Source organism: Cervus elaphus, chromosome 14 (genome assembly GCF_910594005.1).
Source record: "Cervus elaphus chromosome 14, mCerEla1.1, whole genome shotgun sequence".
Classification (NCBI taxonomy): Eukaryota; Metazoa; Chordata; class Mammalia; order Artiodactyla; family Cervidae; genus Cervus; species Cervus elaphus.
The window spans coordinates 42,982,374-43,054,462 of NC_057828.1; the positions used below are offsets into that span (position 1 = coordinate 42,982,374).

General features: G+C 40.0%; 1 protein-coding gene and 1 pseudogene across 3 annotated transcripts; one reads left to right on the forward strand and one right to left on the reverse strand.

Annotated features, from left to right (window-relative positions):
* Nucleotides 1-7,196: 7,196 nt before the first annotated feature.
* Nucleotides 7,197-29,197, reverse strand: TNFSF4 (TNF superfamily member 4). 3 transcript variants are annotated; one of them, XM_043923779.1, is made up of 3 exons: nucleotides 28,929-29,197; nucleotides 11,620-11,668; nucleotides 7,197-9,884 (listed from the first exon to the last, which is right to left on the reverse strand). In XM_043923779.1, the coding sequence occupies exons 1-3, from the start codon at nucleotides 29,076-29,078 to the stop codon at nucleotides 9,535-9,537; spliced, it is 549 nt and encodes a 182-aa protein (XP_043779714.1). In that variant the 5' UTR covers nucleotides 29,079-29,197; the 3' UTR covers nucleotides 7,197-9,534. The 3 variants fall into 3 exon arrangements, with proteins under 3 accessions (XP_043779714.1, XP_043779715.1, XP_043779716.1); XM_043923780.1 differs by lacking the exon at nucleotides 28,929-29,197 and adding an exon at nucleotides 27,208-27,358; XM_043923781.1 differs by lacking the exon at nucleotides 28,929-29,197 and adding an exon at nucleotides 27,137-27,310.
* A 27,415-nt stretch (nucleotides 29,198-56,612) lies between these two features.
* LOC122707706 lies at nucleotides 56,613-57,025 on the forward strand (annotated as a pseudogene).
* Nucleotides 57,026-72,089: the final 15,064 nt, after the last annotated feature.

A 72,089-nucleotide genomic window follows, 5' to 3' on the forward strand; every position in this document is an offset into this window, starting at 1 on the left:
GGAAGCAATGGGGAAGTGGAAGGAAAAGAGTGGTTAATATATGCATGTGCTGTGCTGTACTTAATCGCTCAGTCATATCCAACTCCTTGCGACCTCATGGACTGTAGCATACCAGGCTCCTCTGTCCATGGGATTCTCCAGGCCAGAATGCTGGAGTGGGTTGCCATGTCCTCCTCCAGTAATATATATATCAGTTCAGTTCAGTCGCTCTGTTGTGTCCGACTCTTTGCGACCCCATGGACTGCAGCACACCAGGCCTCCCTATCCATCACCAACTCCCGGAGTTTACTCAAACTCATGTCCATCCAGTCGGTGATGCCATCCAGCCATCTCATCCTCTGCCATCCCCTTCTCCTCCTGCCCCCAATCCTTCCCAGCATCAGGGTCTTTCCCAATGAGTCAACTCTTCACATGAGGTGGCCAAAGTATTGGAGCTTCAGCTTCAGCATCAGTCCTTCCAATGAACACCTAATCTCCTTTAGGATGGACTGGTTGGATCTTCTTGCAGTCCAAGGGACTCTCAAGAGTCTTCTCCAACACCACAGTTCAAAAGCATCAATTCTTCAGCACTCAGCTTTCTTCACAGTCCAACTCTCACATCCATACATGACCACTGGAAAAACCATAGCCTTGACTACATGGACCTTTGTTGGCAAAGCAATGTCTCTGCTTTTTAATACGCTATCTAGGTTGGTCATAACTTTCCTTCCAAGGAGTAAGCGTCTTTTAATTTCATGGCTGCAGTCACCATCTGCAGTGATTTTGGAGCCCAAAAAAATAAAGTCTGACACTGTTTCCACTGTTTCCCCATCTAGTTCTCATGAAGTGATGGAACCAGATGCCATGATCTTAGTTTTCTGAATGTTGAGTTTTAAGTCAACTTTTTCACTCTCCTCTTTCACTTTCATCAAGAGGCTTTTTAGTCCCTCTTCACTTTCTGCCATAAGTGTGATGTCATCTGCATATCTGAGGTTATTGATACTTCTCCCGGCAATCTTGATTCCAGCTTGTGCTTCTTCCAGCCCAGCATTCCTCATGATATACTCTGCATATAAGTTAAATAAGCAGGGTGACAACACACAGCCTTGACGTACTCCTTTTCCTATTTGGAACCAGTCTGTTGTTCCATGTCTAGTTCTAACTGTTGCTTCCTGACCTGCATATAGGTTTCTCAAGAGGCAGGTCAGGTGGTTTGGTATTCCCATCTCTTGAAGAATTTTCCACAGTTTATTGTGATCCACATAGTCAAAGGCTTTGGCATAGTCAATGAAGCAGAAATAGATGTTTTTCTGGAACTCTCTTGCTTTTTCGATGATCCAGCAGATGTTGGCAATTTGATCTCTGGTTCCTCTGCCTTTTCTAAATCCAGCTTGAACATCTGGAAGTTCATGGTTCACATATTGCTGAAGCCTGGCTTGCAGAAATTTGAGCATTACTTTACTAGCATGTGAGATGAGGGCAATTGTGCAGTAGTTTGAGCATTCTTTGGCATTGCCTTTGTTTGGGATTGGAATGAAAACGGACCTTTTCCAGTCCTGTGGCCACTGCTGAGTTTTCCAAATTTGCTGGCATATTGAGTGCAGCACTTTCACACCATCATCGTTCAGGATTTGAAATAGCTCAACTGGAATTCCATCACCTCCACTAGCTTTGTTCATAGTGATGTTTTCTAAGGCCCACTTGACTTTGCATTCCAGGATGTCTGGCTCTAGGTAAGTGATCACACCATCATGATTAAACATATCAAAATATCAAAATAATGTCATATCAAAATAAGGAAAATACTCATAATTATTATAGTTCTTATTTACAAAGTTGGTCACATGGTCATAGAAGTGACTAATTTTTTAACTTCCTTTTTCATAATTCACCCCCACCTCATTGGCCCCACCAACATGTTTTGCTTCAAATAGCTAGTTTCTTCAGATTTTCAGATCTTGAGTTAAATGGCATCTCCTCAACAAGGTCTCTTCCCCATTTAAAGTCAATAACCTCACTTTTTTTTTTCTCATAGCATTAACATTTTTATTTCCTTTGTTTTCACTTATTGTTTCTTATTTCTTCATGACTCTCAAAATATTAGTTTTAATGAATGAACAAATGAATTCCTCACCACAAAATCTACCATTCACATCCTACCAATCAAAACGTCCTTAGTTTTCATTCCTGATATCTTTCAAATCTATTCCTTTCTTTATAGTTATCAACACGTTTTTATCTGACATCCTGATATCAGATATCCAGCTTCTCCTCACTCCAGTTAGTGCTACATACTATACTCAATACTTACTGGAAAGAACTGATTCTGTATTTTTGTTTATATTTTGACTACCTAGCATAATAGGCACACCGTAACGCAAAGCAGGAATTCAACAATTATCTGTAGATGAATAAATAAAATGTTATCAATGATATGCTGCTGCTGCTAAGTCACTTCAGTTGTGTCCAACTCTGTGTGACCCCATAGACAGCAGCCCACCAGTCTCCCCCGTCCCTGGGATTCTCCAGGCAAGAACACTTAAGGAATGCTATATGAGAAATCAGGCTTCCCAGGTGCCTCACTGGGGAAAAAAATCCATCTGCAATGCAGGAGATGCAGGTTCGATCCCTGGATCAGGAAAATCCCCTGGAGGGCATGGAAACCCACTCCAGTATTCTTGCCTGGAGGCTCCCATGGACAGAGGAGCCTGGCAGGCTACAGTCCATAGGGTCACAAAGAGTCAGACATGACTGAGCAACTGAGCACGCATGCACGCATATAAGAAATGTATTAACTCAGTCTCTGGCCTCTTTATCTTATGAATTCAACATTCTAAAAATGAAAATTCATAGACAAAGTTATTTTGAACTTTCAGATGTCTGCTCTTTCAAAAATGCTATGTATTTGACCTCTAATAAAGTGAGATTTAATTGTAGATGGAATGAGAATTGCTTATTGCCTAAAAGAGTGTGTTTGCATAGATTTTCAAGAGTTTAAAACAGTATCAACATGACTAAATGGAGAGAAATAGTATAAATGAAAAATATACAAATAAAGTATATTTTATCAATGTTTTTATTGACTGAATAATATTCTATAGTGCATCTGGATAATACATGAGTGCTAGGAGAGGCATAAACAATAGAACAGCAGCAAGTATTTGGGGTTTGAGAGTAAAAGATCAAAAATAATGGCTTATTTTCATTTCTTAAGAAGAAGAAAGGTATCACTAATTGCTAAGTACAATGCCTGGTATATAGTAGTAGTATAGCACATTTATACTGACTGCCTATTGCTTAATTTATAATAGTGAATATGATTTTTATAAATTGAAAATTTCAAGTTGCCTTACTTAAAGAACAGTCAAAGGATAACAGAATGTTCACTCTTAAAACTGATTAAGGGGATAGATATAGATTGTCATATCTTAAAAATCACTAAGATGATAAACATCCTTACTAATAAATAGTGCACCCTAAATAAAAGTAAAGAGCTGGGCTGAAATGACCTTTAGAAATTATTTCCTGCTTGTATTTCTACAAACAGATTACTTTATTACTGTTCTACTTTTGACCTCAAACCTCAAAAACTAAAGGTCAAGACTGAATAAATCAGGAGAAAAATAAAAGGTCTTTTATATCTATCATCAATAAAGAGAATGTATGTGAATGTAAAAGTATTTTTTCAGCCTTGGCATGACTCCAAGAAAACCCAAATGCTGAGGTCTGTTTCAGTCCTAGCATTCCTCTGTTCCTCTCACAAACAGACCATAGAAAGATGAACAAAGTCAACAAGTTCCATTAATCAAAATGCTGGTCAAGGTCCATGTTTAAACACACCCCTAGGCACCGTGGCTCCAGATTTCTGAAAGGATGTCAGAATGATAGGATACCCTGCAAGTTCAACATTCTCTTCCTAAGGCAACTCCCTGACTGCTTCTGGATTCAGTGCTACCCTAGTTGTTCCCCAGGCATCAGTCAGAGCTAAAGGTCCTTATATCCCACACCCTCAAAACTGGAATGAATCATGTGACCAGCTTTTGGTTGGGGGGAAAGTGGTGGTGAAAAAGCATTAACAGGCTCACATGTCAGCTCTCCTAAGTAATATTTACATTTAAATTTTAACAAATCCTTCCATGTCTTGATCCCATGGATTATGGATTGAATGAGTGGCCATAACAGCCACAATGACTAATTACTAAGGATGCTCTTAGGGAAGGTTCCAAGCTACCCACACACTCTATGAGGTAGATTATTTCAGGGGAAAAGTACAATAGTTAGATGACTGAGACTGATAGATGGATAGGTAGACAGATGGTAAGCAATTCCAAAGCACTGCCGAAATTTTGAGTTATAAACAAATAAATGTTCACGGTGCTTGAAATCTTCAGTGATTATTTTTTAATGCTCATAATATCTTAAGTTTATATCTTAATATATGACTTTGAAAATATTTAATCAATATTTTAAAACCACTATGGTCTTTATTAAACAATAATTTGAATTTAATAAGAAGCTCTCTGTATATTTTTTGCCAAAAAGTATTAAAACTTGGGTTTTATGACATTTATTTTTCTTATTTTTGTCTAGAAGTAATTCAAAGCTTTTGTTCAACTGACAGAGAATAAGATATTCATATAAATTGGGTCAAAATGAAAAGTGATATTGACAAGAACTTAGGTTCTGTTCCCAAATCATGATAAATTCTCTTTATTCAAAAACAGAGTGTCTCCCTTTATAGGACATGATCCAAAATTCTTAGCTATGTCTTTAATGCCTTCAATATTTTATCCTCAAATTATTCATTAATCCTTACCTTCAACCATGACTAAACACAGGTTTCTATCCTGGAAAATAGAATATACTCAAATCAAAAATTGAGAGAATGAATGTCATAAGCACAGTGGAAGCTTCCTGTCCCCAGAAAGTACCATGAGAATTCCCACCTCAGAGACATTCACATACACTGTTCTCCTCTATCTTTTCCTTTCCTCTTCTCCAATCTAAACTCTGCAAAGTTCTTCCATTTGCTTGTGTGATCTCTGCATCTCTAAACCAGATAAATTTCATTATTCATTTGGCACTCACTTTCTGTCTTGTGGATGTGACTTTTGTAAATTAATAATTATTAAGTATTGAGACCAACAGTGTCCCAGGCAATATACTAAGTACTCTAATACTCAAAATAACTCAAGAGGTATGTGTTAACATCCCTTCTTTATTGATAAAGAAAGTGAAGATTCAAAGAGGTTTAAAAAAAACACTTGCCAAAGTCAGCCAGCTAGTGAATGGCAGAGTGAGGATTTAAAACTAGGCTCCAAACATCACAAGCTTTCCACCATGGCACTCTGCTTAATTTTGTCCATTGATTTCATTCATTTATTGAAACAGAGGATATCATTCTCTTAATCCAATGAGAACTCACTGAGACATGTAGGCCTGGTGAGAGGTCACTGCAAAAGGAGGAGCCAAAGACCACAGGCTCGTGGGTGGGGACTGGGAAAAAGAAGAAAATAGGATGACACTGGGGCTTTTGGCTTCAGTATTGATTACGATGCCTTTAAACAACACCGTGAATCAGGAAGAGGAGTGGGTTTGGTGAAGGAGAGGACATTCTTTTGTGAGTATCTTGAGTAAAGTGCCCATTACTTCCACATGGAGCTGCCCAGAAGCGGGGAAGCAGTGGTTAAAAGCATGGTCTTTGGTGTCAACCAGCCTTGGTCTTGAATCTGAGCTCTACCACTTCTTAGCTGCATGTCTTGGGACAAATTACTTTACCTCAGAGGGTTTGTTTCTCATATGTAAAACAGGAAGAATACCTACCACAAAGAGCTGTTAGAAAGATAGAATTAAATTCATATAACTAGCAGAAAGCTGATGTATAGCACAGGGAAGCCCAGTCTGGTGCTCTGTGATGACCTGGAGGGGTGGGATGGGGGGAGAGGAAGGCTCAAGAGGGAGGGATATATATATTGTTATGACTGATATACGTTGAGGTACAGCAGAGACCATCACAATATTGTAAAACAACTATCCTCCAATAAAAAAAACAAGTCATATAAAATGGTGAATATGTCAGGCATATATGTACTCATTATTTGTTATCACAATTATACATGTTATTACAATTATACAGATGATTAAAGTAAGTGTGGCCCTGGAGTAGGAGACATCTGAGCTGGAGAATGAATTTAGGTATCACTGGTGTATAAGCAGTGGTTGAAGGCATAAGAATCAATGAAACAGGCAAGTGTAAGAAGCAGAGATCACAACTTGAATGCCCCATGGCCAGCAAGTGAGTGAAGTGAGTTGGTGTAAGCACATTTGCACACAGTATGAACTGGGGGGACTCTAGAGAAATGAAGAGTGCATAGTTTCTCTAAAGAGGGAGGCTGCTACCCAGACTGAGATGATTTCTGTCATGTCAAAATTGGGCGCAGTGTCACCAGATCTTCTGTTTTCCATTGTTTTGTCAAAACAAGTCAACAATTTCCCAGTATTTAAGTGTTGGTGACTAAAGTCAAACTTAATAAGTAAACTGAACACATACATAAGCTAGATAGTGGCTTGTCAGCTGCCAGACTGTGATCCCCCCAGTGTAGAGAAAGAGGGCTGAGGATGGAGCTCTATAGAGCATTATCACAAAAGTGATAGGCAGAGAAAGAGGAGAGGTGAAGGAGATCAGACAGGCAGAGAACAGAGATGGAAAGAGTGGCCCGGAGAGAGGTGCATTCAGAGGAAGTCCAGGAAGAGGAGCATTCAGGAAGGAGGTTTAACACCACCACAGGTGGCACAGGGATCACTGTGGCCAGACTGTGCACACAAACGCATTAAGAGCTGGGACCTCTATAAGACTGAAGATGTAATTACTTTGAAGGAAAAGGGATGTAATACTCAAGGAAATCATCCCAGACTTAGAAACAAGACAAGTAGTACTGAGGAAAAGGATAACAGTGAAGAGAATTCTATTTGAATCCACCTCTTGAACCAGGAAGAGGAGCCCTGAGAACTTATGGTGAATACGTTTTCAAAAGCAAAGGTGGAGTCTGGCAGCTCAACCATCCCTTGGATATAATTCCAATGGCTGGAATTGGAGGCGGATAGGAAACCAGCAAGTTTTCTCTGTCCTCCCCTATTCGGGGAATTAGCCGATCAGAACATGGAAAGGAAGAGAAAGATAAATAAAAACTCTCAACACTCTAACCAGTATTGAATTCTAAGATCTTTTATTTGTTTCCATGTAAATATCAATATTATTATTAGCTATATTATTAATATTAATATTAACACTCTCCGAGAGCCAGGAGAGCACTAAATACAAAATTACGATTTAAAATAGGGGACCTGCCCGATATGCTTAAGAAAAATTACGATTTGAATCAAGACTGGAATCCTTTCAGTCATTCCCTAAACAAAAAGTCACTAAGTAACAACTGGCAACTATTCTCAAAGGAATCGGGGCCTCCCCGATCCGCCTGCAATGCAGGAGACACAGGAGACATCTGTTCGATCCTGGGCTGGGAAGATTCCCTGGAGAACGAAATGGCAACCCATTTCAGTATTCTTGCCTTGAATATTACATGGACAGAAGAGCCTGGCGGGCTACAGCCCATGGGGTTGCAAACAGTCAGACATGACAGCACGGACACATGCTCACAGAAATCACCAACAACGCTGAGGGAAAATACTAGGTGGTCCACAAAAAAAAAAAAAAATTACTCCACACATTAAAAGAGAAGATTATATATCTTGACTCACAGCAACCAGTACATAGGTATTTACTATGTACATTCACATTTAGCTTTATGAGCATAAGATTCTAAAATGATCATTCAACAAGAGAAAAAAGCAGGATCCCAAGGTAGGAAATTAGTTGTCCAGGGTCCTGTGGCCAGTTAGTGACAAAGTCAAAATTAGAATTCCAATCTCCTGACTTTTCATTTACACAAAACTCCACTGTTTTCAGAGTAAGGTTAATTATCCCTTTGATTGAATGATTTAAATGGGACACATGTACTTTGATGGGTGGAAGCTGGCAGAAGTATCCCTGTGTCGCTGAAGGAGGCCAGCATGGGAGAAGCAGGCCACGTGTACCTAAAAGGAGGGGGCACCTGTGAGGAGAGGCCATAACGCAAAAGACAACCAACTCACAAAACAATTAAGCTTTGGCCTGGAATGCATATGTCCAGAAGAAATACAGTCAGAAATTCCAAACTTAAAAAACATGTATTTTCTTAAATATTATCTGCAGTGATAAACATGTACTTATTAGCAACCACTCTGAATAACTTTGACTTTGCAAAACACAGTCAATAACAAACAAGTACACACACACACACACACACACACACACACACATACACACACACACATTTAAATCCTCTAAGTAGTCAAGACACATATCATAGAATATCTTGCTCAGAACAATTCATGTTGGGGACTTCCCTGGCAGTCCAATGGTTAGGACTTGGCACTTTCACTGCCGTGGGTCTGGGTTCAGTCCCTGGTTGGGGAACTAAGATCCTGTAAGACATGCAGTGCAGCCCGAGGATGGGGGCACAATTCACCTAAAACATTTTTTTGAAACCAGCAAGGTGGTACCTGAGCACAAGATGTGGGGCTGAGTATGTATCTCAGCATTAGGCATGTGTTACACTGCCTCTCTGTGGCAAATGTGATTTCCTCCCCAGACTATTAAAATTTCCACTGACTTTTATCCTGAGAGGTCCAGTTTCACTGCACTCCTGTGTGATAAAGATAACCCTCACAATAAATTATCTCACTCTCCCAGCTCAGAAAAGTCCCATCAGCTTTCCTTAAGTCACTGATTAGGTTTTTCAAGCATCACACCCCCGAGATGGTTCTTTGAAAGGAAATATCTATCAAGAACATTTGGAGGCTGGGAAAGAAAAATGGAGAAAACGAGGGGGGAAAAAAAAGCCCAGAGCGGAGTATTCCTTAGCCAGCTACCCTCATCAAGTCCTGACAGCTGTTCATAAGGTGCTTTTCCTTTTGAATTCCTCCACATGAGGGAGAGATCGGGCTTCTATGCAGACTACAACAAATTTCACCTTGGAGAGGCACCTCTGCTCACGAGGAGTCAGTCCACTGGCTTTGCAGATTCAAAACCCCTCTCCTTGGTCTTCTTCATTTTGACAGTGTCAGATGACAAATGGTAGTCAAGTGTCTTTTTCAATAATGAAAGTTTATTACAATAATTTCCTGACCAACAGGAACAACATCTTGAGGAAGAGGCACCTTTTTTCTTACTCTGGTGGAGGTGCCTAACAGGCTTGAGGAAATCTTGAGGGATGAGGAGGGCTAGGTGATTTAGAAGACATAGGATAAATACATAAAGTTAACTGGTATGTAAAAACAAGTTTTAAATATCCCTGAGTGGGGGTGGGAGTGATCTGCTTCTGGTCACATCTCACATGGCCAAATATGAGGGCTGAGCTGGGACAACGCCTCCACTCCCAAGGAAGAATCAGAGTCCTGTCCACCCCCAGTGTGGCATTCATGCTGGTTCCTGGCTTGGGTGCAACCATCAGGTCCTCAGTAGACACAGAATCCACCAGGATTTTGATGAATGAGAATCAACTCCCCACCATTCACCTGGATGTCTTCGCAGGAGGCATTCTGAGTGGTCACATTCAGGTAGACTTTGTCCTTGAAACGCAGATAGGCCACTGTGACAGAGTCAACAAACTTGACCATGTTCAGGGAGAAAAGAGGTTCCCGACCCTTTCGGTACAGAAGCCTGAGGCTGAGATTCTGGGAGAAGTAGCCCTTCAGAGAGATGAGATAAAACCCATCACAGGTGATGATGATTGAGTTGTTTTGCACCTTCATGGTTCCATCCGTGTCTGGAGATGTGATGATGAAACCATTCTCATTTTCACACTCTAAGGAGGGTAGGGTAAAAAAAAAAAAAAAAAAAAGAATGACTCCTTAGCTCAGCGTTGGGCAACCACCTTCCAATATATCTAGAAACATATGAAGAAAAAGTCATAGGGACAGATTTTGAAGAATAAAAGTAAGAGAAGACTGTTTCTATATGAGGGTTGGAATCCGCTTTCCCTGTGGAATGGAAGAGGCAAAGCTAATACTAGTAGTCAAGAGTTTCAGAGGGGGCTGGGATTCAAGAGTGGAGAGATTAAAGCAACTGGCAGTTGTCACAACACACCTGTGGCAGGAAATGGAGTCTCAAGGTTTCCCTGATTTTTCAAAATCAGCAGGGATTGGCAACTTCAGTGCATTGAACTTTGTTCAATGGATTGATTAGGGCAAAGGGTGGTGGAAGTGCCTCTTGCCTGGGTCCTGCACACCCCGTCCACACAAAGTAATCACTTTTAACTCTTCTCTATCCTCTCTCCAAGCTTCCCTGGTGGCTCAGATGGTAAAGAATCTGCCTGCAACACAGGAGACCCGAGTTTGATCCCTCGGTTGGGAAGATCCTCTGGAGAAGGGAATGGCTACCCACTCCAGTATTCTTGCCTGGAGAATTCCATGGACAGAGGAGCCTGGTGGGCTACAGTCCATGGAGTTGCAAAGAGTTGGACACAATGGAGCGAATAACACTCAGTTTTTTTTATTCTTCTCTCCATGTCACCATGAAATGAAAATTCTTCACATGCCCTGGCAACTAGACTTCTCAACAACATGTATTACTGGCCTTTGTCAACAATCACTTAAGCTTAGTTATGCTTCAATACTAAGTGAAGCTTAGTCTGTGGGTTCAGGTTCTGATATAAGAGCTCAAGAACATAGACTTATTTCTCCCTTCTCTCTTCTACCTTTTTATTGTCAATTTTTACTGGAAGGTGCCTTGGGAATAGTGGTTACCACAGGAAAAAGAAAAGGAAAAGTAGCAGAACACAGAATGATAACTGTAATAGCTTTGTGTGGGGCCATTTCAAGCATAAATCAAAAACTAAATATCTTCTACTTCCACGGCAGCCTCAGTATCATCCTGAATGGTCAAGTAATGACACTTCAAACTCTCCATTCTGGCCCATGTCCCTCGGTGATAGGAAAGATTAAGTTCCCACTGCTGGGCACAATTCAGTAATTCTTGCTTTGAATCAAGTCCATGGGAAATATTTCAAATTGAAAATGAGGATCACTTATAGAAGGTAAGATATATTTTCCTTTGACTCAAGAGGACTTAATAAATGAATATCCATACAGAAACCACTGGTGGTTGTCCTAGTATTAATCTTGGATTCAAATAATGCTCTCTTGTTAAAGATATCACATTACCTTTAAGTCCCCCAACTCTCATTAAGGTAAAATTTTGTCTTATAATAGAATTACTGGGGAATGATATATCTTACAGTCAGACAGACTTGTAAGAAGCTTTCATTTTCTTACCTAAAAAGTGAGTGTAATTTCTACTCAAAGGGTTCCTGGGAGGATTAAGTAAGGAATATAATGTACAGTGACAAGCACTTATCTGTTAACTAATTACTCCCCTTTTCTTCTTTGACCTTAATGAAAATAATATGCAGGCTCCAACAATTTCAGGATTTAATGTTTCCCTAAGAAAATGGAGAGATCATATGTTCTAGGGGAAATTAAGAAGCTGGAGAGAAGATTCTTTTAAAACTATTAACCAATTAAACTTTTGACAATACTTACTGGTAAACCGTACTCTGATACTCTGGATTGGAGGGTACTGAGATGGCACCTAAAGGAAGAAAAAGCATATATTTTTAGGGAAAAAAATGAACAAGTAGAATTGACGCATCATATCCATCCTATGAAGCAGAAATGCAGCAGGTAAAGAGACTGACTTGAGATTAGACTTGCCTTTTGCTACGTGAGTTAGATGCAGCCTTCTTGCCTGCCCCCATTGCTTTTCTATAACATCTCATAAGGTAAGTTAGGAGTCTTCTGCTCTCTCATGCAAGCATCTAAGTAAGATCTATCCTCACTTGCCAAACTCTTCCTTGGTATATTATTTTGGCTCCTTGAGCCCCAATTTCCCATTTTAGATAATAGAGCACTTAGAAGTTATCTTGTTAAGAAACCCATTCAGTCATAGAGATTCTTCATGGACAAGGCTGTGACCAGTCAATCCTTCACGGCCACAGACTCCCAGAATGGACTGGGAGTGAAGTCTGGGAGCCTCCTGGCTGCTCGCCTTTTCACTGTAAAACAGGATTAAGCGTGTCCTACGTTCAAGGCCCACAGGCAGTAAAAACTCTTCAAACCCTTCAGAGATGAGTAGATCTGTGAGTCAATTTTTAAAATGTTGGGTCTTTCTGTACTCTTTAGTTGTGTGTAAAACCTAACTTGAACTCAAAAGCAAGAAAGAAGTAAAGCAACAAAGAAAGAAAAGTTAACAGATAAAACATCTATGGAAATTTGGTGGTTAAAAGAACAAAGAAGTTCAATATGGGGCAAACTCCAAAATATATTAAGTGAAAAAAGCCAAAGCAAAAGGGAGAATCACATATAAAGTACATTTCCATTTGTGTTCAAAGAAAAGAAAAGAATTTTTGTGTGGGCACAGAATTTATTTAGAAGAATAAAGCACTGCCTCTGGAGAAAGGAACTAGAAGCCTGAGGACAGGAGTGGGAGGCACATTTATTTTCCACGGCTTACTTTCTTGTATTTTTAAATTTTTACATTACCTACTAAGAAGGGAAATAGAAACTAACAAACAAACAGAAAAACCTACCACCCATTGTGCCTGCAGAGAACAACAGCTCCTCCTACCAGGTTATTTTTGGCAAGATGTCCCGATCAAAGGTCTGGGGAGGAATTTGTTTTCATACTCTGGGGTGTGGAGTCCCTGCTTCCCACTTTTCTGGCACTCAAGGCAGCAGTCAAACGGACTCCACTGTGGCCTGCCCACGCTGATGAAGAATCCCCTACTTCCCTTGTACGTAAAGTCACAAGCCTCACCAAGCTGAAACCAACAGGCAGTGTAAGAAGAAGGGAGAGCCTTGCTGAGCCCTGCCAGTGGCTGGGCCCCTAGAGCGGTATTAGTCAGTGGTGAGCACGCAGAGAGGTGCTGACTCGGGAAGACCAGTCTTTCCTCTCTCCCCTCTGTGGACTGTTTGTGAGGCTGGTCTAGTGTCCTTCATGCTTAAAGCGATGTTCTGGAAGAAGGCCTCTCAAAAGCTACATTACCCAAACACCATAATTCCCTAGGTAAATGAATGAATGCCCCTGCTGCTCTCAAGGCAGGCTGGTTCCTTGGCCACCTTGTTAAAGTCAGACGCAGACTGCACAGTTGCACCAAGAGCAGGGCTCAGCATGCAGCAACCTGGTCCTAAGGCCAGCCAGGCAAGTACTTAGGCAGGTTTCATAACGTCTCAGTTTTTTCTATCTTTAGAAATTCCTCAAAGATCAGAGACACTCCTTTCAACACTGTTTATGATTTAAAATTTAAAAGTTGCAACCCTACGCCAATTTCAATGAAAGAGAGAAACAGGAAGCCTCTTCATCCCAAATTCACGTCAAACTCTCTGACTTAAAAGTCCTCATGATCTGATTATTTGACTGACTGTGCAAACTTTCCATAAGGTTCCTGCAAAACAATGACATTTCCCAATGTTCTGAAACACTGTGATGAAGAAGTCAGAGCGGTAATGATCAAGAAGACATTCTGAGATTAAGATGCTGACAGGCAGCAAGGAAGGCACACAGGACTTCCTCTTTTAGGGAGATTCACTTCTACTCCAGGCTTCCTTTCCTCCTGAAGCTTACCCAGCATTAGAAATTTGCATTTTCTCATCTTCCTAGCGTCAACACCACCAGGCCTCGGTCATTTGTGGAATAAGATTGCTCTTTCTCTTGCTCCATGACTTTCCACAACCTCTCCCTTCATCCTCCAAACCTGATTACTTCATGCTGACTACCCCACTGCCCAGAAATACCCCCACAGTGCCCAATTCAAGGCCTTCTATGGCCTGGTGCCAACCTCCTTGTCAAGCATTACTGCTACCCATATCCTATCTGTGCTTTATGCTCGGATTAACTATTTCCTCTAATCCTTTAAATAAAGCCTGGTAGGACAAAGAGGGTGCAGGCTTGGGAGTAAGATTTGTTCAAACTGTGACTCCTCCAGTCCTGTTGAATTTGGATGTTATATACCACTTCTGAGCTTTAGCTTTCATGTCTGTGAAAATAAGGCATATTATTATTGGGATCCTCGAGGAGATGACTATAAAGCTCAAAGTTAACATATGTGAAAATACTCAAGAGTTTGCCTGGCAGGTGGTAAGCATTCAAAAAATACTTGCTTCCTTTGTTCTCTCCACCAAGAATGTCCCTTCATCTATGTCTACCCATCAAAATATCAACTTCAAGGCCTAAATCAAATCCCTGGCTTCTGGTCTCCCATAGCAAGTACTTAAAAATTACTCTATTCACACATGGATGTTTATAATAGCTTTGTTTCTTATTGTTAAAACTTGCCAAGGAGAAGCAATCAAGATATCCCTCTGTAGGTTGAATGGATAAATAAACTGTGATACATCCTGACAACGGAGTAACAATGTTAAAAAGAAATGAGCTTTCAAGCCATGGAAAGACATGGACACACTTTAAATGTATATCACTAAGTAAAAGAAGACAATCTGAAAAGACTACATAATGTATGATTTCAAATGTGTGATGTTTTGGAAAAGGCAAAACTATAGCGACAGTTAAAGAGCAGTGGTTGCCAGGGAGGAGGGAGAGATGAATAGGTGAAGTGTAGAAGATTTTTAGAGTAGTGAGACTGTTCTGCACAATACTCTAATGGTGGGTACATGTTATTGTCCATTTGTTAAAATCCATAAAATGTACAATACCAAGAGTGAACCCTGATGTAAGAAAAAAAAAAAATTTAATCACTCTACTGATTTTCATTCTACCACCACTGGATACATGTCTCCTCTCCACTACAAGACTACCTAGCTGTGTGCTCTTGGGAAAATGTCATTACCTTGCTGACTTTTAGCTCCTTCATCCATAAAACGGAAAGGTAAACCCTGTATCTCAGAAGGTTGTTGTGAGTGAGATCATGTAGCACTGTAGCACCTGACCTGGAACACTGTAAGGAGTTGATAAATGTCCACTATTATCCTTGGATGCTCATGGGAGACAAGATCCATGTCATGTTCTTAATTTAGCCACTATAACACTAACTTAGCTTGACATATGACTACAGAATGAGAGAATAAAAAAAAAAAGGAAGTCCAACCAAATCCCTAAAATATCAGCTCTCTGTAGCCCAGAAGAACATCACAAAATTATTCTGGCTTTATAAGAAAAATTACCAGAAAAAAATCAGATAGCATTAATTTTACCCACAGGCATAGTTGTTTTTTTATATAACAAGAAAATAAAAATCTTCATATCTTCTCCAGATAATAGAAAAAAATGGACTATATCAAAGATCCCAAAGGGCTTTCATGTAAGGACAAGCTATAGAACAAAGCTTCTTCAATCTGCAAAGTCTGAAGAGCTCATACTATCTTCAAAGGGGACTAGAAATTCTTCTAAGTCAGTACACCAGGATCAAAGTACAGTCCTGAAGTTTCAGTGAGATGGCCTCAGAAGCATGAGTATAAAAGAAGTCATCTTCCAACTGAACACTGTATTCTACAGATGAAGAAAATGAGACCCACAGAAGTAAAGGGATTCGACTCCAGCCGCCTGGAATCCAGAACAATTTTCACTGTTTCACACAACAACAGTTTTTCTTCTCCTCATGCAAATTTTAAGTGGAGAGAAATTTCTTTGAAGATTTTACCAATAGTCCATTTCTTGTGTCCACTTTAGTGCCGAGTTGGAGGAAGGAAGATGTGATCATGCACAGCAGATTGGCAGGGTGATGGTCTCATGATGACCTCGTCATGGGAATGCAAAGGGAGAGCCAAAAGTTTAGGCTTCCCTCCTGGGTATGGGGGCTGTCATAAATAGAGCCAAGAACACAGAGTACTCAGAGGCAGCTGATACATGGGCTATCTGACCAACTGACTGAATAATGCGTATGCCCTGTCTAGGAGCAGCTGACGATGCAACTAAAGGTCAGCTGGCCCAGTGTTATCATATACATTAGTCACCTGGGAAATCTGTAAAAATGTGTAGATGGCCAGTTTATTCATAAAGATTCAGATTCAAAAGGTCTAGATGGACGCAGTAATCTCATTTTTACAAGCACCCAAGGTTCAAGATTTGAGAATTACTACACTCTACTGTGAACTCCTGAAGGCCCAAATCCAGAAGATGTATCTTCAACTGTTCCCTTGGCAAAAATCATGCCTGTCCTAAAGCTGGTGCTCAACTATCAATATTATTTAATAGTTGATTGAATAGATTACATGATTGCCATATTATTGGTGATTTGAAACAGTATTGACAATTATTGAGTACCTACTATAAGGCAGGTATCACATTCAACTCTAAGAACACAAAGGGAAAGAATACACAGTCCTTAGTTTTGACAAACTTGTATGTCAACTGGGGAGATAATTCCTCCACATAAAACCACTGGTAAAGAGCAATAGGCAATTTATGCCACAAGGTTCCAGAGAACAGAAAAAACCACTGCAGGCTTTGGGAGCTCAAGGAGGAAAGACGTGGGCTTAGGCTTTAAAAGAGAAAGAGGACCCAGAGAATCCAAAGGCACTGCTTAGAGGAAAGGTCTAGAAATGAGACCATTTTTGGTGTATTCAAGAAAAACAGTAAAAACTTATTCAAAACTTAAAACATGCCATGCACTGCATTACTCTTTCTGAAATCCATTACCTTGTTTGCTTTCAAAATAATACTATTAAATAGAAATAATAATTATTCATGTCTTATAGATAGAAAGAAATGAGAATCAGTGTTGTTAAGAACTTGCTCAGGAATAAACAGGTATTAACTTGAGTTTGATTGAACCTCAAGTTCATGATAACATCCTTTCTCTTTATCCTATTCTATCTTGAGAGTAAAAAACCGCTATGAAAACATTTGTCTGAGGGTTCAAGATTAATTTATTTTTAATTTTCAATACTAAACAAGATTAAAAGATTAGGTTTTAGATAGTTGTCAAAACACTCAGATATATCTCAGAATATCTAAACATTCTCCAGAAAAGAGCTCTTCAGTCAACTCTCCAAGGTTGTTTGTATAGTTCAGGTTGGCAAAGTCGTTATCTGGACTCTAATTAGATGCAACTGTCCTGGCAAGGGGCAGCAGGACAAATAAAGTAGGCAGCAAGTAGGTGATGCAAAGAGTCAGAATAATGTCCTTTCCTGACCTCTCTCAGTACCTGAAACACTGAACTATCTAAGAACAAAGATGGAAAATGTCTGATATACAGCATTTATCCAGCAGCCTGTACCATGTCCCCCAAAAGGTGCTGCTTACCTCATGAGCTCATCTCTAGAATGTGTGAATTTCTTATTCTGACTCACTGGGATGTGACATGAGGCTGCCAACCTTATACTCATGTGGCATTTGTCCTGGAGGGGGTGTATCTGTGGCAGGAGGGAATGATACTCATCAAATGTGAAACCAGGAAGTGGGCTCTGCATTCACTATGTGGGCCTTGCCCTTCCTCACTTGCTATCAGTCAAGATCCCAGGTCGGAGTGGGATGAGATGTGAGTCAGTGGAGGACAGTGCAGAAACAGGTATGTGATCATGGTTCAGCATGCAACCTCCACAAGGATGTGAATGTCTCCTCCCCCAACAATGGGCTTCACATCAATCAGAGAAGACCTGAGAGATTATGAAAGCAAAGTCTTATAGGCTCTGAGGGTGTTTCTGAATGAGCCTCCAAAGAGGAAGATGGAATTTTCCATATTTACCCATTACAGTGGGTTGGGAAGGCAGACTCTTCTCCTGGTGGATTTAGTATATACTCAATGGAAACTCCCTTACAAAGCACAGGGCCCTAACTTCTGATCAGGAAAGTTCAGAATCCAACTCAGAGAAAGGAATAGGAAGAATGAACAAAAACTGATTATTTGGCTGGTCTTCCATAATCAGGAAAGTTTATCCTCAAAGTGATATTTCTTAGACATGAAGATGTGTGACTTTGAAAATCATGTCGAGTAGAGTCTATTAAGATGAAAGAACACAAAGAAAAGCCATTTTAACTGTCTTTCTAGACTTTCTTTTTCTCTGTCACCACCTTCACCATGGCTGCCAGCACCTTTCTGCTGTAATCCCTCTTTTTAAACTCTTACTATACTCTCTACTACACAGCCCATGTGATATAGCCCCCTCTCTCTAACCACTTCCACTTTTCTTGTCAAATTTATTTAGTAATGGCTGGCCTCTACTCACTGATCCTCTCCTCTCTATCTCAGGGAACAGGAACTGTGGTTTCACTGTCCCAAATGCTTAGCAAGATCCCTAAGAGGGATGGGGGTGGAGAAGAAAATGGCAACCCACTCCAGTGTTTTTGCCTGGAGAATCCCAGGGACGGGGGGGCCTGGTGGGCTGCCATCTATGGGATCACACAGAGTTGGACACGACTGAAGTGACTTAGCAGCAGCAGCAAGAGGGACGGGGGGCCTGGTGGGTTGCCATCTATGGGGTCGCACAGAATCGGACATGACTGAAGTGACTTAGCAGCAAGAGGAGTATCAGGTATTCAGATAAACAACCAAATGAACCAAAAGCATCCATGTGACATGAATGCACCTTCAAAATTTTGTGATTTGCAATTCTTTATATCCTCAAGGGGAAGATTTTATCTGGATTTCCCTTTCCACATTTGCTGGTAAATTCCTTAAGTACACTAACAGAGGGGTCTGCCAAAACATTTCTAAGAACTCCCATAGAATAGTGAATATAACAAAAAAAGAAACAGACTCACAAATATAGAGAACAAAATAGTGGTTACCAGTGAGAGGAGAGGGAAGTGGGAACTGTAAAGTACAAACTACCATGTATAAAATAAGCTATGAGCATGTACTGTACAATACAAGGAATAAAGCCAATATTTTATAATAACAATTAATGAAATACAATCTTTAAAAATTGTGAATCACTATTATACACCTGAAAAAACTTACATAATCTTGTACATCAACTATACCTCAATTTTAAAAAATTAAATTGAAAAAAAGAAACAACTTCCTTCCTCACCTTGGGAATCAGGTAACTTTCAAAATATCCTAGTTTTTACCTTGGTGGCTCAGCAGTAAAGAATCCGCCTGCAATGCAGGAGGCCTAGATTCGATCCCTGGGTCGAGAAGATCCCCTGGAAGAAAGCATGGCAACCCACTCTAATACTCTCGCCTAGAGAATCCCATGGACAGAGGAGCCTGGCAGGCTGCAGTCCATAGGGCTGCAGAGTCGGACACAACTGAAGCGACTCCGCAGCAACAGCAGCAAAGCAACGGGAAAGGTTGGCTTACAAGGTACCTATTGCATTATCACAAATTTTACAATGCCTTCAACATAATGGCATTTATAAATAAATGGTCACTGAATCCCTTAGACTGTACCCTGACACTTGCTCTGTGCTGTGCATAGTCACTCAGTCATGTCCAACTCTTTGTGACCCCATGAACTATACCCCACCAGGCTCCTCTGTCCATGGAGATTCTCCTGGCAAGAATACTGGAGTAGGTTGCCATGCCCTCCTCCAGGGGACACTAGCCAACACCATATGTGGCTCGAGGTTTTTTTAAACTGCCCCATTCATCCTTGAGTACAAAGGGGGTAGCACCATTATTATGATCAGTATCTTTCTATCTGAAGTTACTCATTCCCCATCTCACTGGCCATATAAAAGAGTAGGCACTATTGCTTTGGAAAGGCAACCTAGTAGAAATGGACCAGGCATTGGGCTGGGAACAGGAACACTCAGGTCTGGTCATAAGCCAGAACAAGTCCTTTCCTTTCTCAGTTTTGAATTTCCTCATTTTTATATCCTCATTTTTTAACTCTCAATTAAGATGGTTGAATAAGCAGAGTGGAATGGGGACTGTCTAAGGAATTTTTCAATACCAGAGATAAGGAAAATCCTAACATTCAAAAGAGAAAGCCCAAATTATTGTTGGATAAGAAGATCCTTTGAACAGAAGATCTTTTCAACACGTTAATACATGATAATAAATCCCTCAGCCACAACAAAAGAACAGGTTTTCTCCCCAAGTGGCTCCCTCTGATGGTTAACGAAGAATCATGAGTATCTTTTGTGTTGTTTATGCAATGAAGCTCTTAGCCTCATTTGCAGTAAGGCTAAATAATCCTCAAACTACATTATGGTGTGAACCAAGACTGGTGACTGGTAAAAATCATCACAGAACAGCAGTGGAATGATGATGGTGGTGGTGGTGACAATAATGATAATGACATTTTAAACTAAAGCCTTCCTGTTAAATAATGGAAGAGAAATGAAGCACCTGATGCAAAAATTAAAGTACGCTTGCTTTATAATCCCAATCGAGAAAATAGCTATTGAAACTAGCCCTCTGTGAAATTCTTACTGAAGAGCTGTATTCAACTAGTTTTACCCAGTACTATCAAGCCAGGGAACGCTAAGGATTGCTGGGAGCCCTCAGAAGCTAGAAAGAGGCACGGAAGGATCCTGGAGGATTCTTCCCTACAGCCTTCAGACGGAGCAGGGTACTGCTGACATGTTGACTTTGAATACCTATCCTCCAAAACTGTGAAAGGTTAAATTTCTTTTAAGCTACCAAATTTGCAGTGCCACCCTGGTTGAAAAGATATTTGCATATAGTGTGAAATCACACTTACAACATTAAAATAATTCTTCGAATCAGTCTGGCAGAACTAGAAAGGCCCATGGAGATTATATAGTCTAATCTCCTTATTGTTTAAAAAAAAAGAAAAGTACCTCTTGGAGTGAATAAAGGACTAAGCCAATGCCCCAATTCAAGTCCCCTTTCTCTTCTATGAATGAATCACACATGGCAATGATTTGTTTTACCAAAATAACCTATAAGGTAGTACACATTTGTTAAAGCTTCATTGATTGTGTTATCTGAATTTGTGGCAGGAGATTCAGATCTCTTTTTTAAAAGAATCTTTCTTCCCTTTATTCCAGGTTATAAATCTTCCCCCAGTTTTTCTACATAAGCAATTAATGTCAGGAAAGGAAAAAATTTTAAAACAGCCAGGTAAAATGCTTACAGCTTAGAGCCACATAGTCTTGGCCAGGTGTAATGGAAAGAGACAGGACTAGAATTTAAGCCTAGTCCTGATTTATAACCAGACCTTCCTATGTTGACCTAGACAAGTCTCTATGCCTCAGATTTCCTCACTGTAAAACTGCCTACGAATATCTATCACCATCCAAGATCGTAGTGAAGAAGTAAGGACAACGTAGGGACAAGATCGCAAAACCAGAGATGGTATTTCAAGTAGCACCAGGAGTGACACCCGTCAACCTCTCCCAAAAAAGAGCTGAGTTTCCAGTCTTCATCATACCACATACAAGGCCAGATTAAGATTTTTACAGGCCATGGAAATTAAAAAGATTAACCACCCAACACACTGCTAACTCAAAATATATTTTACATTACTAAGCAGTAAAACGTGTCTTTTACAACTTCTTTTATAACCCAGTAAAGATTTTATAATTTCCCTTGGTGACTATTTTGATGCTTATAATTTTTTGCAATGTTAATTGTCATTTTCATTTTGATCTTAGGTTCTGTAGGCTCGTGCTATGTGACCTACAGGACAGCCCAGCCTGAAAGTATATCATTTACACTCATCCCCCCAGATTCCCACCTGTATAACATCCTGGGAGTGACACTTTCTATCCATACCCCTTATTCAATTAGTATTGGAAGAACTAAAGTTTGGGTCTACTTGCCGCTCTTTCTGTCAGAGCGTGTTCTTAACTAGCATTTTCAATGTTATCAAAGCAAGACAAATTAATACAAATTAATAACACATCAAACTTGCATTTCAGAATGAAAGCTTTGCTGAAAAGAAAAAAAATACATAATTATGCCCCTCTTAGCTCCAACATTTCTAGCATTGTGAGCCAGACCACTCTTCTAAGTTTCTGCCTTATTTGGAAACCAAGTTATTAGAGGATTGGATGAACTACATTAATGTAGGGGGAGGTGGAACCCATCTGGGCCATGTGTTCTAAGTGAACACATCTATCTATTTTAGATTTCTGAACCACTTTCAGACACTAACCTGATAATTTTTATATGCTCATAAATTCTCCCCTTCATTTTTCCTTTGCTAATACAGCCATGGCATCTTAATTAGACATCTAAATTCAAATAAGCTAGAATTATTTCAAGGGGTTTTTCTTAATCTTAAAAATTACAGTAAGAAAGCCAAATTCATGAAGTTAAGGTTGACCTTACCTATGATATGCTTTCTGAGTTTGAGTTATGGAGTTGCATGTGTGCTACAAGGTAAACAGTTTAGTGGGTGGTATGCTTATAGAGGCATGTTTATAAATAATAATAATTTAAACATTTACAAAGCTCTGTAACAGAATTGTTCCTCACAATAATCAAATTCCAGTTTTGGAGATGATTAAATTGATACTTGGGGAATTTCAGGGAAGTTACCCAGAGTCACAAAGCTAAAACACTGGACTGAACGAGATTCTTCTAGTTCCTGATCCAATGTACTCTCTCCTATACCTCAATGACTCCCCTAAAATTTTGAGAAGATATGATGCATTTTTGTATAAAAAGTGTTTTAATCCCTTCATTTAGCTACAAACAAAACACACTAGCCATGGGATATTGGGGAATCCAATTCCATCCCAACACTACCGTATATTTTATCTGTGACTATGAGAAATAGCCTTTCTACTTTGCTATTCAGGTGCTACTCTTTCATTTCCTAAATAGGAATAACAACACTGTACCTGCCTCCTGAGAAATCTGTATGTAGGTCAAAAAGCAACAGTTAGAACTGGATGTGGAACAACAGACTGGTTCCAAATCGGGAAAGGAGTATGTCAAGGCTGTATATTGTCACCCTGCTTATTTAACTTACATGCAGAGTATATCATGAGAAATGATGGACTGGATGAAGCACAAGCTGGAATCAAGATTGCCGGGAGATATATCAATAACCTCAGATACGCAGATGACACCACCACACTTATGGCAGAAAGTGAAGAACTAAAGAGCCTCTTGGTGAAAGTGAAAGAGGAGAATGAAAAAGTTGGCTTAAAACTCAACATTCAAAAAACTAAGATCATGGCATCTGGTCCCATCACTTCATGGCAAGTAGACGGGAAAACAATGGGAACAGTGACAGATTTTATCTTTTGGGGCTCCAAAATCACTGCAGATGGTGACTGCAGCCTTGAAATTAAGACACTTGCTCCTTGGAAGAAAAGTTATGACCAACCTAGACAGCATATTAAAAAGCAAAGACATTACTTTGCCAACAAAGATCTGTCTAGTCAAAGCTATTGTTTTTCCAGTAGTCATGTATGGATGTGAGAGTTGGACTGTAAAGAAAGCTGAGCGCCAAAGAATTGATGCTTTTGAACTGTGGTGTTGGAGGAGATTCTTGAGAGTCTCTTGGACAACAAGGAGATCAAACCAGTCCATCCTAAAGGAAATCAGTCCTGAATATTCATTGGAAGGACTGATGCTGAAGTTGAAACTCCAATACTTTGGCCACCTGATGCCAAGAACTGACTCATTAGAAAACACCCTGATGCCGGGAAAGATTGAAGACAGGAGGAGAAGGGGACGACATAGGATGAGATGGTTGGATGGCATCACTGACTCAATGGACATGAGTTTGAGTAAACTCCAAGAGTGGTGATGGACAGAGAGGCCTGGCGTGTTGCAGTCCATGGGGTCACAAAGAGTCGGACACGACTGAGCGACTGAACTGAACTGAACACTGTACATGGCTCCCTCAACCTAAATGGTCTCAGAAGATTAACATTCATTAACCATGAATGCAAAATTCCTAAAGTGGGTGTGAACCTGCGGGTTCTCTGAGAGGGAGGGATACAGAAATAATTTCTATTAAAAGAAACAGAATTGGAAGGGCAGGGTGGTCAGCCATTAGGCAAGGCTAGGTCTACTCAGGGCTAGCAGCTAGGAGCTGAAGTCAGAGAAAAGGAATAGGGAGGTTATATTCCAAGGTCTATACCAAGAGCCTCTCTGCTCACTTTACATCTCTCCTCTGAGTGTGTACATTTGTTTCTATTCATGTGTATATATGTGACATTTTCCAGCATAATTCCTGTCCAAACAATCTCTGTCCTATTTTGAGTACTTGGGTCAGAACCTATATCTAAATTTTTCTTGTAGAAAATATCATCACTGCATAAACAGTGAACAATATTAGGTGATCCTTATATTGTTCATCCTCTTACACACGATGAGCACTTGGCTTCTTCAGAAAAGTGTTCTAATCTTAACTTCTCGGGGGGGGGGGGGGGGTAAAAAAAAGAGTGGGTTCTCTTTAAAAGCTATTTGAGAACTGTTAGTTTTACTGTGGTGCCCCCTAGTGCTATGTGAGATGAGACACATTTTCTGTATTTGCCAGCATGTAGACCATGTAAGAGAAGTGAAATCTGGAGAAGCAACAACTTGGGTAATTTTTCCTGTATTTTCTTTTGTACAGAATGGAATGAAGTTTGTTCCCTTAGGACACGTCACAAGGCCCTTTGTGTCCTGTCCCCACCTAGATTTTCATCTTCGTCCACTTTCTCCAATGAACACTCACCTCCAACCATTCTGAACAACCTGCCTTTTTACCTAGAAAGCCTTCTGCCCCTACCCAGCCACCATCATTCCTCTTGTCTATTTAAAGAATTTCTACTATTTTTTTAAGATTTTTTGATATGGATCATTTTTTGTCTCTACTGAATTTATTACAAGATTGCTTTTGCTTTATGTTTTGGTTTTTTGGCCCCAATGTATGTGGGATCCTAGCTCCCCGACCAGGGATCAAATCTGCACCCCCTACACTGGGAGGCAAAGTCTTAACCACCAGACCACCAGGGAGGTCCCTCTACTCCTAACATCAGCTGAAGCATCACCTCCTTCTCCAGCTTCTACCCTCCCTGAGTTTCTGTTTTCCTATCTGCAAGTGGACTGTGTCTAATGTCTGTTCAACCTAACAAGTCTATATATTTTCTGTAGTATCTCCTTTAAGAGCCTCAAAATACTTAATGACAAATCAGTTCAATACTTCAGGTGTTTCTTTTTAATTCCCATAAAATTGCCATTCCCTCCTCCAGGGGGATTTTCCCAACCCAGGGATCGAACTTGGATCTCCTGTATTATAGGCAGATTCTTAACCATTTCAACCATCAGGGAAGCCCATAAAATTGTTTCAGTTCAGTTCAGTCGCTCAGTCGTGTCTGACTCTTTGCAACCCTGTGGACTACATCATGCCAGGCTTCTGAGGCCCAAGAATACTGGAGTGGGTAGCCTATCTCTTCTCCAGGGGATCTTCCCAACCCAGGAATTGAACCAGGGTCTCCTGAATTGCAGACAGATTCTTTACCAACTAAGCTATCAGGGAAACCAATAAAATTGCTTATAAAATGCAAATTCAATTGCACTGAAAATTATTTATTTCCATGTCTATCATTAAAAATGTCTTTAAAAACTTTTTAAAATCACATGGGGACACATCTAATTTGACCTAAAATCTGAGACAAAAATTTTTAAACAAAAATATCTCTTATTCTTCCTAAAGGATATGAAGTCCAAGTTATAGTCTGAAACTTCACCAAGAAACTGAATTCTAACTCTAGCCATTGTTGATACAGAGCTGGTCAGCTCAACAACCTCCCCTTCTGTCTTCTCCAGTAATAAAAGTGATAAGAATATAAACCTTTAACTGTGGGTGGGATTTGCTGATAAATAATCACTAAAAGCACATTTTTCAAGTGCTCTGATACAGATCTTGGAAGAGCCCAGCATCAATAGCTCTGAGATACATGGGTATAATTTACAAAAGCTTCTCACCTTATACATCAACTTTTTTCTGCCATCATTCCCAGCTGAAGTTACAGGGAAGCCTGGAAGCCTGGAAGCAGCAGCCCCAATAATTGTACTGGTTTTTATGACTCAATTTTGTAACTTGCATCATGGATATTATTGTACAGTCTCTATTTCTTTCCCCTTTCTAAATAAGGTATTTTGCTAATCCAGGATAAGTTATTTAGAAATGTGCATAGTATATGAATAAATACAGATTACACATATATGTACAAACATGATTTCCCCCAGTCCCTTCTTAAGAACCAGGGTATCCATAAGCTTAAGCACAAAAATCTGTTCACTTAGATTTGTATTTCTCAGATCCTCATACCCATTTTATGAGTATAAACTACATATTCACAGGATATTGACCTGGAAGAGATATTTCTGACCATTTGATCCAAATGCCTCATGTTTCAGTAGAGAAAATCAGGGTCCAAAGAGGGAAGTGAATTATATAAGGAGTGGGTAAGGTCTTTTTATCTGCCATCTCAAAAACAAAAACTTCTGCTTTTCACTAGTAAAACTTAACCAAGTGGTAAGAAAACAAATATTACTAAATAAACTTGATTGAAAGGAAGGCTGACTGCCAAATGGAGTTTAACAGTTACATATCTATTTTTTTTCACAGAGTCATCCACACTGGAAAATTTTTATGAAGTTAAAAATTAAATCTAAGAAATAAGGAAAAATCATGATTATTCCCCAAATATCTTTCTCCTACAATAAAAGATCCAATTTAACTAGGTAAATGATGAATATTTCAGCTCTATTTCAACTCCTCTATAGATCACTGTAATACAATGTCTTATAAAAGTAGAGCTTTGATAGGCATCCCCACCTACCTATCCTTCAACCAAAATCCCAAACAATCTTATCCATGAATTTAGAAAAGCTCCGAGTCTATGTTCCTTCTTCAGCAGTTACTTTATACCCTTTTCTCTCAGTCTCTCTCCTCTACACACTGCTGCCACCATGACTGATCAAGTTCCGGGAAAAACACACACGACCTCTCTAAGCTATTCTTTCCCTTAACAAAGTGTATGAGATCACAACTAAGGACACATCGTACTGCCTTGGGTCCCATTAATAGTATAAGAAACTGTGTTAGCTAAAACAGTCTAGTGAGAAATAAGAAAATAATTAATGTCAAGTGAACAATTCCAAATATCTGAACCACAGAAAATTTTGTATCTAGAATATATAAGAACACAGTTTTTGAGCAAACAGCTCTAACGTACCTCCTCCATCTTTGCTTCCCTTTCTGTGCCAGGACCTGAGAAAGCTAATTCTCTCCCAAAGATCAGCTCACCGTGAATTCCAGTATCCTAGAAGCCAGCATTCAGCTGCCCTTCCACGCTCTAGCACAGAATTGCTGGGTGACTTGCTAGAAAGAACCCCTCTCCACTGCCTCCCCTGGGTATTAATATTCCAGGGTGGCCCCCTGCCACCAGCCAGCTACACGTCTGTATCTGTTTCATGTTTTGCTCTCTCCCATCCTCTGAGCCCTAGTGCAATTAATTGTTGAGGCTTGACTAGGGCCATCTGTTCTGTTTTTTTGTTTTTTTTTTTTAATCATCCCACAGTGCAAGGAAATATGTAACATTGTGGTTGTTTCAAAAGCAGTCTCAGGGCTCCCGGACCTTGTGAATAAACTCAGCTGTTCTATTTTGGGTTACTCTGTTTTCTTCTCGGAAGAGCCTAATTCCGGTCTTGTCTTGGGCATCCTGCCATGGACACCTTGCTCCTCCCCCCACACCCTCTCCCCAAAATCACCTATTCTAATTTCACCCAAAGGGTTCTGCGCAGAGAAGGAAATGTGTGGCGTGATGAAGACAGTACGGGTGTGCTGGGGTGCTCACTGGTCTGCAGACTTGAGCATGACACTAGTACCCTTCGGGAATTTGGAGACACGAGCACCCTCTGCGGGACAGTGATCACGACCGCACCCCCATTAGACTGCAGGCACCGAAAACCGTTTCCTGTAGACAGAGACAAGCCCAGGCATTGTCTAGGACTCTGCTCATCTTAGCCTGATCTAATGTGAGGTACCCAGTCTCTGACCTGGCCATCAGAAATGAAAGTTCCCATTGTCTGACCTTTACCAGTGAGAGACTTTTCTAACCAAGAGCAACCACCAGGCAAACAAGAATTATCAGACTAGCCCCAACAAGGGAACACGGGGCCACTACACATTTATTTTCTTTTTCAGTGGAATCTCCTGAAGTCAAGAACATCCGTAAAGAGCTAATAATGTTTTTATATATGAACAACTATGAAAAAAAATAATAATGTAAACAGGACCAGAATAAAGAGATGGAAAAATGGAAAGAATTTCTTCCTTAAGCAGCGTGGGGGGCGGGGGGCAATACTAAAATGATGATCTTCCACTACATAAGGTATTGGACAAAGTGATGTCAGTAAGTTGTGATTGGTAGAGAAAGACTGTGAAAAACAATGTCTGATTAAGTTGTTGGGATAAACATTCAGCCACGTGCACATACAGACATGAACACATATATCTCTGCCCTTAAATATATATAGGTTAGCTATTTAAAAGAACTTCATATTGATACCTTCAGCATTCTTCAGAAAGCATATCTCCTTGAGTCTATGGGGTTTATGAATACAATGAGAAAGTATAATAATGTACAAACGAAATAAAAAAATTTATTATTTCCTTTCTACATTAATTCCCTGATCAGTTGCTTACTAGCAGAACAGATAAACCAAGTAGGTATGTCAGGGACTCAAAGCTTCAAAGTGACAGTTCACAAAAGAACACCAGGATTTTTGTGTTATAAAGAAAAAGATTAATCCAGAAGTAGTGTCCCTGCCCTATCTCCACTGTGCCTCACCACTGCCACTGCTAAAAAAGGAAGGAAAAGAGAGACACGAGGGTGCTTGACCACATTTTACAATTGCCGAACAGAAAAGGGAAAACAATTTGGTGTCAGACTATTTCCAAGTGACCATTTGCAGCTGCCATCAGCCTGAGCTGGAGGAAAGGACATGTTGATTGGTGCATCTTACCTGAGCATAGAAGTGCAGACAGATGTAGGTGAGACACAGGAGAAGCCCCAGCCCCTGAATTATGGAGGCCACCAGCAATAGCTTGTTCCTCAAGAATCTCCGTCCTGGTGCATTTCCCACATTCTCGTCCAGGGGTTGGACCCCTTCCATCTTCACAATCTGAATGCAGGGACGATGAAAACTGTGACAGAGGGAAACCTGAGGGAGAACTGACTTCTTCCCCACAAAGAAGGAGATGAAGCCAACACAATGTGTATCAATTAGAAGATACACAGAGGTCCCAGGACCAGAGATAAGAGGCGATTGAAAGAGCAGAGAGGACTCTCTCAGTTTTAATGCTTCAGCTTTTGCAGGCAGGCGGGGGAACTTCTTTGTGACTAATCTGAATTTCCCCTTTACTTTCTTTCTTTTTTTTTCTCTGGGCTAACAGGGAGTTGTTTTTGTGGCATTCCAGTTCTGATTTGAGTGACTGTGAAAAGACAGTCATAAAAGTGTGCTATTTTCTTAATTTCTCATTGCACCAGTAACCAAATTGTGGGTCACTTGATAAAGATAAAAATCATCATCCGTTGATGTAGAAGCTCACCTATCTCTTCCCCAAGGTGTCTTAAATCATAGAAGAAATTTAAGGAAAACGCTAGCTTAAGTTCTTGCCTGCACTTCATTGGGTAACTAAGCATTGAACCCATTCTACAGATTCAGGAAAAAAAGGCACACATAGACCATCCTTGAAGTGAAAAAAAGAAAAAGAAAAGATGAAGATAGGATGGCAAATTATGCAGAATAAAGGAGTGAGATCCTCTAGTTTTAGTCCAATGCATTATAATAAATAAACTAGTATATACTGAGCATATACAATGTGTCAGGCACTATGCTAAACAGCCTTACTATCTTTTTCTCATTTAATCTTTGAGGCAAACTCAGTAAATACTTACATGACTAATTCTAAGCATAGCAGGAAGGAAGCAGAAGAGTATCCTGACTTTTTCCCCTCTTCTCTACTTTACATTTTCTCCATACATAATTTTTGCATGAATGAACACATGCATAGCTTCAAATAAGCTATGTACCTTTCTTTGAGGTCAGGGGTAGACTTAGAATTTGTAAAGTAAGAGTATCCTACCAGTAGGGACTACTTACCTTTTACCACTGAAATGAATGATAAAATGAAATAAATGATAAAATTATTGATAATGGCAAGTTCAAATTAATAAATATTAACTGAGTACACGGTAAGTGCTGTGCTATACTGGACAGCACAGGTACACCGGAAGGGGCTGTTTAAGACACAACTCTTCCATGGGCCGGTATGTCTCTCTGGGCTCCCCAACAGCTGCTCAACAGATATTTAAAGAGGGGAAGGGGGGAGGAATTTTCTAATATCAACAAAATAAATGAGCTGTCATATGCAACCTATTTTTATAGAAAATTGGTATGAGGCACACTCAAAAGGAAAACAGCTTATAGGAAATGGAAAGTACGTTTATTAATACAATAACACAGTTTAAATCAATTAGTATATGAATTGATACCCTCATTATAATCATCATACCTTGCATTTGCAGAACACACTGGTCTTTAAGTCTTTGTCTGAAATGTACAGTGACTGAGACACTACACTACATACTCCAAGCCAAAACTGGAAGTCAAGTTCCATCTAAACTTATTCTAAATAGTTTTTAAATTCTAAATAGTTATTCCTATGAGAGTCTAATTCTTGAGTAATAGTTAATAGTTCTAAATAAATAAACATTAAAATCAGTAACTGTTTCAAAAACTGACTAGAAGAGCCACAGCAACAACAACAAAAAAGCCTAATATAACTACTGGAAACAATAGAAACCAGCTGAAAAATAAATAGTGAAAACTATTAAGGCTGAAAATAAAAAAATAAACATTTACAGAGTTCATCCTTGTGGCCTAAGTAGCATGTTTTCTCGTTAACAGCTTGGCTTCTCTGAAGCAAAATGGACAATTACTAATATACAAATTACTGTCTTTACAGACCAATGAGAACTCTGCAACAGAATGAATTTCCAGTTTGGTGATGTCCCAGGAAAGTTAAACCAACTATACCAACACTTGGGCCTGCACATCTGAGGCACACCTCTCATCTCCTACCTGCCATGTTTTACCTACTTACAATTTTTTATTGACACTTAAATGATGTTTTACAATTAACTGTTTCTTTTTGAATTGAATACATTCTCACAACTATTTTAACATTCTTTGTGCAAAGAGGAGAAACACACATGGAAAGATAAATAGCAACTGGGTTGGAGGTTCTGGGCAAGAACTTTTGACAAGATTATGAAAGCATTTCAAAAGTTCATCATTGGGCTAGTCTACATTTGGAACAAATGAAGCCATCAATCAGAGATCAGTGTTGGGCAGATGGACAGAGTCCTCTATCTCCAAAGTTGACATGTTTTTTAGAGGTCAAGTACGTCACCTGAATCTGTGCAATTTTTTAAAAGCATTTCACAAAGATCCAATACACAGACCCACCAGAGCAAATCAGCCTTGGAATGGCAGCCTCAGATTTCATTCAAAGCAATTATCTTCTCAGAGATCTTCAATCTCCAAATAAACAGCCACTTCAAGACTACAGAAAAGTATATCGGAAGGCGTTAAGAAAAAGCTTTAACTAACAGGACACCTCCTGTTTAGGAAGCAGCAAAACTTTTTTGTGTAGGAGGGTGGTGTCTGCCTTTTTTGTTGTTTTGTTTGGGGGGAAACTTTTGATTTGGGGGGGTTTGGGTGGTAAAATCCACACTTTTCACTTGTTTCTTAAGTCATCAGTCTATTCGACAAGCATGAGCTGGGTGTCTACACTGTGGTGCTGGGGGAAAAGAAATTAGTAAACAGGAGGTCACAGACAGGAAGGGAGAACCAGCACAATCAGGAAAGGACTGCATCCGAGGTGGTTATACACGGCTGTATTAAGAACTTTGAACTGTATCCTGAAGGCACTGGGGAAATACAGAAAGCAGGGCACAACAGTATTACATTTTAGGAAAAAAATCACTGAATGAAACAGAAATGGCAGGGTGGGATCCAGGAGATCAACTGGGGGACTTTTCCAGGGTGTTCTGTGCCAGTTGAGGGGATGGGTAAGCCTAAAAGCCCACCTCTGCACTCGGCTCTCCATGCCTGCCGACCTAGAACAGAAGGTTTCATTCTATGAAGGGGAGCCTTTACCTTCCCACAAAGGTGTGCTCTGCTTCCCAAGTCCTGAACAAAGGGTTGCCTCCATCCATATAACTGTACCTTTCTCTAATTCATAAACTCAGACAGGGCTTCTTGTTCTAATTCACCCAAAGAATGGGAGCTAGCGTAAGAGCAGGGGTGGTCCTCAAGCCTGTAATTATTCAAGAGAAATATTACAAGGTCCTGGTCTAGAGCCAAGAGGTTAAGAGAGAAGATATTCACAGCGGATATACAAATTCATCAAACATTTTGAGCGTTTACTTCGTGCTACCCTGCAAGTGTACAAAGGGAGTCATAACTAAGCTCTGACCTGGGACAGGTGACAGAGTAAGATGGGAGGTGATAGAAACAAATGCATTTCAAATATCAAAAACACCTGACTTGCCATCTGCCGTCACTATCTTCTCTTGATTTTAATGTTCCCATTCTAGTTAACTTACGTTAACTTAGCACTCCAAAATCTCAAAACCCCAGAATCAGCTTTCATTCCTCCTTGCCTCAATCAGTCAGACTTCTAGGCCTATCCTTGCAATACAGCTCATATTTACTGCACTAAGCTTTACTTCTGTTCCATGTCCTTACTACATCTCATCTGAATCTCTGAATTAAACCCACAGTTGTTCTCCCTACTTCCATTCTCCTTGATGTCTAATCCACACTGCTTTGGCAGGATCAGTATCCATCTCACAGAGGATTAAGTTGAAACTCTTTAGCACAACACTCAAGTTACTCTGTAATGAAACCCCAAGTCTCTTCTCCAAATTTATCTCCATTTTCTGTTTATTTCTGATGATCATTTTCCCTCAAATATCCTTATCCTCCATCTCTGATGATCAAAATCCTACACCCTACACACTTTCTATGAAGGGCTAGCTGCCTTGTGGGTAGTGAGCTTATAGTACTCCAAAGGGTCTAAACAAAAATCCTGAGGGAATGAGTACTATTCACAGAATTCTGGCACTGCGTAGGAGATTTGTAGGATCACAAGTTTGCAAAGCCCAGTTGATCATCAGAATCACTGGGAGAGCTTTTGAAAAAGTCAGATTCCTAATCCCTCTCTCTAGAAACTCTGATAAATTTGGAATAGTGCCTGAGAATCTGTATTTCGAAAAGCTTCCATAAGAGCCAAAATTATGAATCTCCCCAAAGGACTACTTAAAGTCTGTTTCATTGTTACAGTTCTATGATATAAATCCTTGCTCAGGGCCCCCCAGAGGATGCAGTTGTTCCTGTCCCTGTGTAGACAGCATTTTTCATGCTCTGTCTTGTCTTACACAACTATTCAAATCTGTTCCCATTCCCCTGCCCCGCCCCCATGATATTGAAAGATCTTGAGGTCAAGAGTCTTCTACTGCACACACTCACATGGCCAAAGTAGTATAGTCTTTCTATAAAAATTTGCCAAATTAAATTAAATTTGCTTGCAACAGATGTGAAGTATGCTATTTTCAGGACCAAAGAAGAATGAGAGTCTAAACAAAACTGAAAATGGCACGATTAAATACAGAAGTCTCCTGATAACTGGACTTTGATCTTAGATGTGAAAGATTAGCAAACCTGAAATGTGTACTTTTTATTGAAACCGGATGCACACCATTAGTGCAAATGTACATGTGAACTCGTATAATGATATTCCGTTGGGTTTCAGACTCATTAGCCCCTTATTTGTCAACTTCTCTTCTTCCGATACTGATTTTCCCTTTCATTCTTCATGTTTGTTCCTTTTCTTTATCTTGAATCGACCACTGGAAGTTATTTTAGAGCATGATGATAGATTCTAAAACTTAGTGGCACGGAACTGCTGCAGAATCTTTTTCTCTCTATGGAAATATGCCCGTGAAGTACTACACCATTATGGAAAGCAAATATATAGACAGTATTTTTGGCTCACAAAATTACATTTTAAACTGTGCATTTAAAATATGTATGCAATGCCAAGAATACACAAAAATTTGTAAGCAAAGCTTTCAACTAAGAACAGTATAGGCAATTTTTAAAAAAATCATCTTTACTGAAATAGTTACAGATAAAACTGTATCTACTTCAAGTTAACAATTAGATGAATTTTGACAGTTGTACACTCTCAAGAAACCACCATCACATACAGAACATTTACTCATTCCCAAAAGAAAATTTTCTTTAAGTAACAATCATTCCACAAACAAATTTAAACTGAATACATAAGAAATTCCCTTCTCTTTCCAAAATATTTTAAATTGGTTATAAATTGTGTAAACCAGTGATCCTCAACTGGGTGATTTTAACTGTTCCCCCCAAGGAGTCATTTGGCAATATCTGGAGATGGTTTTGGTTACCGGGATTTGGGGTGGGTGCTACTGATATCCAGTGGCTAGAGGCCAGGCATGCTTGCCGCTAAACACCCCACAAGGTACAGGACGGCGCCTACTACAACAAAAGATTATTGGCCTAAAATATCAGTAATGCTAAGGTTGAGAAACCCTGGTATAGATGTCCATGTCCATAACTGATTAAATGAGGCAATGCAATATTCACTTTCTGAGCCTTCACATTTGCTTATTGTCCTGCCTTAAATGTCTCTCCAATGCCCAACAACAAACCTCTAAGGAGGGCACTATTTTTCTCCCCATTTTATAACTGAAAGAAACTAAGGCTTAGAGGGGTGAACTAACTTGGTCAAGGTCACACAGTAAGTGTGTGGCAGGGCTGGGATTTGAAACCTGGTTCTTTTACTCCAGAGCCTGTTCTTAAATTCCATGTGACACTATTGATTTTTCCAAATAAAAATATAAGCTCTATGTCTGGCCTGGGCAACTCAGTAAACAGTCAATACATCTAAACAGATATTAACATGCCAAATGTATACAACCACTATTTAATAAGAGAAAATAACTTCTTTTTATCAGTTAGAGATTTTTTTCCAAATTGTTGGGGAAAGTTTGTACGTAGCACTGAAGCCTCTCTTCATTCAATCTTCCTAGGAACACTGCGCATGAATTACTAACCACATCTTTAACATGAGGAACCAGAGTCTCAGAGAAAATTAACCACAACAGTGTTGGGATTTAAACCGAGATCATCTGGGTTTGTCTGTTCATTTACTTGTACCAAACCCTCAATAGCTGGTATTATAAACTGCAAGTCTGCATCTCTCCAAAATCTATATGTTGAAGCACTAACCCCCAATATGATGGTATTTTGAGATAGGGCCTCTGAGAGGTAATAGATTCTGAGGGCAGGACCCTGATCAGACGGGATAAATGCTCTTAGAAGAGATACCAGTTGCCTTTTCTCTCTACTGCCAAGCGAAGCTACAGTGAGAAGGCAGACATCTGCAAGCCAGGCGGAGAGTTCTCATCAGAAGCTGATAATGCTGGCTCTTTGATGGCCTTCTAGGCTCCAAACTGTGAAAAAAAAAATGAATTTCTGTTGTTTAAGTACCCACTCAAAAGTATTCTGTTATGGCAACCCAAGCAGACCAAGACAGCTGAAAATAATAAAAACTGTACCAAAAGAGCATTGTTTCTTAAACTCTCGTTTCTACCCTTAGATATACCCACTCTTACCAATTTCACCCTGTCATCTTCAATGTCCTTCTAAGAACTGTTTTTTGAATGTTCTTCCTATTTTGTAGCTAGAATGAAATACGCTATACAATATACCAAGCAATGGGTCTAGACAGAGTAGGCCCTAAACAGATGGTATTGTTTTGTGTTTTTTTAAACTTGTAAGTGCTTTTCAAGGTTTATCCTTTCACTGATATGTTACATTAACCACTTCTTAAAGCTTCTGGAAGGTTCAATCAGCTGTCTCTCTGTGAATGTAGTATTCACTATGTCTCTACCCCCAATACCACTGTATATGGTTTGTTCACTCATTTCTGCCTCCCTAAACTGTACTGATAAGTCCTTAGGGTATATCTTTCTGCAAAAATCACATACACACAAAAACCCCTACAGCTTTATGCAAATCAGCTTAGGGAATTCCTCCAGGCCTCCCTTTCCTACTTTCTGCTGTGCTCCTTGGTGCTTTCTGCAGTTCTTACCATTTTCCTTCCTGCATTAGCTCAAACTTATCTTGGTTAAACTTGGACCCTAGATCTCAACTTCCTGTTTTATAACTGATCCTGAAGTCCCAAAGGATGTCATGCTAGGAACTGCTCAGGCTCCAGGTCCCTCCAATCCCTCTGCCCCAGTGTTTGGTTCTTCACCATACCACCTTCCTCCTCCTCTAGGCTCAGTCTGGGGAAGATGGATTAGGCTCTTCTTTTATCACAGATCACAGTCTGCCCTATGTCAGAGTTCTGCATGTATGTGCCTGTCTCCCCACATGGAAGAGAGTCCATGCCTGTGCTCCCCCAGCCCTGTCCATGGCTGTGCTTAAAACTGTAGGTGAATCAGACCGAACTGGGGCTACAACTGTACTCCAGTTCTTCAGAGCTTTTAGTCTTCTTTTCTTCTATCCTTCTAGCTTCTTCTTTGATTCCACTTTGCTTTTATTCTTGACAATTTGGACAAAAGTCAGAAGACCTGTATGCAAATCAAAGCTTTTCTACTTGCTGTTGGACAAGTTATTTAACCTCCCAGCCTTCATGCACTCATCTACTACAGATGAGAGTGAGTATCTGATATAAGTTAGCATTCAACAATTGTTAATTGTCACTATTAGTATCATTATTGTAACTTGAAAATTGCCATGGTGAGAGTATTTATATCACTGAAATTAGTTAACACTTGGGATTTTTTTTTTTTCCAGACAGCTGCTTTACCAGCACACCATTAGGCTAGTACTGTATATTGAAACGATGATATGTTTGATCTATTAGGTTAAATAATTATTAAAATTAATTTCACTTGTTTCTTTTTACATTTTAAATATGGCTACTAAAGAATTTTAGATTATATTGTGATATTCTTTTTGAATAGCACTGGGCTAGACAGCCCCTAACCCACATGATAGCATGAACCCATAAACACCCCAGAATGTGGTTCCCAGGTATTTTGGGGCATCCAGGGAGAGTGCAGGTGCTCCAAAAAATGGTCCACGTTGATATCTGCCACCTTTACCAGCAGTTCTGTCTGTGAACCATTGTCCTTCCTGAGTCATCATCCAATCACCTTGACATTCCAAATTGATCTCTCTATATTCTTGTTCAATTTGCTGTGGGTTAGGTCCCTTACACAGCTATTAGAAATGTCTACTCACAAGACCCAAGAGCCCAATATCTCTACTTTAAGGGTCTCTATCCACTTCATCACAGTTCCAGGTGGCAAGGTAAGAGAAAACTCAACACCCACTAATGAAAAAATCTTAAGGCTCCTTATACACAGAAGTCCCTTCTTCTTTTACACTCTCTCCCCAGTTACTGAGACCTCATGATCTATTCCTGGTCCAGAGAGAAAGGGAAAAAATTCCACGAGGGACAAAATTACCCTAACATACAAAAAACTTCTTTGGATGTTAACTACTGCCCCCTCCTCTAACTTGTTCATTAAAGCCACTTCATAATGTGTTAAATATGAGGTTCTGTTATTGCAAGTTTAGTAAAAATAATGTTTTTCCTGAGTCTTTTAGTTACTGCTTAGATAAATGAAAGGGACAAAGATTTACTTGTTTCTTTCTTTTTTACTTGTTTATTAACACTGATAGAAGCAGTTAAGACCCAGTAGTCCAGGTATGTGAAATGGCTTGATTACTTGGGTCATGGTAATAGAGATGGTGACAAATGACCAGATGTGGGCTAGACTCTGCAGGCAGAACAGTAAGGTTTACGGGATTAGATGTGGTAGGTGAAGGAAATCAAGGACTCAAAGGTGATTTCTGAGTGATTTGGCTGAGTCATTGTGCAGTGGTATCATTAACTGAGCATAAGAGGAAGACAGGAGAAGCAGACAGGGGAGGCAGTTTGCAAGTCAGGAGCTCTGCTTTGGACGGTTCCTCATTCAACACCACAGAGGTGTTCAAAAGGACTCCAGGCATCATTTTATTTTCCCCATTTTACAGATGAGGAAAATAAATCACAGAGAGGTTATGTAATTTGGCCAAGATCATTTGGCTAACTCACTCCATGTGATATTTCCCTTTACACAGCAGCACAGAGGTTAAGATTGCTGAATCTGAATCCCAGGACCACCATATACTAGTCATGTGACCCTCTGACAAGGCATTTAATTTCCCTGAGGTGTGATTTTGTCCTCGTGAAAATGGAGAGTTTCAGGATCCATGTGAGGGTTAAGTGAGACAAGACAAGCAATGTGCAAGACATGGCATATAATAAATGTCAGGTAAACATTAGCGAATATTATAGTTGGTCACTTTCAAAGTTAGCAATACTGCAGCACTATGATCTTGGGTGTACTCCAACTAAAAGGACCCATCTAGGAGGTATATTTTCTCTATCCAATTGTCCTTCAGCTTTGGCACTAGCTGAAAACTCGTTATGACTCATTATGAAGACTTCATACCAGAATGACAATTTAGTTGCCTATGATGTATATATTCTAACATCTAAAAATTAGGTGGGGTGGGAGGAAGGGGACAGAGATGTACTAAATGAAACCTGAAATAAAGCCTGACTAAGTAAAGGAAACATCAGAGACAAAAGACAAGATACAAAAACTCCACTGAATGGGTCTGAAATGACCAAAGAGAAAAAGTCCCAACCTTAATCAGGGAAAGTTAGTTGCATCAGTGAAAAAAAAATAACCACACACACGATACAATCATGCAGTAGACATCTTGATACTGGAAAACTAAAGGTGAGGAGTATTCAAGAGCCTTTCCCCTACTCTGACCTCACAGGAAAAACTGGTTCAGAATTAGCAAGATTGAGAGGTTCTAGTTTAAATGCCTGGAAAATTCCTTCCCCTGGTAGCAACCTCTTGCACCATCCCAATGGACACCCTAATTTCAGAATGTTTTTGGTGATATCATCCCTTCTCCATCAACGGCCAAAAAAATCAGCAGTAAAAAATCAGTGACAACGGAGGGCAGGCATAGGGAAGGGGAATGACCCACTACAAAGCCACCAAAATGGTGCCTTTTCAATAACTTAGAAAAGTAAAATGAGGACTTGACTATTAATTTTGGTATGAAAAGCTATGAGAGGAAGTAGGGCAAAAGCAAGACCACAGAGAGACAAGTGAAAATGGCTGATGTGTCATGCCTTTTTTCAGAAGTATAGGGTCCACCCAGCCCCAGGCAGGCTTCCTCCAGGCTGGATCCTGGCTACACCTCTGGGGTGGGGTCTCTGGTGCCTGCAGTCCGGGGAGACAGTCTAGTAGAACTATTAAGAGCAAGAGTTCTGCAGGCAGGCTGCTTGAGTCTGAATTCCAGCTGGCCTCAAGCTTTATAAAGTCGTAATGGAAGAATTATTGGAGTAACCAGGCAAATTACTTAACCTTTTAAAGCCTTTGTTTTTCTCAATAATAAATAAGGGAAAGCTATAGTGTCTGAATCTAGTATCTAACTCTGCAAGGCTGCTCTGAGGTGTCAGTGAGGTAATGCATGTAAAGTACCTGGCACATAGCTTTTAATAGGCATTTGCATTATTATATCATTATCTGTGGTTTCATTCTGATTAGACCTGGATTTCTCAGTAGGAATAAGTCTTTAAAAAAAAAGTCACGAATTTGTTCCTTTTCAGTCCACTTCTGTGGCTTGCCACCATTCTAGAAATGAATATTTATTGAGCACTCACTAAGGGCCACTCCAAAATTTTTTTAAAAAATTAGTAGGAAACCATTACTTAAAGTCGCAAAAATTAAAAAAGAGAGACCGGAAGACTGGCCAAAGGTGTATTTCATAAGTTCTTTGAAAGAGATGAATCAGTGAGGAGGGGTAACAAAGGCCAACTTTTACATGACTATGAAGGTTAGGATCATTTCTAATCTGTCGTAAAGAATTGTGACTTCCTCATGTAAATTAATTTTATTCTTCTTCTTTCTTTTCCCAAACATATCATAGGAAACCCACGCAACCAGAAAAGCTGTGTTGGTTGGAAGCAAATATGAAAGGCAAGGGGAGAAACCCTATTGTGTCTTTATCTTGTTTCAGTAAGAGCGCTAGGAGGAGAGAAACCCCAGGGGAAAGAGTAAGTGGTGGCCGAAAGCAGACAGCCAGCCAGTCGATCCTGGGGACCCCCTGACAATAAAGACACAAACGAGGTGGTTGCCTGGGGGGATGCCTGTCAACTCCCCAGCTTCTCTGGAGGGATATGCCCCAGTCCAAAGCCCCCAGGTGATTTCCTCCCCAGAAAGGGCAGCGTGGGATCACAGCTAGAATGCTAGACTGGAGGGTAGGAAGGTAATGGCAGTACTAGGGTAACTTATTGCCAAAACAAGATTCTTTGTGAGGGAAAAGAAAGACTACTCAAAGTAACGCTGCTCAACAGCTCATACCAAGAGTACCTGGGCAAGCCAAGACAAGACCTTTGTCAACACCCATTGCCTTACTCTCTGCACACACACATAACTAGAAATCTAGAAGCTGAATGTTGAGGAACAAAGAGAAGAGTAGAAGGCAGGAGGCAGGTTCAAGAAGGAGAGGACACATGTACGCCCAAGGCTGGTTGATGTTGAGGCATGGCAGTGTACGCCCAAGGCTGGTTGATGTTGAGGTATGGCAGCGTACGCCCAAGGCTGGCTGATGTTGAGGTATGGCAGTGTATGTGCTCAGTCGCTCAGCCGTGTCTGACTCTATGTGACCCTATGGACTGCAGCCCGCCAGGCTCTTCTGTCCATGGGATTTTCCAGGCAAGAACACTGGCACACATTGCCATTTCCTACTCCAGGGGCTCTTTCCAACTCAGAGACCTAACTTGCATCTCTTGCATCTACTGCATTGCAGGCAGATTCTTTACCACTAGCGCCACCTGGGAAGCCCTATGTATGGCAAAAACCAATACAACACTGTAAAGCAATTATCCTCCTATTAAAAATAAATGATTCTTTTTAAAAAAAAAAGTGGATAAGTGATGTGGAAGGTAACAAACTTTTCATTTTTTCAAAACAACTTTTTGTTGAAATATGGTTGATTTACAATGTGTTAGTTTCAACTGTACAGCAAGGTGATTCAGTTTTCAATATATTTGTACATTTTATATACATATATATATTCTTTTCCAGGCTTTCGGAAACAAACATTTTTTAAAAGCATTGCTGGTGTACCAGGCCTCTGTAAAGCAACTTAATATTCATGATCTCACATAATCCCAGCAGAGTGGGAACTATAAGCGTAGTGATATTGCTGGAATGTGAACTCGGGACTGTCAGAGGTTAAAACACTTCACCCCTTCTTGCTCCATCCTACCACCCTGGTCCCAGCACTCATCATCTCATTGTCAGGCTGTATATGGCCATAGTAGCTAGTCCCACTGAGTGCTTTGAAAACACTAATGGATACATTGTATATGGTGGTTCATTACAATTATCAAAAACCTGCAAGGCAATAAGGAAACCTATGTTCAGAGAGGTTAAGGGCCACATAGGGGTACTAGTGAAGCCAAAACTCACTCAGGTCTGTCTGGCTGCAAAGCTCACGAGGCTGTAAACTGTGATGGGATTAAACTGAGAGTGGAAGAGCAGACCTGCAGGGCTATGCAGCACAAGCAGACAGAGAACGGTTGCAAAAGCAAACCTTCCCACCCAATCTTTGGCTCGAGCCAGGCTTGTCCTCCCTGACACTTCAGCCCCTGCACACAAGGTCCTTGCCCCCTTTGCAATTAATTGGCCACACTCTTCTCCCACTTATAACCATCTCTCCCTCCTCTCTGCCAATCTATAAATTAGCCTTTGTCATAGTCATACTTTATTTGCGTCACAGCGTTTTACCAGTACGTTCTGTTTCTTGCTGGTCCCTGAGGGCTGCAACCTTTCTTTGCATAAAGACTCTAAGTGACTTTCAGAACTGTAGCTCTTGGTCCTTTTGCTATCCCACAGTGACTAGAAGGCTACTGTCACGTGGTGAGAGGTTGGTTAAACCCTCTTGCATTAGGCTGCATGTTTATAGTGCTCTTCCTCCCCGGACCCCAACATCGAAAGAGGAATTCCCCAGGAGAAACAGAAGCCACCCTTTCTCACACACACACATCCTCTTCTCTCTAAGTCTCTTCTGACTTCTAAACATCACCAACTCTTAATTTTCAAAGACTATGGTGGAATGACAAATTCATTAAAATGAAAAATATAAGTAATCCCCAGATTTTTAGTCATTAATTTTAGTCATTAATTTCTTCCTCCTCACTTTGAACCAATCTTTCAAAGTGACTTCTGTCTCTAACACATGCTTAACCCAAGCTTGACCTTGCTCTTGGGCCAGATTTTTTTCAAAATGCACCAAAATTCACTAGATGATATGCTCCAAAAGGAGAGGGACTTGTGTTTCTCAGTGCCTGACACACGTAGGTACTTTACATATGTTTTAAATGAATGAGGTCCAAATGGATGATGGCTGCTCTGACAAACACCAGGTTAGACAGAGCCCCAGTAATTTCTGTGTGCTATGTAAGCCCCTAGGATTTAGGTTCAATCTGAGCAAAAAGAGGAACCATGAATTGAAATTAAGTTGCCATGCCTGGGCCAAAATAAGTGAGGGTTAAAAATAGAAATTAGGTTGGTTACAATTCTTGAACACAGAGGTTGTGCAAGAAGACTCCTATCAGCTACAGACGTGGAGGAGGAATAAGAATCCTCTAGTCATTTTACTAGAAAATGAAAGAACGAAACAAAGACTATTAGGCACCCGGTAATCTAGTAAATCCTCAAAACAAGTTTATTTTACCTGACTTACAAAATGTGAGTAATAGTGGTATGTATGATCTTTCTTAAAGAAACAAATCAAGTATTGATTTGGTTGGGGCATAATTTGGCATACCTAATTACAGGTACATCATCCCTTACACCACATATTTTTCAGAGTATGATCACAGAGTCAGTTTTGCACAAATATTTGTGGGGCAGATAACTAGTCGTCCCTCCTCTTATTCCTGGACTCTGTCATCCAGGTAGAGACTACATTTCCCCGCTTCACTAGCATTTGTGATCATGTGATTTGATTCTCCCTAATAAAGTGTGAGAGTAAGTGATAAATATGCAAGGAGATCAAACAAGTCAATCCTAAAGGAAATCAACCCTAAATATCAATTGGAAGGATTGATGCTAAAGCTGAAATTCCAATACTTTGGCCACTGGATGGGAAGAGCTGACTCAGTGGGAAAGACCCTGATCCTGGGAAAGACTGAAGGCAAAAGGAGAAGGGGGACGGCAGAAATTGCAATGGTTAGATAGCTTCACTGACTCAATGGACGTGAGCAAACTCCGGGAGATAGTGGAGGACAGAGGAGCCTGGCATGCTGCAGTCTGTGGGGTTGCAAAGAGCCAGACAAGATTTAGCAACAGAACAACAACAAAAAGTGATAAATATAATATCTATATCACTTGCTTAAAAAGAAACAGCCTGCTTTAGGCTTCCTCTGTTCTCCTTTGAACTGAAACATGGATAGACCACATGATTTAGCTTTGTCTATGCAAACTAGCATTACTTCATAGAAGGCAAAGGAACAAGGTGAAAGGAGCCAGGATCCTCATATAAGAGAGACATGACTTCTGCTTTAAGTCACTCTATTTTGGAGTCCCTTTTCCCATACCTCCCAGCTTTTTCCTTAACTAACAGAATTTGAGAGAGACTTATCTATCTTATTAAGGGCTCCCTTAATCCTTGTGTATCAAAACCATTCTTCTTTGAATCAGCTAATCATGTTATCATCTTTATCAACTCTTCTTCAGTTGTCACCCCATGAGGATGGACAAGTGCCTATCTCTAAGTTCATCTGCCCACTCCAGAAGTATTTACAGAAGTACTCTACAAGGCAGCTTACATATGTTGTAAACATCACAAGGATGTTGCAAATAAATGATTACGCCCACTTCACATATGAGAAAATTTAAGCTTAGTGATGCAAATGACAATGTTGGTCACAAACCCAGTGAGTGGGCACTGGCTTGTATGACTTTGGAGCCCACATTATCTCTACCAGACTATTCAACCTCAAATCATGAGTATCAGTCCTCTTCTGATGATGATTACAGATCTGATGATGCAATCATATAGAAATACAAGTTTGAGCCTAATGCCTATGAAATAGGAACATAAAAAGAAAATATTAGAGGACTGATTAAAAGTCTATGGATTACAGTACACCATTATAGATGCTTTAAAAATGAAGAGAAAGAAACTGGAAATGACAAAAATATTTTTTGAAGTGAGTTACACAGAGCCACTAACGTGGCAAAATATTACATTTATATATATATATATATACATATTACATATATGTATTAAATATTACATATGTATGTATGTACATGTATATGGATATACATACAAACATGTATTTTATATATTTTTTTTCATCCATTCCTTAAAATCTTCACATTTTTTCATTTTCAAGATATGATTTTTATGTATTGTGGTTGAGGAAAAAAAAATGCCCATGTACATATGACTAATATGTTGTAAGAAAAAGAACTTAAAACATCTTACTTTACAAATCTTATACAAGTTATTATACAGTATTCCTAAAAGATGAGAGATCACCAATCTCCTAACACCTGGTAATTTTCCTTTATATATATATATAAAATATAAAACTAAGACATATAAATAAAACATAATATGCAAAGATAGAAGTTTACATATATATGATATAAAACTAAATTTTATATATAGTATAAAACTAACCAGTCCATCCTAAAGGAGATCAGTCCTGAGTGTTCATTGGAGGACTGATGTTGAAGCTGAAACTCCTATACTGGCCATCTGATGTGAAGAGCTGACTTATTTGAGAAGACCCTGATGCTGGGAAAGATTGAAGGCAGGAGGAGAAGGGGACGACAGAGGATGAGATGGTTGGATGGCATCACCGACTCCATGGACATGAGTTTGGGTAAACTCTGGGAGCTGGTGATGGACAGGGAGGCCTGGTGTGCTGCAGTCCATGGGGTCACAAAGTGCAGGACATGACTGAGTGACTGAACTGAACTGAACTTCAGTTGTCAACTGATCTGAATCTGCCAGAGCTTCCTTTTTCAGAAGTTTTGTGATTCTCCCATGCATTTTTGCACATGTAGACTTTAAAAAGATGCACAATGTGAGAGTTCTGAGTTAAGTTTTATTTGAGGGAAAATGAGGACTGCAGTCAAGGAGACAGCACCTCACACAGCTCTGAGAAATTGCTCCAAAGAGGTAGAGAGGGGAAGGTCAATACATGTGATTTTGGTGAAGAGGAAGTACATGTAATCAATCACTTACCTTACAAAAGGTTTTCTGCTAGTCACAAGGAGCTGATGCCACCATGAAGATGTAGTGCTTTTCTAGATTTAGTGCTTTTCTAGATATGAAGAGATACAAGGACTGGGCTCATAAAATCAGTTCCTGAAAATATCTATCTAAAGACCTGTCTCGCCAGTTTTCCCAGAGCACAAAGTGCTTCATTCCAGCTCACCACACTGAACTCCATTCAGGGCATGCTGAAGGTCAACAGCTGCAGCAGCACCGGATTCAGTCCCCGCAGAGGCAGATGACAAATGCCCTTGGCAAATGCCTATCTGTAGTTGACAGAGACTTCTTAGTATCTTGATTCTTGTACAAGATTTGCAGTTTTACTCATCACTCAGTTTATTCTGCATTCAAATATTCACAATCGTGGACTTAGAAAAGACAAGGAAAGATATTTGTGTGTGGACTAATTCCACTACTAGCCAATTCATTAGTGAATATTTTATGCTGTGAAAACGTTTGCTTCTCCCTATGATCTAACTGCAGGGACTTGGGTAGTGATACTTAAGTGCCAAGTTATCATACCTGAGAAGAATTTCAAGAAGTAGTCAAGAAAGGGAGAATTTTGTGCTTGCTTCAGCAGCACATATACTAAAAAAGAAAGGGAGAATTTTCTGGTATCTATTCCTTTTGTGGTTAATCTAGATTTTTTTTTTAACTTGCAAACTTAACAAGCTCTGAATTTAATAAATACTTTTAGCCTTCTCAGAAACACTACATGTATCCTACAATGTTTCAATCTTTACCAGCATCACTCCTTGAATTTAAATTCTATGACTATCTAGTATTTTGGTTCTATCCTGTATTTGTCTAACCAATTAGACTTTAATATTGTTGTTGCTGTTTTATATGATGCTTGTTCTTATTTAATAATCTATTCTCTCACCATTTCTTTTTGCAACTCAGACTTTTCATTCACACTCAAACCCCAGAGAAGATTGAATTATGGCTATAAAATCTTAAGAGAGAATGTTTTCCCTTCATTCAAATCATGGTCAAACCAGACAAGTTTCCTTATTGTTCCATTCTACATGGCAGGTTCATTTTGAGATTAATCTCACACTGATTTGGGTTTCTTATGAGAGCCCCCAAGATAGCCAATCTTACACTTTACCTCTTGCCTTCTAAGTCCTGCATATCCCTCAAAATAAAACCTCTGGGTCATCAAGGTTTGTCAAATAACCTCAAATGAAATCTGCTCGGTATTTATTTGCCTTCAAGTTTCCCACTTTCAGTTAATTTTCAACTTCTGCGAATGTCTTCCTTCCTTTCTTGCTCAGAGAAGTGGTTTTTAAATATTTTTTATATTCCATTCATTTATTTTGGTTGTTTTCAACCAGGGGATAATTCAGGATACCTGATCCTCCTGCTGCTGGAGCTGGCAATCTGCAACCCCTCATTTTAAACAATTAACATTTTCCTAAATAAGGAACCTGCCATTGTAATAGTCAAAAATAGCTAATATTCACTAAGCATTACTATAAGCTGAGTACTGTTAAATGCATTTTACTTTATTAAGTCAAATAATCCTCACAGTATCACTAGAACATCAAACCCAGATAATCTGATTCCAGAACTCATGCTATTATTAGGTTGGTGGGAAAGTAATTGTGGTTTTGCATTGTTGAAATTTGCCTTTTGCTATTGAATATATTCCTAAATAAATGTGCATTTATACATCATTTTAATGTGCATTTCTCCTTTTATGTTTTTTTTTGTTAATGACATTACTTGCTGTGTATTTTATATTTGTTTTAGTCTATGGAAATGATGTTAGACAAACAGCAAATTTGAGCAATTTTATTACTCAAGTTCAAAATGGGTCATAAGGCAGCAGAGACAACTTGCAATATCAACAACACATTTGGCCTAGGAACTGCTAGTGAACATACAGTGCAACGGTGGTTCAAGAAGCTTTGCAAAGGAGACGAGAGACTTGAAGATGAGGAGTATAATGGCTGGCCATCAGAAGTTGACAATGACGAACTGAGAACCATCATCGAAGCTGATCCTCTAACAACTACACAAGAAGTTGCTGAAGAACTCAACATCAACCATTCTACAGCGATTCAGCATTTGAAGAAAATTGGAAAGGTGAAAAAGCTCAATAAGTAGGTGCCTTGTGAGCTGACCAAAAATTTTAAAAAATCATCTTTTTGAACTGTCATTTTCTCTTATTCTCTGCAACAACAACGAACCATTTCTCAATCAGACTGTGACATACAATGAAAAGTGGATTTTATATGACAGCTGGTGATGACCAACTCAGTGGCTGGACTGAGAAGAAGCTCCAAAGCACTTCCCAAAGCCAAGTTCAGCTCAGTTCAGTCGCTCAGTCATGTCCGACTCTTTGCGACCCCATGAACCGCAGCACACCAGGCCTCCCTGTCCATCACCAACTCCCAGAGTCCACCCAAACCCATGTCCATCAAGTCGATGATGCCATTCAACCATCTCATCCTGTCATCCCCTTCTCCTCCTGCCCTCAATCTTTCCCAGCATCAGGGTCTTTTCAAATGTGTCAGCTCTTCTCATCAGGTGGCAAAAGTATTGGAATTTCAGTTTCAACATCAGTCCTTCCAATGAACACCCAGGACTGATTTCCTTTAGGATGGACTGGTTGGATCTCCGTGCAGTCCAAGGGACTCTCAAGAGTCTTCTCCAACACCACAGCTCAAAAGCATTAATTCTTCGGCGCTCAGCTTTCTTTATACTCCAACTCTCACATCCATACATGACCACTGGAAAAACCATAGCCTTGACTAGACGGACCTTTGTTGGCAAAGTAATGTCTCTGCTTTTTAATACGCTATCTAGGTTGGTCATAACTTTCCTTCCAAGGAGTAAGCGTCTTTTAATTTCATGGCTGCAATCACCATCTGCAGTGATTTTGGAGCCCAGAAAAATAAAGTCAGCTACTGTTTCCACTGTCTCCCCGTCTATCTGCCATGAAGTGATGGGACTGGATGCCATGCCAAACTTGCACCCAAAAAAGGTCCTGGTCACTGTTTGGTGGTCTACTGCACGTCTAATCTACTACAGCTTTCTAAATCCCAATGACACCTTTATATCTGAGAAGTATGCTTAGCAAATCAATGAGATGCCCCAAAAACTGCCATGCCTACAGCTGGCACTGGTCAACAGAAAGGGCCCAATTCTTCTCCATGACAAGTTTGATGGCATGTTGCACAACCAACTCTTCAAAAGTTGAAAGAGTTGGATTATGAAGTTTTACCTCATACGCCATATTCACCTGACCTCTCACCAACTGACTACCACTTCTTCAAGCATCTTGACAGCTTTTAGCAGGTAAAATGCTTCCACAACCAGCAAGAGGCAGAAGATGCTTTCCAAGAGTTCACTGAATACCAAAGCACAGATTTATGCACCACAGGAATAAGCAAACTTATTTCTTATTGGCAAAAATGTGTTGACTGTAGTGGTTCCTATCTGGATTAATAAAGATGAACCTAGTTATAATGATTTAAAATTCATGATCTGAAATTGCAACAATGTTTGCACCAACCTAATAACTACTACACATTCTGTGTCTTTAAGGTTTAGATGACAAAAGAGGGTTCAATTTTACATGTATAGGAGGAAAACTAGGCAAACCTTTTCTAGTGAATGCAACCAGTGAAAACTTCACAGATAGCCAGTTGTTTTTCTAGGACTAGGAATGAACCATAGAAAACTTCTTGACAGGCTCTGTTTGAGATGAGGTTACAACATAAAGTTAGGCTTGTGGTAAGGTTTCATCATATATGCCACATCCTTTCCAAGGAGTGACTGTGTAGGACCTAGTCTTGAGAACGAAACTGGGGCTGCCTCTAAACTCAATGAGAAGAGAGTTTTGACCGGTTATCAAGGTCTGCCATGGACCAAGATGCAGAAGTATCATCTCTGAGCTATTCCTAATCTAAGAGGTGAATGAGGACAAAATCCAGCCCTTGGGTCAATCTTCCTGCCATCTACTCTGGTTAACTGAGCCAACCTTCCTTAGACTCCCCAGTTATGCCCTCTTTCTGTCTCCTTTTTAAGCAGCAAGTGAAAAGTCTTACCCAGCTAGGTCTAAAGCCATTTTCTCTCCACATTTCCTTTCTGTGGACTGTGTTTTACCTAACTTTATTAAATGCAGTTTTGCAGATACACTGGCCCATGTTTTCAGAACTGAGAGGAAACAAGGATGAAAAAAAAAGTGAGCTCAGAAAATCCTGTTCTGTGTGTATGGGGGGTGTTGCGGGGGGTGCCAGTGGTGGTGGGGGGGGGGGGTGGGCAAGACATCACTGTCCTGAGTTTTCTGAGCTTTCTAAATCCTGAAATACCTGAAGGCATTTTCAGTGGTGATAAATATAAGTTCTGGAGTCATTCTTCTGGAGTCTGAATCTTAGTTCTACAGAAACTATTTGACTTTGAGCAAGTTACCTAGTATCTCTAAGCCAGTTCCATCATCCCCAAAATAGGGATAATAGCTGTACATATATTACAGTTGTTCTCAAACTTTTTAATATCAGGACGTCTTTTTACTCAAAAGTTATTAACAATTCTTAAGAGCTTTTATTTATGTATCATGCATCTACTGATACTTACCACCACAAAAATTTAAGCTGAGCATTTAAAAAATAATTAGGCCTCTCCTGCCTCCTAAGATGGCCCACACTCTGTCTATGGACTGTGTTTCCTCTCTGAATAAACCTTCTCTTAAAAAACTATTTATTCACTAAAATTAGCCCTATTACATGTGAACATAAAGAAGTTTTTATGGAAAAAAAACTGTATTTTCAAAAAATTAAGTGAGAATAGCTCTACATTTTTGTAATTTTTTAAATGTCTGGTTTAATGAAAAGAAGTGGATTCACATATCTGCTGCATTCAATTTGTTGTGACATGCTACTTTGGTTGATGTATACAAAGAAAATAAAACCAACTAGAAATGTGTAGTTAGAAAAGAGAGGAGTATCTTAATATTCTTTTCAGATAATCATGGATTTGTCATTTGATTACAAACCAAAACTCAAAAGTGGTAGTTTATTAAAGGTTAGTTGTCATGTAGAATCAAAACTCGCATCAATGAACTTAGTATTCTGTTACCTGAGGATACATTGGAATATCTTGCACTTTGAAAAGATCTTTTACTCATGTATGAATTTGTAACTTTTTTCATGGTTCATTTTAAAATACTAGTTTATTAAGTTATGCAGATCTTTCAAATACTCACCCATTGCCTTTTGCTATGGCTAAATAAATAGCAAATAAATAAATCACATTCATTAATATTACTACTAAGCTAACCATAAAAGCCTTTTAAGTATTAGAAAGCTGTCAATCTCAAGGTCGCAGATGCAAGTTTTCCCAAGGTTAACTTTCACTTGAAAGCCTGACTTTTATCATTGACAAAAAATAGTCAGTTGTTCTTCAAACAACTGTTCTTGAAATAGTTTCAAGAACTGTTTCACTTCTTCCATTTTAAAGAAAATGTCTGCCAAATACTTCAGCTGGAAAAATCAAAAAGACCAACTCTTTTCAAGTAAAAGTAAAATTTTTACTTTTTCTCAAGTAAAACTTGTGTTCTGTGAAAAAAAAAAAACAGTGAGTTTAGCTCCCAACTCAGTTACACAAGGGCTTTCCCTTCAGACAAACATCATATTTTAGTGTACAACAGAAGCACTTTACTCACACGTCCCATTTCACTACCTAGAATAGTAAAAAGATTTATACTTAGTCAAAATTTAATAAAAATTAATTTCTGTTGCTTCATCAGGACATCTGAAGCAAAACTGGCTTTTCTCTTCACTGTGGGTACTTGACGAATATGATGACTATCACAATGTAGCACCAGTACCTCAACTGACCCCAAACTGACCGCAATTATACCTGCCATCAGTTCAAATGTCAACACAAGAGACTACGGCAAGAATGTCTTAGTTTGTCATGAAAATAGTTCTGACCTCACAGACCTACTTAGGAACCCTAGGGTTCACAGACCACACTTGAAAAAATTACCAGGCTTCTGCAGTGGCTCAGCAGTACAGAATCTGCCTACAATGCAGGAGACACAGAAGATATGTTCGATCCTGGGTTGGGTTGGAATGATCCCCTGGAGGAGGGCACGGCAACCCACTCCAGTATTCTTTACTGGAGAATCCCATGGACAGAGGAGCCTGGTGGGCTACACTCTATGGGGTTACAAACAGTCAGATACAAGCACGCACTCAAGACCATGTGTTAACAGACTTTTTCTGTAAATAGCCAGACAGCAAATATTTTCAACTTTGTAGGCCAGTCTCTACCACAACTACTTAACTCTGCCACTGTAGCACAGAAGTAGATGTAGGCAACACTTAAAAAGTGAACATGACTATGTTCCTGTAAAACTTGATTTACAAAAACAGGCAGCAGACAAGAGTTGGTTGCAGGCCACAGTTTGTTAATCCATGGTATAAACCAAATGAGATAATGAATTAAAAGTACTTTCCACAATTCTTGGAGTACAACTTAATTATAGTAATTACTCAGCTAATGATAGCTATGGTGACAAGTGTTCTTAACTATCACACACACACACACACACACACACACACACACACACACACACCCCACAGCAAGATTGGCAAGCCTTAACAAAATGACACTGCTTTCTGTTTCCTGTCTTTTATAATAAATTGACCATTAACCTAACTTACTGCTGAAATGATCAGTTCAAATTAGTTAAATAAATAATAAGGAGGCACTAACAGAAGTTTAGTAAAAAGGTATTACATTAAGAATTCGGGGAGTTTGTAAATTCACTTTGTCGCAAGGCACAATTTATTGGCCAAGCATAGGTCCAGCTAGCTACCTGGAGTTCTGAGTTCTAGTTTCAGACATGTCACTAATCAATTTTAACACTAGATTTATCTGGGTCTCAGTCTCCACATGTTCAAAATGAAAGACATTGAGATGGATGGTCTATTAAATTCCCGTTACTACAATAATGTTGTGTAACAAACAACAACCAAATATCAGAGGTACATAACAATAAGCATATATTTAGCTCAAACATTTGTGTGTCAACTGAGGGGTCAGCTGATTGAGGTTTGACTTGTTTGGGTGACTATGACAGGAACAGAGTAAAGGGGCAAAGTAGGTGATTACATAGTTAATCCTACAAGAGAATTGTAAATAAAGAAAAAACATGGGAGACCCCTGTAAATTAGTGATTACTCCAGAAAGCAGGTTAGCTTAACCATAAAATCAAGCAGGCTAGCTCAGCATCAAAACCCATGCAGCAGAGGCATGAGACATGCCCCAAAACAATCAAACATTGGTGATATGAGACCCACATCCTGCCCAGTGAGCTCAACAAGTTAATGACTCCTAGGATATGCTCTCTGCACACATAAAAGAAAAATAATTTATGAAAAGGTGACACTTCAAAGTAAAGACCCTCACTGTACTGAGACCTGAAATAATTTTTCCATAGTGCCATGACAGTCCTGGCTTGATCTCATGTATGTACAAGGAAACTCCCGTGCCCAACCTGGAGGAGGAGTTGATGATGGAAGCATGATTGTCTACTCAAGAATGAGGAAGGAGGTGGCCTTTTCCCTCTCCCCACTTTTCCTTTGATTATAAAACTGTAGCCCACTAAGCTCTCAGTAAACAGCACCCTCTCCCCTGCTCATTTGTAAATCTCACAAGCACCCTGTTCTAATAAATCATTTATTCATCACTTTGCCTCTCGCTGAATTCTTTCTGCACTGAGACAAAAAGGCCTGGAGTTCCTTGGAGCCCTCTGAAACACCACCTAGCAGTTTTAGTTATGCTCCACCATGTCTCTCATCCTCTTTCTGGGGCCAAAAGAATGGCCTGGGTATTATCTTCTGGTAATGACTGAGGTACAGAAAAGCAAAATAGAAACATCTAAGGCCTCTTAGGTCTCAGACTTGGAAGTGGTATAGCATCATCTCAGCCTCATTCTATTGGCCAAAGAAAGTCACATGGCCAAAATAAAGTCAAAGAGCGGGGAATATATCTCTACCTTTTCAAGGAATACAACTTCATAGTCACATGGCAAAGAATGTAGCTACAGAGAAGAACCAGGACCATTCATGTAACATACTATAATTTGTATCTAAGATCACATCCATCTCTAATAAAAGTATGTGCTGTGCTGTGCTTAGTCACTCAGTCACGTCCAACTCTTTGCAACCCCACGGACTGTAGCCCCCCAGACTCTTCTGTTCATGGAATTCTCCAGGCAAGAACACTGGAATAGGTTGCCATTTCCTTCTCCAGGGATTGAACCCAGGTCTCCCACATTGCAGGCAGATTCTTTACCATCTGAGCCACCAGGGAAGCCCATAAAAAGTACAGCATATCGCAAATTACAAGGCTTGCCAATGTCGTTTTTTCAAGATTGAGACTTTTATTTATATAATTTCTTCAGATTCACTTGGGTCCACAAAAAAAGTGAGAGAGAGAAAGAAAAGGCAATGAGATGATTATGGAAATAGGAAGGAAGCATGGCATGTAGAAGTGAGGAGGTATGAAGAAAGAGAAAGGAGAGAGAGAGGAGAGGGAGCAAGAAAAGGAGACAGATGTGAGAGAGAAGGGAAAACTAGAGGAATGAAGAAGGGATGTGAGGAGGAAATTAATGACTAAATTTGTTCTTGGAGAAACCCTATCAAAATGTAACTTCAGCCAGCAAAGTTATTAGAAGCCCATTAGAAAAAAAAAAAATTAGCTCATTCTTAGGAACTAGGTTTAAAAAAGACATCTATTATGAGTCCACCCAGAATAAGCTGCATGGAAAATGTGACTGTTGAATATACATTTTTAATCTTTCTGTAAAGCTGATTTAGCCAAACCATGACTAATTAATTTAAACTTATTAAATTAATAAGCTTTTATTATAGAACAAATCAAATTTCACAGAAAATTATTCATGTCTAAAAAATTAAAAGTGAGATTTTTAAATCACACTTTTTATTATTGATGTTATTTTCTACCACAGTTTCAGATCGTATTCATATAGATTTACCTCATCTTTTCACATTTACTGATTGGTGTTGGCCCTTTCAGACTCTAAGTCTCTGATTTGAAACTAAATTTGATTTTAAGGCATTTCCAGCACTATGTTGTTAGTTTCATCTTGCATGTTTTCTCCTTATTTTCATATGTCGTCTTTATTAACTGTTTCCCACAAAATAAATTTAGATCTGCAAATAACATTTTGAAGAGCTCACCTAATTTAGTAAAAGAGAAAATGTTTCCAACTCTTTATTTTTATTAAGGTGCTATTATGACAAAAGTTAAGACATGTTTATAACTGAAGAGTTAGAAAGCTGGAATCAGCCAAGAATCTGAAACCAGTGATTAACATTTTCCATCTGCCAAGTTTCTAAATTCTGAAACTAGCTTGAATCAATTTGTGTTTGGAGGCAAGTGATGTGTAGGAGGCAAGAGCACAAACCAAGTCTCAAGCATGTGTGTCCCAGCCCTAACTCTGCCACTAACAACCTGACAAGTGACCTAACCTCTCTGCACCAATCTTGCCTGAATCATAACAGGAGGAAATCTGAAAACCAAAGACCATGAAGTTTTCTCCCAGTAGCCATGTCCTGCAAAATATTCTTACCAATTTTCATTGAGCTATTTTTCTTTCTGTTGCTTGATGACCCCCTGGAACCATTGAGATTTATGTTTTTTTAAATGACTTTGGTCTTTGCTATTATCAGATACCAGTTTAACTATATCTCAGTAATAACGATTCTCAAGCATCCATTAGATAAACATTGTAAAGGAATAATCTATCAGCAGGGGAAGAAAAAACTGTCCTGAATGTATTATGATTTGCCAGGCACTGTGCTAGGTACACTGAAGCATGTTATTTAATCTTTACTGCAATACTTTGAGGAATATTAAATTTCCTTTGATGAATGGAAAACAGAAACTGAGGCTCAGAGAAAATTACTAAGTTGCTCAAAGTCACCAATTCACTCTTTTATCTATCAATTTAATAAGGATTTAGTGAGCAAATTTAGTCTCCAACAACACAAGAGAACACTCTACACATGGACATCACCAGATGGTCAATATAAAAATGAGATTGATTACATTCTTTGCAGCCAAAGATGGAGAAGTCAGCAAAAACAAGACCAGGAGCTGACTGTGTGGCTCAGATCATAAACTTATTACAAAATTTAGAGTTAAAGAAAGTAGGGAAAACCACTAGGCCATTCAAGTATGATCTAAATCAAATCCCTCACGATTATACAGTAGAAGTAACAAATAGATTCAAGGGATTAGATCTGATAGAGTGCCTGATGAACTGCAGATGGAGGTTCATACCAGTGTACAAGAGGCAGTGATCAAAACCATCCCCAAGGAAAAGAAATGCAAAAAGGCAAAATGGTTGTCTGAGGAGGCCTTACACATAGCTGAGAAAAGAAGAGAAGCAAAAGGCAAGGGAGAAAAGGAAAGATATATCCATCTGAATGCAGAGTTCCAAAGAATAGCAAGGACAGATAAGAAAGCCTTCTTAAGTGATCAATGCAAAGAAATAGAGGAGAACAATAGAAGGGGAAAGACTAGAGATCTCTTCAAGAAAATTAGAGATACCAAGGGAACATTTCATGCAGAGATGGGCACAATAAAGGAAAGAATACACAGAAGAACTGTACAAAAAAGATCTTCATGACCCAGATAACCATGATGGTGTGATCACCCAACCTAGAGCCAGACATCCTGGAGTGCAAAGTCAAGAGGGCCTTGGGAAGCTTTACTATGAAGAAAGCTACTGGGGGAGATGGAATTCCAGCTGAGCTATTTCAAATCCTAAAAGATGATGCTGTGAAAGTGCTGCACTCGATATGCCAGCAAATTTGGAAAACTCAGCAGTGACCACAAGACTGGAAAAGCAATGCCATAGAATGTTCAAACTACCACACAACTGCACTCATCTCACACACTAGCAAAGTAATGCTCAAAATTCTCCAAGCTAGGTTTCAACAGGATGTGAACCTAGAACTTCCAGATATTCAATCTGGATTTAGAAAAGGCAGAGGAAATAAGAGATCAAATTGCCAACATCTGGGGTCGTCCCGGCCAATCCAGCCTCTGCCCCCGGACCCAGAAGATCTATAAGGAGCCGAGGGGCCGCAGCTCTGCGCACCCGCCATGGGCCCGCGCCGGAGCCGCAAGCCCGAAACACCAAGGAGGCGCCCCGCGAGCCCGGCTCCCGCCGCCAGCCGGCCGGCCCGTCCTTAGGCACGTCCTCCCGTTCACCTGCTCGCCGGAGATATGGAATCCTGAAGGAGATCCGAACTCTTCAGAAGACCACACACCTGCTGTTAAGAAAGACCCCCTTATGCCGCCTGGCAAGAGAAATATGTGTTCAATTCACTCGTGGTGTGGACTTCAATTGGCAAGCCCAGGCCCTGCTGGCCCTACAAGAGGCGGCAGAAGCGTTTCTAGTTCATCTCTTCGAGGATGCCTATCTCCTCTCCTTACACGCCGGCCGCGTCACGCTCTTCCCGAAGGATGTGCAGCTGGCCTGGAGGATCCGAGGCATTCAAGAAGGGCTTGGCTGAGCTCTGGCCACCCGCCCGAGTCTCTGGTTGATACCAGAGCCTCTGCCTGTAGCCAGGACCAGATCCACGGAGTACAAGGTGTTGCCTGGACTTGCTCTCTTGAAGCAGAGCGTGAGAGTTGCTTTCGTAGTTAGTTTTTTTTTAGAAGAAGACTGCATGGCTTTCCTCTGTAACAGAGGTAATATTTGAGAGAATCAACACATTCCAGAAATCCTGAGAATAATTTTCAGATGAAGAGACTCTAAGGTTGACTCCACTTTGCAAATTATTCATGTGACTGATGATTTGGAAGACATCAGATTTTCTAGGTTATGGGCAAAAAGGATATTTACTGATTATTTTAAATCTTCTTGTACCATTTAAATTTTTTACCATATATACATATTTACTTTTATTTAAAACATGATGGAAAAAATAAGAGAAGACCAGTCAGTTGCATGGAAGAGCCTGGCGCATCCAGCATACAAATCTCTGTCTTTCAGATTGACTTCATCATTAACAGCAGAAGCAAGTTCGTATGTGGACTATACCTGTCAACAGATTATACAGCTTTTCAGAAACTCAGTTGGGATGAAAATAGAAAATTGTTAAGGTTTGATGTTCTGGTTCCTTCTGGTAAATTCCTGCCAAAATCATTCAGAAATTCCAATTTGTAGAATTTATTTTATTCTTTATTTGCAAATCATAGAAGATGTATCATAATTTATACTTCAGAATTTTTCATCCCAGGATTTTAAAGAGCCTTTTCAATGTTTTTACAGGTATTTTTATAACTTCCTTGTGGAGAGATAATAGAAATAATTCTTAATGGAAAAAATTTGAAGCAAAGTTACTGTTATACATAGATTATACTATGTTCTTTGTGTGTTAGCCTTAAATCCTTCATTTGGACACTTTGCCAACAGCCACAATTTAAACAAGAGAATTGAGGGGTGTATCTTTGCCTCCAGTGGAGTAGAGTATGAGCCGATAAAATCCTTGCCCTTCTCTTGTAACTGAAAGCAGTTTAAGAGACTTCCAGAGAAATAGGAAGTGCCATCCAAAGACATTTAGATATTGTATGTGATGAAAATGATTAGTGAGGGCGGATACTAATAATGATGCGTCAGCCAATTGAATTCAAACTAAAGAGAAGGACCAAGTTCTGTTGTTTGATAAATTTTAACCCTTTATAAAAACCTTTTCCTGTTCAACATCAACTCATTTTTATGTAAACATTGGAATAAAGCTTATCCATGAATACATTAAAAAAAAAAAAAAACAAATTGCCAACATCTGCTGGATCATACAAAAAGCAAGAGAATTCCAGAAAAGCATCTACTTCTGCTTCATTGACTATGCTAAAGCCTTTGACTGTGTGGATCACAACAAACTGTGGAAAATTCTTCAAGAGATGGGAATACCAGACCACCTTACCTGCTTCCTGAAAAGTCTGTATTCAGGTCAAGAAGAAAAGTTTGAACCAGACATGGAATGACAGATTGGTTCCACATTGGGAAAGGAGTACACCAAGGCTGTATATTGTCACCCTGCTTATTTAACTTATATGCAGAATACATCATGCAAAATGCCTGGTTGGATGAAACATAAGCTGGAATCAAGATTGCCAGGAGAAATATCAACAACCTCAGATATGCAGATGACACCACCCTTATGGCAGAAAGCAAAGAGGAACTAGACAGCCTCTTGATGAAATGAAAGAGTGAGAAAGCTGGCTTAAAGCTCAACATTCAGAAAACCAGAGTATGGCATTCGGTCCCATTACTTCATGGCAAATAAATGGGGAAACAATGGAAACAGTGACAGACTTTATTTTCTTAGGCTAAAAAATCACTGCAGATAGTGACTGCACCCATGAAATTAAAAGACGCTTGCTCTGTGGAAGCTATGACCAACCTAGACAGCATATTAAAAAGCAGACAAAGATTAAAAACCTTTGCCGACAAACGTCTGTCTAGTCAAAGCTATGGTTTTTCCTGTAGTCATGTATGGATGTGGGAGTTAGACCATAAAGAAAGCTAAGTGCCAAAGAACTGATGCTTTTGAACTATAGTGTTAGAGACGACTCCTGAGAGTCCCTTGGACTGCGAGGATATCAAACCAGTTAATCCTAAAGAAAATCAACCCTGAATATTCACTGGAAGGTCCGACGCTGAAGCTGAGGCACCAGTACTTTGGCCACCTGATGCAAAGAACTGACTCACTGGAAAAGACCCTGATGCTGGGAAAGACTGCAGGCAGGAGGAGAAGGGGATGACAGAGGATGAGATGGTTGGATGGCATCACCAACTCGACGGACATGAGACATGATTTTGAGCAAGTTGGTGATGGACAGGGACACCTGGCGTGCTGCAGTCCATGGGGTCCAAAAAGTTGGACATGACTGAGCGACTGAACTGAACTGAGCATGTGCTTCATGGCAGACATCATTCTAGGGGAGGAATAGACAATAAAAGAGTACTCAAAAAACCAACAAGACAAATAATGTACCAAGTATGGTAAGAACTAGGAAGAATCTTAAACAGGGTACGAAGCTAGGGAGTGAATATACGCACATGCATGATATGAAGGAAAGAACCAGACAGAGATTTGGAGTGAAAAAAAGAGCAAGTACAACAACCCTGAGATGGAAACGTGGCCACTAAGCAGTGGAGTTGGATTTAAAATCAGGTCTATGTGACATGCAAAGTCCATGTGTTTCTATCATGTCAAAAAACAAAGCTGCATTTAATTGATTTCTGTGGAACAGGCTGTGAGGATAAAAATCTCAAAATATCTTAAGAAAAATAAAATGTGTCCTCTATCAAAAAAATCAAGTTAGAAAAGGGGGCTTCAAAGGCTTCATTAACAGTTAACAGTGAGGAAAAAATTTCCAGAATGGGCCATAGAGAAAGCCTGTAGAAGCGCCTTCTGTTAAAAGGGATTGCCAAGTATAATCGACAATTGGCATAGGTGTATGAGAATGTGCTCCTGCCCTTGCGGCTTTCAGGCTCATAATTTAGTGGCAAAATTTGTCTCTTCCAGAAGATGTACTGAAAAGAATGCAGAATGAATACATCAGTAAGGATGAGGTGTTACGGAAGAGAGCTGTTAAAGGACCTCTGTATTATTACTTGCTTTTTAACTCCTACTTTCAGCATCAGAGAATCATTCCAGGTTTAGAAAGGACTTTTCTATGATATATTCCATTGAAATACAGCCCCCACACATCAACCATACCATCTGCCCTCCACAAAAGACCACTCAACTCACAACTTTGTTCAAAACCGATCTGCTAAAGCTCTAATGCATAATACAGACTTAACAACGGCATGTCTGTGAGCCTGCTAGCCAGTCCTGATGAAGATGCAAAACACTATCACCCCCTTCTCTGAAAGTCACCCTTCCTGCATGTATAAAGCTGTCCTCATCCCATGTCCATCCTCACCAGGGCCAAGCCATGGAACTTTCTATGCTAATCATTCTTTTCCAATCCTTTCACCTCATTTACCTTGTTATAATTTTATCTGTCCTTCTTAAGAATGTATGATTTGTCTCATACTCATACCCCTTCTTTCCCAAACCGTCCTCACAATCCCCTCTGCTCAACAGCAACTTACACTCCCCAGGAACTTGTATCACATCTATATCCCCTGATGAGGGAGGCTAGTAGATTTTGACATAGTAACTAGAATCTCATATGATCCTGAAAGAAGAACCTGGATTAGGAGGAAAAAGGAGAATGAGACAGGTAACTTCAGACCTCCTCTGATAGAGCACAGAGCAATCATGTGCAGCCTTCTGGCACTTTCAAACCCCTTTGAAGGAAACAGGATTTATATAAAATGTAGAATGGCTTGTTGGAACCTGTATTTTCCTACTGAAGAGCCATTTGGGTGAGAAACTAACTACAAGCCTTGAAGTCAGCATTTAAGAAATATCCATCCCTCCAATCCTGATTTATTTTTGTATAAACTTTGGGTATTCCTACCAAGAGTTTCCCAGTCTCAGCTTCAACAAACTGAATGGAAAGGACTCATTATTGTCCTAGAGAATGGATTCCAACTGTGTATACTCTGTAGTAAATGCCTTCCTAGGGGTGCCTTCAAATCCAACTTCTAGTCCTTAGTTCTTTCATATTTCTAGATGGAGTGCCTAGAAATTCCCAGCCACAAGTGCATTCTGAGACTGTCTATGCAGCAACAGATTATTTCCAAAAAGAGGGCACATCACAAGCTATAGTGGTGAAACAGGGGGTAGCAGATCTGGAAAGAAAGGCATTAAGGAATAACTGTCTTTAAACAGTGTCAATTGACTCTTATGACCATAACTAGATTACATATAATTTGATTTTGTAACCATGGGAGCATAACTGTGGCAGGTGGTGGAAGGCAGAGCACCAAGGCACCAACCCACACTTGTCTGTTACCTAGCATGTGACATAGAACAACATGGGTCATCTCTGGGGACCTCTTTTTTCACATCTGGAAGTGCAGGGAAGGGTAGTAGAGGAGGAGAAGGTTGATTCTCTAAGTCCCCTGGGGATACAGAACAAAACAAAGGGCTTTAATCAACTGCAAATTCCAATTCTGTTACTTTATGTGTGATACTGTGTGGCACTGAACACATTTTAAGCCTCCGATCTGTCTCTAAGATAAGGACCATGATCGTGACCTCACTGGACTATAGTATAATTACATAATGTCTCCAGTGTTGATTTTTGGCATTCAAGCAATGCAACTTTCTCTTTCTTCCTCCTTTCAGTGATTCCCCTCCTGTCACCCAGTACATTTGATTTGCTCAGGAGTCAAACCACCCTCATGTGTCCCAGAATACAAACCTGGTGAATCAAGGATCTAATTGTTGACACCCCAAATTAACAGCACTAACAAAGAAGAGAAAAAGAGGGGAGAAGGACAAAAAGGAGGGAGGGCATCAGGGCAGGAGAGGCAGTTAGGAGAAACTTCCTTAGATTTGGTTTTTGTCCTCTCCCTCTTTCAGGGTGACAAAGACTCCAGCAAGTTGACAGCACATGAAACAGCTCTACTTTCCTTCTCTCAACTAGAATCACCAGTCTGTCTCCAGCCTAACTATGGACACATCATCTGATATTTATGAAAATCTTTCAACATTTCCTGTCACATTTTCCCCTAATTTCATTCTCCCAAGGACCCTGCAGAATATGTAGAGAAGGTCCCATTATTCCCCAACTAAAGGGAGTATCTGTGACCTACCAAAAATCATTCAACCAGCTCGTCTTCCACTCCAATATTCTTTCTGCTAAACCCAAAGATTTTCCTATTTTTCCTTATTAGAAGGAGCCCAAAGTGGCTACAACAGAATTGGCTCAGTAGTTGAAAACTCACTCCCCCAAAGTCAGGTTTCTGACCCCCATATTCTGTCCCTTACTTTCTTCCTTCTTTATTTCTCTGAAATCAAGTATACAGAATTGAGCTAGTCATAACTTCTATTTTGTGGTACACTATCATTGCAATTAGGATAATGCCCTTTGTCCACTGCATCTTATTTTATTATTTTCTCATCTCTATGCCCCATCCGCAGTCCCATTTCTCTCTCCCACTCCAATAACAAACAATTCATTCCAATCCACTTTTAATACATTTGCTTAGAGATATGTGAGTTTTTAAAACATATAGCACATTTCGTATTTGAGTTTTAAATGACATAAAGAAGACTATCTAAAACTGTCACCCTGTTTTTGAGTTATTTTTTATTCAATATTATGTTGTGAGATCTAGCAATGTTGCTAAATAGAAATCTAAACTATTTATTTTTGACTGAGAATATGATCTTCTCATCAAATTTTATTTATCCATTGTCTTAGAAATCAGTGGTCATTTAGTTTAATTCCAGTTCTTTGCTGCCACAAATACCATTTGACCAAATACCCTCATAAATATCTCCTGAGGATGTCTCTGGGATATATTCCTAAGAGCAGAAGTGCTAGTCATAGAGTATGCACATGTTCATGCTCAGTCACTTCAGTCGTGTCCAACACTTTGCGACCTGATGGACTGTAGCCCACCAGGCTCCTCTGTCTAAGGGATTCTCCAGGCAAGAATACTGGAGTGGGGATGCCATCCTCCAAGTCATAGAGTATAGGCATGCTTATTTTCTCTACTAACTATGTCAAACTGTATGCTGGAATAGCAACACAAGTTTACACTGTCCCCAGGAGTGCGTGAGAAACTCAGTTTCTCCACATCCCCAGCAGCAGTTGATATTATCTGACTTTCTAATTTTGCCAAATGATGAGTTTAAAGTAGTACTGTTACTTTAATTTGCATTTCCTTGATCATTGATGTGATTTAGCATCTCTTCAAATATTTATTAGCCTTCAGGATTTCCCTTTCTGCCAACTGCCTAAATACATATTGGCCTACTTTTTTTTTTTTTCTATTGAATTCCTTTTCCTTTTCTTGTTGATTTGTAGAAGTTCCTTTGGTATTCTAGGCATCACTGTCTTCTCAGTTGGAGATCTTGCTATTGAGAGAGTAAATTGGCAGGTTGATAGGAAGTCCAGGGTCCCCGAGGAGAAGAAAGGAGTCTGGAGCCCTCAAGAAGGAGAAAGGGGTCTGAGGCTCTCAAGGAGAAAAGGACAATCTTTTTTTCTACATTGCTTTGTCTTAGTCAATATAACAATGCATCTTGCTCAAGGACATGTTTCTCCTTAACAAGAACCTTCTGACTAATCTTGTTATTTTAAGAAGTATGTTGTGGGAGTGGGTCTGGTAAGACCTTTCTATTGTTAGTTGTAATCTTGTTAATTTAAGATGTATGTTGTCTTGGAGTGGGTCTGATAAAAGTATATAAGGCCTTGATAAGACTAATGAGGGGGGCACTCTCCGCCCCCCTACTTATGTCAATGTCAGAAGCTTTCTTTGTCCCTCTTTATACTTTAATAAAACTCTGCTACACAAAAGCTCTTGAATAATCAAGCCTGGTCCCTGGTCCCAAAGCTAAATCTTCTTCTTCAGAGATCACTTATCTGACATCATTCACCATAAGCTATCACTATCACACACATACTTTCTATTTCTACAAAAGTCAAGACCAAAAACTTTATTGGGAAAGTGAGATGGAATGGGGCTTTGTCTTGCCAAGAATCAATGCCTCTCCAATGCGTTCCAATGTCTATTAACTTAGTGAGAGTCTGAAAGGTTACGGCACAAAGAAATTAATGAGCTGTGTGAGAACCAACTAATGTTCTGTCCTCTGTCACACTTTGGCACTCTTACTGGAGTCCCTAGAAAGGTCCCGAGAGCCTCTGATCTCACTGTGTATTGACTTCTTTTCCTTTCACATGAGGAAGACTTGGCCTATGGTTCTTACTTATAGGCTGGGAGCATTCATGGGTCTCTTTCCAGAGAACAGATTCACAAGGAAAGGAAACATGTTATGATCACTCCCTATTCACTCAGCTGGCGAAGGAGGAATTGACCTCCCTGAATAGTACAAGATGGCGCAACACCTGACACCTGACACTGGACAGATGAGGCTGGCAACAGGTGATTGGGGAACATATGCTCACAGCCCAGAGGAGTGAGTACATCAGGGACTGTGGGAAGCAGTGACCTTTGGTTCCTGTGGGAGGATGTGATTCACTTGTTTGAATAATTCTATGGGCTGGCAGGAAAGTGAATTCAATTAGGTTTAAGACTAGGCGGGGTGAAGCAGGTCTGGCTGCTATGAGAACTAGCCAGGTAGACAGCCCTTCTTGGTAGGCTGGGGGCAGATCTGGCAAGAGCAGGGTAACTCATGCCGCATCCTCTAGGGTTCTGTGAGGCTAAAGAATGTCAAAGCAACACTTACACTTTAGGTCTTACAATATGTAAGGTTTGTAGTTTTACAATGAGAAGCCCCTTTCCACTACTAATCATACTTGGTGTGCATGCATGCTCAATCGTGTCCTACTCTTTGCAACCCCATGGACTGTAGCCCCCTAAGGCGCCTCTGTCTATGGGATTGTCCAGGCAAGAATACTGGAGTGGGTTGCCATGCCCTCCTCCAGGAGATCTTCCGAACCCAGGGACTGAACTTGTGTCTCTTATGTCTCCTGAATTGAGAGGTGGATTCTTTACCATTAGTGTCACCTGGGAAGCCCAAAATGAGGTAAGAGTGTTGTAACTGGACAGACTACAGGCCACTTATGTCTTCCCTGAGGAAAAAATGATAGTGGTCAAAATACTCATTCTTCTTTTGGAATAATCTGGTTGTGCTGACAGAGGCTGCTTCCTAGTCACAATTACTCCTGCTTCGTACTCTACCCTCCGAACGCCAAGAAATTCAGTCAGTCCTGGGACTGACCATTCAGTTATTCAGAGACTCCCATCTTTAGACAACTCTGGGAGATAATGATGGACAGGGAAGCCTTACGTACTGCAGTCCATGGGGTTGCAAAGTTCAGCTGCAACTTAGCAACTGAACAACAACAACAATCTTTAGACAGGACAGAAGATATTGCTTAACAATGAGTTTTATAGGAAATAGAAAAAGAAAAGAATTCATTTGGCTAGTATTAGTGTTAGTACTAGTGTCCTTTTTAATTAAAGAACTAGAGTAGGCCAGAGAAGGAATTATCCTGTGGTGGGCAAAATAATGCCTGATGAAATGTTACTTTGCACAGCAAAAGGGATTTTGCAGCTGTGATTAAGTCAACGGCCTTGAGAGATGATAATGGATTAATTCAGTGGGCAATCCAGTGGGCCCAATTTAATCACATGAGTTCTTAAAAGCAGAGGATCTTTCATAAACTGGGGAGATGTGAGACCGTGGAAGAATGGTCAGAGAGATACAATATTGCTGGTTTTGAATATAGAGAAAGAGGTTCACAAGTCAATGAATGTGAGCAGCCTCTAGAAGCTGGAAAAGGCGAGAAAATGGATTCTCTCCTAGGGTCTCCAGAAGGAATAGAGTTCTACTGACACTTTGATTTCAGCCTAGTGAAACTCCTATCAGACTTCCAACCCATATAAAAACCCATATTTGGGTTAAGTCACTACATTTGTGATAATTCATTATAGCAGCAATAGAAAACTAACACACATCTCTAATTTTGGCAAGCATGAAAATAAAAGGCATCTAGCCATCCTCGAAACAGAACAGGAAAAGTCAAAGATAAAAATCTTTCCATTTCCTATGACTTCCCCTTTTCTATCACCACCCTCTCATTGTCTGCCTTCTCCCACTGCATTCTCACACTTCATTTATCAACTCACAGTGGTGGCATCTCCATCTCTTACAGTTCCTTCTCTTATGCTTTTATGTTTGTTCCCTTCTACTCCACAACAATTTCAATCATCTCTCCCTCCTTAGAAAAGACTACGCAAAATTTGTCCTGATAAGTCACTGGGAGTTTTCCAGAACTGGTAGTAGCCACTTGTAATTTCAAATAATGTCAGTGCACTGAAGTTTTTACTGGCCCTGTCAAAGTTGCTCCTTCTTACCCTGATCTTACTGTTTAAATAGTAAGGAGAAAATAAACATTTAAATCATAAAGCCCAAAATAGAAAAATGATGCATTTAGAAGAGAAAACTGTCTCTGGAGCTTTAATAGGAGAATCAAATAAAAACATTTCAAACAAAGAGGATTATTTTTTAAGCCTTAGGGCTCAGTCCCATAACTGATGTGACACAGTACAAAGGAGGGAAATTATTAGCTAGACAGTGTAACAGTTCATAAATTCAGTTAATTCCACTTAAACAGAAGTTTTTAATCAAAAATGACTATGAAAACATAAGCCCTGGAATCAGTAAAAATCTCAAAGGGTACATGGAATATACCATCCTATTTCCTTAATAGTCAAGGTATCCAGGTGACATCTGGGTAAGCATATATAGTGTGTTCATTACTCTGTGCTACATAACTTTGACTCCCTTGGTGGCTCAGACAGTAAAGAGTCTGCCGACAATGTGGGAGACCCGGGTTCAATCCCTGGGTCTGGAAGATCCCTGGAGAAGGACATGGCAACCCACTCCAGTACTCTTGTCTGGAAAATCCCATGGACGGAGAAGCCTGGTAGGCTACAGTCCATGGGGTCACAAAGAGTAGGACACGACTTAACAACTTCACTTCACTTCACATAACTTTAATGTCTTTCTGCACAGGTGTCTATATCACCATGTATGTGTATGTGAGAGACAGAGACAAAGACTGTGTGTCTATAGTTAATACATGTTTATAGGATGTGTTGAGGCTTCCCCGGTAGCTCAGATGGTAAAGAATCTGCCTGCAATGCAGGAGACCCAGGTTCGATCCCTGGGTTGGGACTCTGGAGGAGAGAATGGGAACCTACTCCAGTATCCTTGCCTGGAGAATTCCATGGAGAGAGAAGCCAGGCGGACTACAGTCCACGGGGTCACAAAGAGTCAACCACTGAGCCAGTAACACTTTCACTTTCAGGAGGTGTTACTTCTTAGCTGTGTTCCTCTGTAACTGAACTTTTCCTGCTTATGCTATTTCAGAAGGACATGTGATATAGCAAGAAAAGCCTGGCATGGTCTTAACTGGATCTATATGATGATGGGTTATACAGGATTAGTAGTTTTCAAACTAAATTCCGAAGAGCTCTCAGTTTCTACAGAGAGGAAGAGGAAACCAGTGGACAGAACTTAGAGGGTCCCACCCCAACTTTAATCAAAACAGCTTTGCTTTCAATTGTTTTCCATTTAGTTTTGACATGATATTTCATTTAGGAAGTAAAAATAAAACAAAGATCAGCTTTCTTTTAAAGCCGCTGGACTAGGTGATCAGTAAAGGCTTTTATCCAGGGTATTATTGTTGTTGTTCTTTAGTTGCTCAGTCATGTCTGACTCTTTGCAACCCCATGAACTGCAGCACACCAGGCTTCCCTGTCCTTCACTATCCCTGGAGTGTGCTCAAACTCAAGTCCACTGAGTCAATGAAGCTATCCAACTATCTCACCCTCTAGATACAAATTATGTTGATAATGACAATATTTATTATTTATCCTCATTTTCATTTCCCATGGAAGCAATTTTTGCTTTTGAAGACATTCTGAGTTTCCTTGACTTTCCTCATCATTCAGAATGTTCAGCTTATTTTTTAAAGTGACAGATTCTTAAGAATTGCTTAGGAAAAACTGAATGTAAGTTTGCTGTATGTATTTGGCAACAGTGTTGACATGAATTATTTTATTCCACTTACGAAAACACACGGTGAAGTATTAGCTGCAAAAATCTTTTTTTCCCCCTCTTAGAAACTAAGAGCCATTTACAATAAAGTGTGTGCAAATTATAATATAACTTTGCAACCTCCATTCCCTACTGCTCACCCGCCCCCCAAAACAGCCACCAACACCACCACCACCACCATAATACCACTGAGGGTTACTCTGTAACCCTTGTCCTCCAAACATCCTTCCTATCTTTTCAAGCATTCCCAAGTCTTAAGACAAGAACTTAAGTCAACTTGGAAGTAGCTTCACTTTCCTCAAAGTACCAGATCCCAATTTCTATCCCTTTTTCCTATTTCTATAGGGTTTCCTTCTAATCTCCTTCCCCCAAGAATCCCAATGCCTTAAATGTTATCTTATCTTATCCCCTATCAAACCTGGTCTCAGAAAAAGATGGATAAATTCCCTCAAAGTCTACACCGGCAGTGAAGACAAATGTCTTCTCCCTCCCAGGGATGGGTGCTCTTGCGGTAGGAGCTTCTGACCAAGTTGTACCATCTGTATGGGCTATCCCTGGCAGTAGGGAGTTTCACGCCACTGGTGCTGGATAACCTTTGACATGAAAATGAAAAGGAAGAGTTAAAGCAGAGAATGGTGAGCTATACCAGAAGTTGCCTGAGGTTTCTTCCAAACGTATGATTCAATGACTCTATGATAAAGTGGAACATAGCATGTGTTCTGGAGGGGAAGAGAAGGAAAGGTTACAGCTGAGGTGACTTTTTTTTTTAAATATTAATAGGAAAAACTTAAAATTCTAAAGGTAACAAGGCCTACCAACTTTTCAGTTGAGAGCACTGGGCAAAAGGGAGAGAAATTTTAACCTCAGTCACCTGACAATATGGACTACTGAATTCATCTTTTCTCCATTTCACAGTTTCTGGAAGAGACAGGCCAAAGTTACAGACACCTCCAACACAGTTTGGGAATTTTTTAATTTTTATTTTTTAAAACCAACAAGCAAAGCGAAGGCTAGTAAAGATGAAAGTTCTGTATACACAGCTTTCAGTGACTTAGGTAGGTACACCTGCCCCTACTTAAGTCTTTTATTTAACTATTAGCTCTATCTTGCCCCTTCTATGTGCAAAGCTATGTGATACATTTATGAACAACAGAATATGGTCTCTACCATTTCTGAGCTTATATACTAACAGATAAGACAGATTATTAAACAAAAATGTATAATAAAGTGACGGTGTTACATTAGAGAATTTCAAGACACTAGTAGCATCACACCTTCCTTCATGTAGAAAAATAGAAAAAGAATAATAATTTTAAAAATTCTTAGATAAAGAAATAATTAAGCTGATGTCAGAGGTGTAAGTAGGAATTGAGGGGAGATTATTTTAGATAGAGAACAGCATATACCTGGCCCAGATGAGAGAGAATGTGTGGTCCTTTCAAGAAGCAAAAACGCATTCATCGTGATAGCTCTATAAGTGGTCAGAGACAAATAAGAGAGGTATACAAAGTCCAGTCATGGCATCCTATAAGCCACAATAAGAGATTTAAAGCTTATGTAATAGCAACAAGAAACTGTTAGAGTGTAGTTAGTAAGAATGAGATAAAAATTGTTTTTAAGGGATCACTTTGATGACAACATGAGTAAAAGATGAAAGAGTAGCAAATAAAAACAGCAAGGAGGGTAAATGCAGTGGGTTGGGAAAAGAATGGATAATCTTTTAGGAATTAGACTTGACAAGATGATTAATTAGTTGGGATGAAGGTAGGTGGAGGAAGCCAGAGTGAAGGATGGATTTCTGTCTTGGATGACTGGGAGCATGACAGGGTCATTCTTCAAGGCTAGAAACATCAGAGGGGTGTGGTGCGTGTTTACAGGGAACGGAGAATAGTTAGTTGTTTTGAACAGAGCAAAACTGAGATATATTTCAAAAAGCAAGAAGACTTGTGACTGCTGAAAAGTTGATCTAGATGTCAAGGAAAAGGTCTTTGTTAGTATCTGAGGACTCTCTCACATTATCAAAATGCAAGGTTGAGGAAAATATCCAAAGACAAAATTGCCCATTTAATTTCTCCAAAACGGCCTACCAAGGGGGAGCTAGCCTCTTGCTGTCTGAGGATGGACTACATGTCCCAGTCCTTATGATGTCACTCTTATCTAACAATGCCACATCCTGCACACCAAGGGTGGGAGGACACAGGAAAAGGGCAAAGCTTAACTGGGTTTTAAAGTCAGTGGGAGGACTTGGGCAGAGCACATGTGACTGCTGAGAAGTAGCCTGAGTCTACCCACTCATTTCACAATACATGCCCTCCCCCAAGCCAAAGCTTTGCACCTGGACACCAAAGCTTCCTGCCCTTAGCAGTAACACCAAAACCTTGTACCAGCAAGTAGTGCTGAGTGCTTCCAAGCCTCAGTTAGATAGAGACAATAACAGTACCTCACAGATTTTGTGAGGAGTGAAGAGAAAATGCATATGACACACAGGAAGGACCCAGTAAATATTGGGCGGGGGGGGGGGGGGTGGCAGTGTTGGTGGTGGCCATGTTGATTATCAGAAGCGTTACAGATCTTGAAATGCCTAAATCATCAAATCATCTAATTTTCATGTATTTTTCCAAAACGTATAGTGCAAAGAATCCTTAATTGTATTCTAAGCATTTAAAAATTGATAATCCAGGGGCTTCCCTGGTGGCTCAGTGAAAAAATCCACTTGCCAATGCAGGTGACAGGGGTTTGATCCCTGGTCCAGGAAGATCCCACACACTGAGGAGCAACTAAGTCTACCTGCCACAAGCACTGAGCCTGCTTCCTGGGAGCCCCAACAGGACGCGCCACTGCAGTGAGAGACCTGTGTCACAACTGCAGCACAGCCCCCATTTGCTGCAAGCAGAGAAAAGCCCGTGTGGCAACACAGACCCAGCACAGCCAAAATTAATTTAAAAAACTGATAATCCATACATGAAAACTCCCTGTTCCTCAATGTGTGTGTGTGTGTGTGTGTCTGTGTGTGTGTGTGTGTGTGTGCCTGCTTAGTCACGTCCAACTCTTTGCGACTCCATGGACTCTGGCCCATCAGGCTCCTCTGTCCATGGAAAGTTTTCAGGCAAGAATACTGGAGTGGGTTGTCATTTCCTACTCCAGGGGAATCTTCCTGACTCAAGGATCGAACCCATATCTCCTGCATTGGCAGGCAGATTCTTTAGCACTTGAGCCACCTATCCACATATAACCTTTCCATATAGAACTATTCTAAGTACATGGCATCTAGTGGCTAACTTGAGATCTCTATTTTAATTTGCTCAATTGGTTTGTTTTATGAAAACTAATTTTGATCATTTTAGCACATAAAACTTGGATGAACTTTAATTTTTTATTTAGCTGATCATCTTGAAACAAACTTTCAACATTAAAGAGAATATGCTCATTTTTAAACATTAGTGGATTACATTGAGATAGAGGTTAAAAGATAGATTTTTTATATACATGTACTTATATAAAACTTCTAGTCATAGGGTCTTATTCACTTCAGAATCTCCAGTTTCTCAATACAGATTTCAATAAATATTTTTTGAAGGATGGAAGAGAGATAATTAAAGTGAGACTTGAGGTGTTTAAGACATCCAGTGGTACAGTGGTACCACTGGTGGTACAGTGGATAGGAATCTGCCTGCCAATTCAGGGGACATGGGTTCAATCCCTGGTCCAGGAAGATTCCACATGCCATGGGAGCAACTAAGCCCATGCACCACAACTACTAAAGTCTGCACGCCCAAGAGCCCGTGAGCCGCAACTACTGGACCCAAGTGCTGCAACTACTAAAGCCCGTGTGCCTAGAGCCTGTGCTCCACAACCAGAGAAGCCACCACAAGGAGAACTGGAGAGTAGCCCCTGCTCTCCGCAACTAGAG

Coding starts and splice junctions, on each gene's coding strand:
- TNFSF4 (XM_043923779.1), bottom strand. CDS start 29,078: ATGGAAGGGGTCCAACCCCTGGACGAGAATGTGGGAAATGCACCAGGA. Junction 11,669..28,928: donor GTCTGCACTTCTATGCTCAG/GTAAGATGCACC, acceptor TTCTTCCTTTAG/GTGCCATCTCAGTACCCTCC. Junction 9,885..11,619: donor TATCAGAGTACGGTTTACCA/GTAAGTATTGTC, acceptor TACCCTCCTTAG/AGTGTGAAAATGAGAATGGT.